The sequence below is a fragment of the Trichechus manatus genome, unplaced genomic scaffold, assembly GCF_000243295.1.
Source record: "Trichechus manatus latirostris isolate Lorelei unplaced genomic scaffold, TriManLat1.0 scaffold00023, whole genome shotgun sequence".
NCBI classification, from domain to species: Eukaryota; Metazoa; Chordata; class Mammalia; order Sirenia; family Trichechidae; genus Trichechus; species Trichechus manatus.
In genome coordinates, this window is record NW_004443959.1 from 6,610,164 (window position 1) to 6,682,252 (window position 72,089).

The window sequence follows — 72,089 nt, forward strand, 5'->3', positions numbered from 1 at the left end:
ATAGATAAGAAATTCATCAATATAATAAAAGGCATTTATGAAAAACCCACAACTAACATCATACACAATGGGAAAGACTTAGAGCTTCTCCTTAAAATCAGGAACAAAATAAGGATGCCCACTCTCACCACTGCTGTTCAGTATTGTACTGGAAGTCCTAGGCAGAGCAATAAGGCAAGAAAAAGATATAAAAGACATCCAAATCAGGAAGGAAGAAGTAAAATTATTCCTACTAACAGATGAGATGATCTTATATGTATAGAAAATCCCAAAGAATCCACGAGAAAGCTACTAGAGCTAATAAATGAATTCACAAAGTTGCAGGGTACAAGGTCAACACACAAAAATCAGTGGATTTTTATATACCAGCAATGAGTAATCTCAAAAGGAAATTAAGAAAACAATTCCATTTACAATAACATCTAAAAGAATGAAATATCTAGGAGTAAATTTAACCAGGAAAGTGAAAAACTTGTACACTGAAAACTATAAAACATTACTGAAAGAATTTAAAGAGATTTAAGTAAATGGAAAGACATTCTGTGTTTTTGGACTGGAAGACTTAATAATGTTAAGATATCAGTATTACCTAAAGTGATCTGTAGATTTAATGCAATATTACCTGAAGTGATCTATAGATTCAATGCAATCCCTATCAGAATTCCAATAGCCTTCTTTGCAGAAATGGAGAAGCCAATCCTCAATTTTATATGTAATTGCAAGGGGCCTAATACAGCCAAAGCAGCCTTGAAAAAGAAGAACAAAGTAGGAAGACTCATACTCAATTTTAAAACACACAGTAAAGCTATAGTAATCTAAACGGTCTAATACTGGTATAATAATAGACACATAGACCAATGACATAGAATCGAGAGTCCAGAAACACATCCATTCTTCTGTGGCCAACTGATTTTTGAAAATAATGCTAAGTCCAATCAATGGAAAAAGAATGGTCTTTTAATAAATGATGTTGGAACAAGTGGATCTCCACATGCAAAAGAATTTGGAAAACAACGTGGTGATTTCTCAGAAAGGAAAACATACAACTACCATATGACCCAGTTATGCCACTCCTAAGTATACACCCAAAACAATTTAAAATAGGGACTCAAGCAGATACTTGTACATCAGTGTTCATTACAGCCTTATTCACAATAGCCGAAAGGTAGAAACAACCCAAGTGTCCGTCAGTGGATAAACAAAATGTGGTATATACATACAATGGAATATTATTCGGCCATAAAAAGAAATGACATTCTGTTTCCTGCTATGACATGGATGAACATTGAAAACACCATCCTGAGTGAAATAAGTCAGACACAAAAGGAAAAATACTGTATGATCCCACTCATATGACATATCCAGAATAAGCAAAAGCATAGAGACTGAAGTTTACTAGTGGTTACCAGGAGCAGATGGGATTGGGAAATGGGAAAGTATTGCTCAAGGCATACTGTGTTTCTGTTAAGGGTGATGATATAATTTGAGAACAGATAGTGGTGATGGTTGTACAACATGGTGAACGTATTGTCACTGAAATGTACATGTAATAATGGTTGAGCACTGCTAGCTCAGTGGTTAAGAGCTAAGCTGCTATCCAAAAGGTCAGCAGTTCGAATCTACCAGCCACTCCTTGGAAACCCTATAGGGCAGTTCTACTCTGTTCTATAGGGTTGCTATGAGTCGAAATCAACTCAACAGCAAGGGGTTTTAATGGTTGAAATTATAAATATTTTGATATATATATTATCACCACAATAAAATGTAAAAAAATATCTAGGTCTGGATTCCTCAAGGGCTGGTAGCAGGCATGTGTAGAATTAAAAGCTCAGTAGGGTATTTTCGTAAGCCACTGCCACCATTCCCATACCCTGCCCAAGAACACCAGTTCCTTCCACTTTTTTTTTTAATGTCCCAGAATTTATTCTTTACTTATTTTTAATTACAAAAGTAATACTGTAGACAAGTCAAATAATACAGAAGAATATGAGGTAAAAAAGTGAAATTCACCCTCATGCACCCTCATACCTATCTATTCCCTCTTTATAGCTTGTTATAGATCCTTCTAGACCCTTTTCTATGACTAAACACATACCCACACACAGAGACCATATTATTTGCAACTTGCTTTCTTCCCTTAATATATCAAGGACATTTTTTCATGTCAGTCCATTCAAGTCTAACTCATTCCTTTTAAAAGCTACACAGTATTCCACAATATGGCTAAACCAAAATGTATTTAACCTTCCCCTATTGATGAATACTTCTTTTTTTCCGTTTTGTATTATGATAAACTATACTATAACCCACATCCTTGTACATTTATTTATGTAGTTGTATGTATTTCAAAAGGAGGTATTCTTAGAATTGGAATTACTTAGAAGGAATCCACTGCTTCAGAATTTCACCTCAGGCCACTGCCCCTGACTAATTGTCTTAGTTATCTAGTGCTGCTACAACAGAAATACCATAAGTGGATGGCTTTAACAAAGAGAAATTTATTTCTTCACAGTAAAGTAGGCTAAAAGTCCAAATTCAGGGCGTCAGCTCCAGGGGAAGGCTTTCTCTCTCTGTCGGCCTTCTTCCCTTCACTGTTTCCCCGGACTAGGAGCTTCTCCACGCAGGGACCCCAGGTCCAAAGGACGCGCTCTGCTCCTGGCACTGCCTTCTTGGTGGTATGAGGTCCCCCAGTTTCTTCCACTTTTTTTGAAAGATGAGAAAACTAAAGTTCTTCCATTCAGCCAATGTTTCAGCAAACATTTATGGAGTTTATACCGTGTGCTCAGGATGTACCAGATATCAGATGCTTGGGTAAGATACAATCTTTTCCTTAAGTAATTCCCAGTCTTGTGAAAGATTCAGGCATTAAAACAGGCCATTAGTATGCTATGTTGTGCAGTAAGTAAACACCAAGACAGAGCTTCTAATCAGAGTCTGGGAGTCAGCAAGCCCTTCTGAGATGTGACTTCTAAGCAGAGTCTTAATAGGAGTTAGTCAGGCAGAGGCGAGGCACAGAGAACAGCATAAGCAAGGCACAAAGTCTGAGAAGCATGGTGTGTGTGTGTGTGTGTGTGTGTGTGTGTGTACATGTGCATGCCAGCACTAGTGTGAACGCAGAGCAGGGGTGTAAGTAGACACAGGCCAGAGACAATGATAGACTACGAACAGCTTAAGTTACAGGAGAATGAAGTGTGATGTAGAGAGCATCGAGAGCTGAAACCAGACCTGAGACAGGCTCCGGAATATGGAGGACATTTAGGTCTAGGTTACATGGCTGCTTAGTAGCCCAGACAAGACTTAGGTCTTCTTTCCCTCAGTTCAATGCTAATTCTAAAAAATGATAATAATGGCTAACCTGCATTAAGTAGTTATGGTAAGATATTATGTGCATTGATTCATTTAGTCTTTACAACAATCCCATAAAATAGTAATTATTATTAACCACACATTTCAGATGAAAAAGCTGAGGAATGGGTAGTTTAAATGTTGCTCAGGGTCACACAGGTAGCAAGCTAGCAAGTGACTGACAGTTGCCTTAACTAGTATTTCATAGTTCCTCCATATTGTCTTCTGTGGTGTGAGTGTGTACAGAAAAAAAGGTCAGCTTATAAGGTGTATTGGAGATAGGGGGAAATAATCATGCATGCAATTTTACAAGATGTAAGGTTATTTTTACTAAGGAGAAGAGTACCATCTTATCCTTTTAATTCCTCTTGTCATGAGAATTTATACTAATTTCAGGGATACTTAACCTTTTCTTCAGTGGAAAGAGATAAACAGAACTCCAAATTATTTCTTTCTTGTTTTAGCTTTCCAAGTCCCGCAGTTATGGTGTCCTGGTGAACGTTGCAGCCAGATGTGATTTATATGGTGATGCATTTCTCTGAGTGGATCGAATACATCTATTGTGAGACCATAAGGAAAAGAACTCTTTTAAGAAGGAAAAGTGATTGGAGAAAAGGAAAAGTCACCTGCAATGCCTTTCTGGATTGATAAGCATTACTTGTCAGAAAAGTTTGTGTTGGGCAAGATTAAAATTAATGCCACTATAGCTCTAACTCCCTGCAGTGCTTTATGAACGTTTAGTGGGGTGTATGAAAACATTATATGGGAATAATCACTTCCAAAGAATAAATAAAAATAAAATTCATCCATCACCATTTTTAACAACATGCTGGATGAGTATGCGTTCCATGGTTGATGCTGTTAGACAAAGACAGGACAGTACACTACTTTCTTGACGTAGAGCCATGTGAAGGGAAGTGAAAATTGGAAGGATGAGTAAGATGTTGGAAAGACAGAGAGAAGGCAGAGAGTTGAGCAGAGGAGACTATGAGCAAGGGCTGGGACCTAAAGACAGGGGAGGCCAAAGTGCAAAGGAGTGACAGAGCAGAGAATTGTTTCTGGAAGATTGATCTGACATTGGCACTTACGATGCTTTTGTAAGTGAGTTCTACTAGGCTGAGCTTGGAGCACGGAGAAGAGTTAAGAGGCTAGAGTAGTCACGTAGGGGTGAGAGACTAAGAGCCAGGCAAGGCAGGTGCTGGAGGTTAACAAAGGCAAGGACTAGCTCAGTCTGGAGAGAGCCTGTAGGTTTCCAAAGGAGCCAGTACGGCCTCACGCTTGAAGCACAGGCTGCAGTCAAGCTGCCTGTGTTCACATCGAAGAACCACCACTTAACATTGGAGTCTGTGTAATTATGTCACCTCTGTTGGCTTTAGCTTCCTCGTCTGTACATTGACGATAAATAGTAGTCCTGATCTGATAGGCATTTGTGAGCAGTAAATGCGAGAATTTCTGTAAACCACTTAGCACAGCCCCTGGCAAAGAGTTAATACTCAGTAATAGATATGAGCTATGATTATTATTTATTTGAAGAGTTGACATATGAGTGGGGCTGGGAAAGATGGAGAGTATTTTGCTCGGTGGAAAGGGTGGGGGAGGACATTCCAAGGAGCAAGATTAACATGGAAATCAATTTTCCAGGCCAAGAAGAAAAATACCTCTTTTGTGAAAAGTTCCCTTTTAGCCCGACGGTTGGAAAAAGCAAGCCAAGAATATCACATGGGAAATGGGATCTGAAACTCCACCTTTCATTCTGAAATTCAGGAGATAAAAGTCTGCATTTTATAATTCCCAGTAGCTTAGTCTTTTCTTTTCCTTAACCTCCACTGCCTTCCCCTAACCCTTCCAAAAGTGCTTTACTAGAGCATTTTGATCTGAGGCCAAGAAATGAATAAATTATTTGGAAGCACAAGGGGTTGATACGGGGATGCTGGTAAGTGAAAACACAGCAGCTATTCAGGTTGATAAGCCCTTTATTCTTTGTTTGTCAGACATGTATCGGGTTTCCACTCGGGGCCAGCATTACGGTGGTGGAGAGGATGTATGGTACTTACATCACCGTGCTCCTTCAGGGGCTCTGACGAGTGAGGCCAAAGGAAGGTAACCAGACAATTAAAATTTCTGTGCTAAGTCAAAGGACAAAGAGAAAAAGCAAGTTGCCTGACAACAATGAGAAGGGTCACTCAGTCCAGCCTGGAGGGCCAAGGGAAAAGTCACATGATCTTTAAAATCAATCCAGTAGTTGTTGTTAGGTCGGCCTCTGACGCATGGTGACCCCACGCACAACAGAACAAAACGGTGCCCGGTCCTAAGCCATCCCCATAATCAGTTCACACAGGAACATTGTGATTTTCCTGGCTGATTTTTCAGAAATAGATTGCCAGGCCTTTCTTCCTAGTCCATCTTAGTCTGAAACCTGTTCATCACAAAAACACACAAGTCCCCACGGACAGACAGGTGGTGGCTGCGTATGAGGTGCATTAGCCAGGAGTTGAACCTGGTTCTCCCTCATGGAAGAATTCTACCACTGAACCACCAATGCCCTCCCAAATTAATATTAACCTCCCTTAAATCCTCCTCTGAAAAGAATGTTGGAATTATAACCAACTATGTAGGATGGCGTTGGTTCTCCAAGTATGACCTGGTGTGTATTATGAAATACAAAATACTCGGCCTTACGTATAAGCTGTAGAAAGCTTCCTTCCAACTGATAACCACATTTGTGAGGTAACCCTTCCATCCCACCTGTGATTCACACATTCAATTTTCTTCTTCGGAAAGAAGAAGTTTAATCAGGGCTGAATTAAATTAGAAATGTTAATGCTGGGATAATTACCATTGCTTTCTGAAGAATTATCTTTAATAACGCATTCCATTCATCAGCCCTAAATGCAGTTTTGAACCTGCATCACCTGAGGTGGCGGAAGTAGTCTGGAGCTAGATTTCCACACTGAATTGAAGCTTTCAGGCATCCATCACACACCAAGCGTTGGCATCTGGCACGGAAGGCAGCGTCCAGTCATGGCTCATTTGAGTGTTAAAATTCAATGTACAGTCGCACAGACGTTCAGGGGTTCTTTGAATTTAATGAAGATGAGTCACAGGCCTGGGGAATAGGAAGCACAGACTCAGAGGCTGCTGGCAGCTGGGAGAATCAGGGGAAGCAAGTTTAATCAGTCCTCTCAGGCTGTCCCCATCGAGGTAAGTCGTATGAGACAATATTTTCCTGCTCCAGTCCTACGGACTCTTCCATCAATGAAGTTGGGATGTAGTAGGTATAAGCACAGGATTCAGAATCAGAAAGACTTGCCCCCACACCCCTCAACCGACCAGTTCTGACACTTTCTAGATGTATATTGCTTAAATCCTCTAAAGCCATGGTCTCCCTTCCTGTAAAATGGGATTAATAAAACCTACCCTATAGGGTTGTCAAGTCATCAGAAAGATCAATCGCTAAAAAAGGGCATCATGTTTGGTAAAGTAGAGGGTCAACGAAAACAAAGGAAACCCTCAATATGATGGATTGATACAATAGATGCAACAGTAGACTGGAGCATGAGGATAATGCGGGACCAGGCAACATTCTGTTCTCTTACACATAAGGTTGCCATGAGTTGGAGCAGACTAATGGGAACTAACAACAGTAGAGTTGTCATAATGGTAATATAGGGAAAGAAAATACTTCCCTTACTGTAAAATAAAAACCTAAAAAAATAAAGTAGATAAATAGATACCTTGCAAGTGTAGTTACTATTTATTTATTCCCATGATAGATTGAGAGCAGGACCCATGCCTCAGTCTTTTGGTATGGTCCGTGTTCTAACACAGCAAGGGCTTAATGAGTATCTGTGGAATAGTCGGACTGCAGGGATATCTACGCAGGAGGCCTGAGTCTACAAATCTATGGCCTTGGTGCATCTTTCTTTATTTTGACTGCTACCACCATAGAATTTGCTTTCTAAACTATTTAAGTAAACTGACCTCTGAGAAAGGTGAGGAATGCAACTCAATGTTTACCAACTTGGAGTCAGGTGTTCCAGATGTGCAAGTCATTTCACCTGCTTGGGCGTTGGCTTCCCTTTATACAGTGGGAGGTTTGGATTTGTGGATATATTAGATAGCTCCCAGCTTGACCTTCTCTAAGGAAGAAAAGAAACCAATATTGATTGAATACCTACCATGTACCAAAACCTGCAGTAAGCATTTATACATATTACCTCATATAGTATGTTTCAGAAGTACTTTGTTTTGGAAATTATTAACATAATTTTTATAGGTGAAAGAAGACAATGGCTAAGAGTATACTTTAGTCAGAGATTGTTTTCATTGCAAGAGAAAGCAACCTATTCACACTAATTTAAGCAAATTCTGGGTGTATTATCAGGGTCACAGAGAGATCTCACAAAATCTAGGAGGAAAGCAGGGCCATCTGAAGACATTGAAACTGGGGACGATGGCCTACAGACCAGGGCTCTGCTGCTGGAATGACTCGGCCACATACCCATTTGCTTCTTTGTCCTGAGACATTTGGTGACTGCCCTCTGAATCTTCCATTTCAAGTTCCCACCAAAGATAGAAACTGATAGGTTCAGTTTAGATTATTGACCAGCTCTTCACGGGTAGGAGCCCTGGTGGCACAGTGGTTAAGAGCTCAGCGGCTAACCAAAAGGTCAGCAGTTTGAATCTACCAGCCATTCCTTGGAAACCCTATGGGGCAGTTTTACTCTGTCCTGTAGGGTTGCTAGGAGTTGGAATCAACTGGACGGCAACAGGTTTGGTCTTTGTGGGTAAGGTGGGGCACCCTGATCTAATCAGGGAGGCCAGACTCCTGGTATTTCGCACTGCCCCGACAGGAGCTATGGGTGGTCAGAATGAACTATCTCATGGGGTACGGCCTCTGGGAAGGGGAATAGAAGCCTGAATGGGGGTAAGGAGGAGCCCGTCATGTTGGGGAAGGGTGGGAGACAGACAATGTGGTATATCACAGCCCAGACAGGATGAGGAGAGCATCCCTGTGGAATAGGATAGGAATGAGATATTTACGTTGTTTCAAAGGTCTTCCCCAATAAAAATTTCTTACTCACAAAGGCAAAAAGAAGAAATTTTCAGTAAAGAAGGTGGACAGATACCACCTCAACCAAGCAATCAGCAGTAGCGGGATAAATTGCAATTGTGTGCAGCCTGATAAGATGCAATGAGAACACAACATCACATCTGTGGTATTCCTGCCAGTGGGGCCAGTTTCATGGGTATAGGACCAGTACAATCACACATGGCCCAACTTCAGAAAGAAGGAGCCATGCTTGGGGTTTAATGCTCTGCAGTGGTCACCATTATGAAATTCTTAATAGTTTTATCTTTGAATCTGTGTTTTGTAAATAAAGTCCAGTGGGACAGTAGAGCATGTGCTGGGGACTTGGAGCCTCCCTTCAAGTGCAGTCCCACCTCCTAAGGGGTGAGGTTCTCAGCCTGAATTGGTTTCTTGACTGCCTGTTTCTCTATAAGCTGACACCCAGGGCTCTACACAGCCTTACCCTCTTGATCTCTACCCAGTGGCCACTGTGTATCCACTCCTGGGAGAGTCTTGGGGGCAAGGAGGATTAGGGCTGGGCATACATCCTGTGGCATCATGGAGAGGGCAAGTGTTTTATCCACACCTCGTCCAGGTACCTGGTGCATCCCAGTGTGGTCACTTTGGAGTTGGCCTATCCACTGTGGATTGGGGTATCAGGCTGATGGGAAGGGGAGATGCCTGATTCAGCTTCCCTGCACCTAGCACAGCTGTCTGATGGCTGGTGGGAGGTGTGCAAGTGCCCTACACTGCTGGGTAGGGCCTCTGAGAGGCTGTGAGTGTCTGCACTATCCCCACAAGTATCCCTGAGCCTGATGGAGTGTAGCATTAAATCACAAATAAAAAGCACTGTAATATTTGGTGATAAACAGTGGAGAAAGGAAAAAGCTTTTCATTTTAGCACCTTTAATGGCACTTTTTTTTTTTCCTCCTTTTTGAACAAGGGCCCTCCCATGAGCATTTTGCAGTGGGCCCTGCCAATTACATAGCCATTTCTGTCTGACAAAGTTGCATAACCTGGGTCTAATCATGAGGGAACATCAGACAAACCCAAATTGAGGGACAGTCAATCAAATAATTGCCCTGTAATCTTTAAAGTGTCAATGTTTCAGAAATCAAGGAAAATCTTAAGAATTATTCCAAATTAAAGAAAATCCACCACTATCAACTCGACTGTGACTCACAGCAACCCTATAGGACAGAGTAGAACTGTCCCGTAAGGTTTCCAAGGCTGTGAATCTTTACGGAAGCAGACAGCCACATCTTTCTCCCTCTGAGCGTCTGGTAGGTTTGAATAGCCAAACTTTGGTTAGCAGCTGAGCACCTTAACCACTGAGACACCAGGGCGCCTAGATTAAAGAAGACATGACAACTAAGCGCAACATGTAATTCTCAACTGGATTTTTTTTTTTTTTTTTTTGCTATAAAAGACATTTTTAAAATAATTGCCAAACTTGAATGGTGTCCAAAGACTAGATGGTAGTATTGCATCAATGCTAAATCTGTTATGCTTTATTTTGCCTCTATAGAAGAATGTCCTTGTTTGTAGGAAATACTAGAATAGTCAAGAGGTATTGCGGCAGCATGTAGGCAACTCATTTTCAAATATTGTAGGAAAAAAAAAAATCTTTTCATATCACACCTGAAACTTTTCTGTAACTTTGAAAATTTCTTCAACATAAAAAAGAAAGACAGAGGGAAGAGGAAAGAGGGAGGCAGGGAGGGAGGAAGGAAAGGAGGAAGGAGGAAGGAAGAAAGGAAGAGAGAAAAAGAAAGAAAGAGAGAGAAAACTGAGTCGTTCAAATGCAGTTGTAGGAGTGGCAGGCAAACTGAAACAAACGTCCTGTTCAGAGAGGCTGAGCGCGGTGCCTGGGATCACTGTTGGTCCAATGTGGAGCTAGGATTTCAGCACAGGCATCTGTGTTCGAAGCCCTGCGTTTTCCATTCCTCATGCCCTCGTTCAGATGTTGCACCGCCTGCACTCTCCAAACTCCTGGGCTTGGCAGGTGGATTAGAAGTTATTTTTGTGTTTACTGACCTTGTGTGACTCACCAGGCAACGTTTTCAATTTCCTTTTCATTTTGGAAATCAGGTTTAAATCAGGTGCTTGAGAATCAAATTTTGATCAGTTAACAGCATGATCCAATATAGTTCTTATCATTCATTTTGGGAAAGAAATGAAGAAGTGGAAACAGAGAATCCAATACTCTTGGCCAAGGGTCATATGATAGAAAACAAAACAAGACAAGTTAAAAAAAAAAGTTTAAAGATCCCTGAATTCAAGATACATGGAATGAGATAAATAAATAATTATAATTCTATAAAATAAAGAATAGACCGATATAGACAGTGGTGTGAAAGTATGGAGACGCGAGTTAATAATTGTGCACTAGAAGGCTGTACAAAGCAGATTGCTTTTGAGAAGATTTTCTAAACCAGCATAGGTAATTCTACAACAGCTAGAATATAATCATCTATATTGTTGTTATTGTGTGCCCTCAAGTCAATTCCAACTCATAGCAACCCTATAGGACAGTGTAGAACTACTCCATAGAGTTTCCTAGGTTTCCTAGGTGGGAGAGTGAAGAAGAACTCATGTCTTTGAGTTACCGTGTTGGTGAAAAATATTGACTATATCATGGACTTTCAGGAGAACCAGCAAATTTGTCTTGGAAGAAGTACCACCAGAATGCTCATTAGAAGCTAGGATGATAAGACTTCGTCTCACATACTTTCAACGTGTTATGAGGAGGGACCAGTGCCTGGAGAAGGACATCATGCTTGATAAGGTAGAGGGTCAGAGAAAGAGAGGAAGACCCTCAATGAGATGTACTGGCACAGTGGCTGCATCCATGGGTTCAAACATGGCAACGATTATGAGAATGGTTCACAACTTAGCAGTGTTTTGTTCTCTTGTACATTGTATCTCTGTGAGTCAGAACTGACTTGATAGCACCTAACAACTAACAACAACATGTAATCTTTATGGGAGAAGAGCTGCTGGTGGGTTTGAACTGCCTACTTTTCAGTTAGCAGCAGAGCACTTAACGATTGCACCACCTGGGCTCTTTAAAATAATCTATTTAAGCCTTTATTTGTACCAAAAGCAAAAAGCTTTGGATGAGTACTAAAAAACAGTTTATGATTTGTAGTTCATATATGCATGCATTCATTCCTCAGACATGTCCTAACTGCTCATTACTCATGCTAAGTATAAGACCGTAAAACGTGGTCTCTGCCTTCAAGAAGCTCATATCCTAGGGAGGGAGACAGAGAAGAAGTCAATTGAATAATAAAACAGTGTGGTATCCACTGTGAAATACAAGACATATGTGCAGAGAAAGACATTCCCTCAGACTGGAGAGATCATTCTCTCCTAAACACATCGAAACATGGGCAATATGCTACCTTAATTTTTTTACTGAATTACAAAAAACGAAGATAATATACAATATTTTTACGCATATACCACATGCCTTCTGTTTGCCAGATGCACCATCACCGCATGAGGTATATCCCTCGGCACGCTGTGCTAATTTTTTTACGGCAACAAGTGGAACAGGATTGGCATGGCAGCACTTGTGAGAGTGCCTGTTGAGAGGAGGGTTCCCCCTGTAAACAAAAGCAGAAGGCATGTGTTATTTACATAAAAAAATTACGTTTCATTCACACAGACCTGGGTTCAAATTCCAGCTTCACTGCTTACTAGCTATATGATTTTAGATAAAATATTTAACTTCTCTTAACCTGTTTCCTCATCTGGAAACTAGGAAAACAATGGGTGGTGCAAGAGGCTAATTCAGTCACTGCTAACTAAAAGGTTGGAGGTTTAAGTACACCCAGAAGTGCCTCAGAAAAAAGTCCTTGCAATCTACTTCCAAAAAATCAGCCACTGAAAATCCTATGAAGTAAGTATAATTCTACTCTGACACATATTAGGTTGCTATGAGTTGAAGTCGACTGACTTTTATACTGGATGGAAAACAGAAATCAAATCGACTACATCTGTGGAAAGACAGAATGTAAAAAATCAGTATAATCAGCCAGAACAAGGCCAGGGGCTGACTGCAGAACAGACCATCAATTGCGCATATGCAAGTTCAACTTGAAGCTGAAGAAAATTAAAACAAGTGCAAAACAAACAAACAAACAAAAAACCCACGATTCTGACTCATAGAGGCCCTCTGGACAGAGTAGAACTGCCCCACAGGGTTTCCAAGGAGTGGCTGGTAGATTCGAATTCCCAACATTTTGGTTAGCAGCCAAGTTTTTAACCACTGGGCCACAAGAGCCAAAATTCTACCACAAGTATATCCTACCTGAATGTAGAGACCATCTTAAGAATAGATTTGAGGCAATGAACACTAAAGAGCAAGGCCCACACAAATTGTGGGACGACATCAAGGACATCATACATCAAGAAAGCAAAAGGTCATTAAAAAGACAGGAAAGAAAGAAAAGACCAAAATGGACACCAGAAGAGATTCTGAAACTTGTTCTTGAACATAGAGTAGCTAAAGCAAATGGAAGAAATGACGATGTAAAAAAGCTGAACAGAAGATTTCAAAGGGCAACTCGAGAAGACAAAGTATTATAATGAAATGTGCAAAGACCTAGAGTTAGAAAACCAAAAGGGAAGAACACGCTTAGCATTTCTCAAGTTGAACAACTGAAGAAAAAAAATCACAGCCTTGAGTTGCAATATTGAAAGAGTTTACGTGGAAGCTATGGAACGAAACAGGAATCATCAAAAGAAGATGGAAGGAATACACAGAGTCACCGTACCAAAAGAAATTGATCAACATTCGACCATTTCAGGAGGTAGCACATGAGCAAGAACCAAAGGTACTGAAGAAAGAAGTCCAAGATGCACTGAAGTCATTAGCAAAAAACTAGGCTCCAGGAATTGACAGAATACCAACTGAGATGTTTCAACAAATGGAGGCAGCACTGAAGGTGCTCACTGGTCTATGCCAAGAAATCTGTAAGACACTTACCTGACCAATCAGCTGGAAGAGATCCATATTTGTGCCTATTCCAAAGAAAGGCGATCCAACAGAATGTGGCAAGTATAGAACAACATCATTAATGTCACACACAAGTAAAATTTTGCTGAAGATAATTCAAAAATGGTTGCAGCAGTACATCAACAGGAAATTACTAGAAATTCATGCTGGATTCAGAAGAGGTTGTGGAATGAGGGATATCATTGCTGATGTCAGGTAGAACTTGACTGAAAGCAGAGAATAGCAGAAAGATGTTTATCTGTGTTTTATTGACTATGCAAAGGCATTCAACTCTGTGAACCATAACAAATTATGGATAACATTGCAAAGAATGAGAATTCTAGAACACTTAATTGTGCTCATGAAGAATTTGTATATAGACCAAGAAGCAGTCTTTCGAATAGATCAAGGGGATACTGCATGGTTTAAAATTGGGAAAGTGGTGTGGCAGTGTTGTATCCTTTCACCATACTTATTCAATCTGTATGCTGAGCAAATAATTCAAGAAGTTGGACTATAAGAAGAAGAATGGGGCATCAGGATTGGAGAAAGGCTCATTAACCACCTGCAATATGCAAACAACACAACATTTCTTGCTGAAAACAAAGAGGACTTGAAGCACTTACTGATGAGGATCAAAGACTACCACCTTCAGTATGGATTGCACCTCAACATAAAGAAAACAAAAATCCTCACAACTGGACCAATAAACAACGTCATGATAATTGGAGAAAACACTGAAGTTGTCAAGGATTTCATTTTACTTGGATCCACAATCAACACTCATGGAATCAGCAGTCAAGAAATCAAACAATACATTGCATTGGGCAAATCTACTGCAAAAGACCTCTTTAAAGTATTAAAAAGCAAATATGGCACCTTGAGGACTAAGGTGGGCCTGATCCAAGCCATGATCTTTTCAATCGTCTCATCTATGTGAAAGCTGAACAATGAATAAGGAAGATCAAAGAAGAATTGATGCCTTTGAATTACGGTGTTGATGAAGAATATTAAATATACCATGGACTTCCATAAGAACCAACAAATCTATCTTGGAAGAAGTACAGCCCTAGTTCTCCTTGGAAGAGACGATGGCAAGACTTTGTCTCCCATACTTTGGACATGTTATCAGGAGGGACCAATCCCTGGAGAAGAACATCATGCTTGGTAAGGTAGAGGGTCATTGAAAAAGAGAAAGACCCTCAATGAGATGGATTGACACAATGGCTGCAACAATGGGCTTAAACACAGGAATAATGGTGAGGGCAGTGCGGGACTGGGCAGTGTTTTAATTCTGTTGTGCATAGGGTTGCTATGAGTCGGAACTGATTTGACGGCACCTAGAAACAAAACATAGAATTAACTGATAAAATGAATATGAAGTGCAATTAATTAGTAAATACTCAACAGACTTTAATTACTATTGTTATCATTATCATTGATAACAACTTGCCCACAAATTAAACTCATTTCAAATGAAAAGAAAAATCGGTTCATTGGCAACAATCCTATACTATCGTTTGTTGTCATAATAGCTACATGAAGGGTCAATGTTGTGTCTTTTAAACCGTAAGGGACATCTTTGTTTCATCCTTATGATACTGAGCAAGAATATAGATATGATAAAAGTAAATCAGACCAATAGGTTTAGTGTAGAGGCATAGTAGACATGTTAAATAATCCTTGTTTTATTAAAGTGAATCCTTCATGTCATAGCAACTGGCACACAACATATCCTATCCACAGCAAGTGCTCTACAAATTCTTAACAAATGAATAAGTGAATAAAATAAACAAAGAAGTGCATGGATGAGGAAAAAATTTAATAACTTTTCTTTTTGGTCAGGTTTCCCAAACCAAAGAAATCATTCAGTATGAAACCTACATTTCTCTTCAAATTCAGAATCACCAGCACATACTAAGTCCTGCCATGTGCTCAGGACTGGACTCTCATGTATGTTATCTTTGCTCACTGTCTTAGTTATCTAGTGCTGCTATAACAGAAATACCACTAGTGGATGGCTTTAACAAAGAGAATTTTGTTCTCTCACAGTTTAGGAGGCTAGAAGTCTGAATTCAGGGTGCCAGCTCCAGGGGAAGGTTTTCTCTCTCTGTTGGTTCTGAGGCAAGGTCCTGGTCATCAATCTTCCTTTTGTCTGGGAGCTTCTCAGTGCAGGGACCCTACGTCCAAAGGACACTCTCTGCTTCCAGTTCTGCTTTCTTAGTGGTAGGAAGTCCCCTGTCTCTCTGCTGACTTCTCTCTTTTATATCTCAAAAGACATTGACTCAAGACACAAAGTAATCTTGTACATTGAGTCCTGACTCATTAACATAACTGCCTCTAATCCTGCCTCATTAACATCATATAGGTAGGATTTACAACACATAGGAAAATCACAACAGATGACAAAATGGTGGACAATCAATCACACAATACTGGGAATCATGGCTAGCCAAACTGATACACATTTTTGGGGAACACAATTTAATCGATAACATTCACCTTTTCAACAACCCTTTGGTTTAGGGTGGTGTTGCTCCATTTTATCAGTTTGGAAACAGAAGTCCAGAAAGGTGAAGCATCTTATCCAGGAACTGCGCTATTGGTTGGGCAGAATTTGAAGCTAGTTTACTGGTGCAGTTCTTGTGAGAGCTGCAAACTCAAAGACTTTTCACCAAAATATGCCCATCTTTCTACATTCCTTTTCTCAGTTAAGGGTCCACTATCTATCCATTACCTATTCTAGAAACCAGGGAGACAACTGAGACTTCATATTTTTCCCACTACCTTTATTTTCAATGAATTACCAAGATCTTACAACACTTCCCTCCTAAAAGTCTCAAATTTTATGCTCCCCATGTCCATCCTCAATGCTACTCTCCTAGGTCAGTCCACTGTCTTTTTTCTCTTTGTCTAATTTAATAGCCTTCTAACTGTTGTTGAGTCCTTTAGCCTGTGCCATCTCAAATCCATCCTCCATACAGCAGTCACAGTGTTCTTTATGGAGCACAAGATAATCAGCTTACTCTCCTGCTTCCCGTTTTTCAAGCGCTTATCTTTTCTCATAAAGTATGCCTGACATATGAAGCCCATCATTATGGCCTGATCCCTCCCAATTTTTCCATCTTCATCTCCTACTAGTTCTCTGCCCCTACCCCACAAAGTGCTTACTATATGTCATTATTATGTGTCAAGCACTGTTGTGTTTTACATCTGTTAACACCTCATAACAAAACTATGCGGTAAGTGTTACATTAGACTATGAAATATGTGAGAAGAAACCATGTAATTTTTTCTCATTCAACTATTTATCCCCAATGTCTAGCATGAGACCTGATTCATTGTAAGTACTTAGTAAACATTTGTTAGATATATGGATGGATCTTTGGATGGATGGATGGATGGATGGATGGATGGATATAATATGGAATAAAAATATCTAATATTGATACCCACTGTCTGTCACTTTGTTGTACTATTGTGGCTTGAGTGTTCCTGTGATGCTGGAAGCTGTCATCGGTATTTCAGATACCAGCAGAGAGACCAACTTCAGTGATGCTTTCAGACTAAGACAGACTAGAAAGATCTACTTCTGAAGTAGTAGATGATCTACTTCTGAAAATTAGCCAATGAAAATCTCATGCATCACAACAAAGCATTATCCTACTCACTTGGTTTGGACAGGTCATCAGGAAGGATCAATCACTGGAGGAGGACGTCATGTTTGGTGAAATAGAGGGTCAGCGAGGGCAAAGGGGAACCTCGGTGAGATGGATTAGCACAGTAGCCTCAACAATCAATTCAAACATGCCAGTAATTGTGAGAATGATGTAAGACTGGGCAACATTTTGTTCTGTTGTACATAACGCTGCCATGAGTCAGAGTCAACTCAACGGCAGCTGTCTATCTACCTACTACCTACCTACCTGTCTATCTATCTATCTATCTAATGCTGATACTGAGAATAATCTAAAATTAGCTGCTACAGCAACACAGGGCCCAGCTGATCAGAACCCCATAATCGTTCTCTCTCAGTTTGAAAGCTCCAAAGTCAATCTTATTTTCAGCGTGCTTTTTACAAGTACATGAAAACTCCAGAAGAGAAAAATGATAAACTAGTGAGTGCATGTGGGATATTGCTTGTTCCCCTCTTTCCCCAAAACCTTGTGAAGTCCTGTCTGCAACCCAACGAGAAAACCACAGTCAGTCATGAAGTCTGTGTATCCAGCCATCTGCATTCAGCCAAAGCTGGGGAAAGTGGACTTGCCATAAAGAATTGCTGTTTCTGGAATCTTTCAACCACTGAGCTGATTTGCATTTTCCCTTCAACATGAACTGATTTTAAGTAGGAGAAAAATCAACTTCTGTTTTGCACTCTAATGGAAAGATAAAAGTAATACAACCATGAATTCCACTGATTAGAGATTCCTGCTCATTTTCTGCTGCCGGTTAGCCCTTTGGTAGCATTTTAATTTAACTTTCCACTTGCATATTCTCCATTAATATTTATGAAATGATTACTAGCTGTGGCTCAGTCTTTCAAAGCTGGATTTGAAGCATTAGGCAAAATACATTTGCTAGTAGTTGTGAACAAATAATGCTATAACAAGCTGTTAGGAGGCTTTCATTTTTTAATGCGTCTTTTTTTTTTTTTTTCCCCGAAGCGAAGATAATTAAAAAGCAGCGTGGGCCTCATCAGCAGGTAGAAATTTCAATAATTACACTAAACGTTGTATATTACAGGAATCCTTAGACCTAGTCCAATTTCTGACTTTGATCAGAATCTGTGGAGACTTAAATGCCCATTAGATAAAGACACAGCTTTATTCCCAGGGCCTACATTAACGACATAACAGTAACTAGAATGTGCAGTGTCTTTATAGTTAAAGTTCTTTTTCACATATGTTTTTATTGTAGCCTCACAACAACTCCACGAGATGAATGTTATTATTATTCCTATTTTACAAATTAGAGTTTTTAGGCTAAGAAAAGTTAAATAATACTCATTTTTAAGAGCTCGACTGCTAAGCAAAAGGTCGACAGTTCAAATCTACCAGCCACTCCTTAGAAACCCTGTGGGGCAGTTCTACTCTGTCTTGTAGGGTCGCCATGAGTCAGAATCGACTCGACCGCAATGGATTTGGGGTTTTTTTGTTTGTTTGTTTCTATCGTTCATTTAATAAACCCTGCCTGAACAATAGCCCTGTACCAGACTCCGTGTCCAGTTCTTGGGATCTGAAGGGCATACATTATAATTCGTGGGTCCAGGAGCACGCATTCTCTTCAGAGAGGCACTCATGGAAAGAATAATTGCAATACAGTGAGGGAATAGACTGACAACAGTGGAGGTCTGTGCAAGGTACAATGCAAAACCAAGGAGGAACTGATCAAAACGGTGACGGGGACCAAAAGGAGGGGGTACTGGAAAGTCAGGGTTCAGTGGTAGAATTCTCGCCTTCCATGCAGGAGACCTGGGTTTGATTTCCAGCCAATACACCTCATGCGTAGCCAACGACCCATCTGTCATTGGAGGCTTGTGTGTTGCTATGATGCTGAATAGGTTTCAGCGAAGCTTCCAGACTAAGATGAACCAGGAAGAAAGGCCTGGTGATATAACTTCTGAAAATCAACCAGTGAAAACTATGGATCACAAGGATCCCATCTGCAACCAATCGTGGGGATGATGCGGGACCGAGCAGAGTTTCATTCTGTTGTGCATGGGGTTGCCATGAATCGGAGGTCACCTCAATGGCAGCTAACAACAACAGCTGGAAAGCGACGAAAATCTTCACACACCTAAAGGAGATATTGAAGCAGAATCCTAAGGATAAACAAGCAAATAAAACATAGATGCATAAAGCATCATAACTTTGTCGGGGAATTGCATATGGCCTGATAAGCTACAGCAAAGAGCTGGGAGTGAGAGCTTGCTTGGAAACAGAGACATGGGCTATATCACAAAGAGCCTTCTGCCAGGTTCAAGTTTTATTCTTCAGGTGATGGAGAACTTTTAAAAAAAATTAACCAGGGCAGGGAAATAACAAGGTATGTGGGTTAGATAGGTTTTTAAGCAAGGATGACTGACTAAACAGGACAGTAAGTGACTGCAGGCAAGGAGAGCAGGTAGAAGTTCAAGAGAAGAGTGAAAACAGCATGAACGTGGCCATGGGGCACTGGCTGTGCAGTGAAGGTCACAAAGCCAGAAAGCAGTAGCACCCTTTATTGAACCAGATCCTGTGGCTCCAAACCTCATGCTCTGCACGTCACTCCACACTGTCTTTATAAGACAGGCTATAGAAACTGTCTCTTACAGGCACAAAGAAACCAAGAAGACAATGTCAAAGGGTAATGAATCCATCACTTAGTATAAAAGCTGAACCTACAGTTTACTACAGTATAAGGCAGAGTTACATGATCAGGCTTGGTCTCAGAAGTCTTCTATGTGCAATGCTGGCACAAGGCAAAAATCAGAAATGTTGTGAGCACTTTGGCTTCTTTTTGCCTCCTTTCTCGTGTGAATTACAAAATTTTCACTACAGCGGCTTAAAATATAATCTCACTCAAGGATACTGTCATGAAGAGCACTTGAAGACTCATCCAAGAGAATTCATCCTTGATGGTGGAAATTCGGAAGGTCTGAGAGATATTGGGAAGATTTTAGGTAATACTGGGAGCCTTGATTATGCACTCTTTCTTCCTGCTTGTGTTAATCTCCACCTCTGTGGTACAAAATGAGGGTTGCCAGACAGACTTCCTTTATTGCCATTAGTAGAGTTCCTCCTCTTGCCGGCCTGGTGGCCGTTGGACAATAGTATCTTTGTGTTTCTCCTCGGAAATTTGCAGGTAAAATGTAATTCTTCTTGAGAGGCAAATTCAAGGAGTCACTATTCACCATTATTAGGGAGTAATGATTCAATGGGAGAAAGATGTGGCAGTCCCTTCCATAAAGATTTACAGCCTTGGAAACCCTATAGGATCGCTATGAGTTGGAATCGACTTGACAGCAGTGGGTGAATGATTAAACTGCTTTGTAAGAGGATAGTTGGTTAAAAGGAAATAGAACACTAGACCAGCAAGCTTTATTGATGGTGAAGGAACAAGAACTTAGGGAAAGAAAGAGTTTACTGGGCACGTTTTCAAGCGTTGTTAAAGTGGCCCTGTTTGAGAAAGGGTATAATGTCTCACACACAGATGTGCGCATATATGCACACACACGCATCATTGCAAGCAGAAAGGGACTGAATGACTCACCCATCCTTCTATCACAAAGATATAGTTCCCCTCTGGTGAACATACTTTTCAAACCAAAATCAAAACCCATGTTCAAAAAAAAAATGACTTTTCACTTCTGCTTTTCCTTAGCAAAATAAGTATGTTTAATAAAGCTAGAGGGATCAGCATAGTCTAGTTCACCTGATACCCAAGTGAGCAGTAATTTTTGTCCCTCCAAGTCCCACACTTCTTACCTGAACAGGACTTGCCTCCCAGTCAACTGAGAGGATTATAGTTCTTTGGTCCAGTCTCCACTTCCCTTCAAAATATGTGTTTCTACTCTGTCTTGTCTTTGACGGTGAAATGGTCTAACAAAAATTGCCTATACTCGGGAGCCTGACAGAAGGAGACTAACTCCCAGCCCTGACAATTACAAAATCTGTGACCTGGGGTCAGTTCTTTCAGATTTTTGAGCCTTGATTTTCTCATATGTGAAATGTAGATATCAGTGTCCCCCTGGTCACAAAGCTTTAAATGCATAGTAAGTGCTCAACAAACATCTGGTTCCATTCCCTCCCCTTCTCCTTCAATTGCACAAGACAACCTCTATGTCCAATTTCAATATTATCCCTGTACCTGCTGTAGCCTTTTCTGCTGCTTTTTCATCAATGACATTTACCAAACACGTTTAAAGATCCAATTCCCAATTCCAACATGACTACAGCTCTGTAGGACATGTCATGTGCTTTTCTCTTTAATATAAGCAAACATAATGTTGGTATTCCACATACTATTTCATATTAAAATCTAGCATTTCACAGAAGGCAAGAGTTCATTTGGTTCTGTTGGTGTTCTTAGGTATCTTAACATTCCTATGTTTTTTGTAGTTTCTCTGAAATCAATAAAGCAAAGCCTATTATTTTCAATGCTTATTTTGGAGCTTATTAAAGAGAATTGAGCATATTAATGCTGGAACTTAAAATTTCCGCTGTAAGGAAGTAGGCAACGGTCATTTTTCATTTATGCATTTTGAACCAGTGAGTCTGAAGTGGTAATATATTTATGAGCTGCTTTGACAATGAACATAATTATTAACTGGGAAGCATGAAAGAGAATTGATTAACTGAAGAGCTCTTTTCTGTACCCGGGATGTCACGCACCACCTTGCAAACACTTACAAAAATACATTTTGCCTTAAAGCCAACTCATTTCAGTTCAACTAATGTTGAGATAAACTAGCACAAGATACTTTGCATGTTGCTAATTAAAAAAAAAATTGTGCGTTCCTTTCTTCTCCTCTCCTTCCCTGAGAAAACTCTTCTATTTATTATTCTTCAAGACCTAGTTCAGATGTCTAATTGTCATCTCTTCCAAGAATCTTTAGCTGATCTTCGAAGCTGCGTTAGATGCTGCTGTTCTCTGATCCAGGGGCTTCTAAGGTGGCTAACTTCACAGCACTCACAGCATTGTATTGTGGTCCTCTATTTCTTCATTTGTCACCCCCAATAATTGTGAATTCCTTGAGGATGTTGTTGTTGTTGCATGCTGCCGAGTCAATTTCGACTTGACTTACAGTGACCCTATAAAACAGAGTAGAACAGCCCCATAGGGTTTTCAGGGCTGCAGTCTTTACGGGAGCAGACTGCTACATCTTTCTCCTGAGGAGCGGCTGATAGATTCAAACCACTAACCTTTCAGTTAGCAGCAGAAAGCTTAACCATTGTGCCCCCAGGGCTTCCTTGAGGATAGGGACCATTTATTTTATCCCCGAATCCACAGCGCCTAGCAAAGTGTCTGGCCCACACAGGCATTCATTAAGTGTCAAACAAATAGGTAAATGGATGAGTCAATAAATGCATCAAAGAATGAGTGGAAGTGTCAGATTAATCGAGTATTTTATTTGAAGGCATTTATTTGACTAGTGGCAGTGAAAAGATAAGTAATTAGGAAATAATACTAAACAACAGACAGTTTAGAAATCTTACTGAGATTATTTGCAGTATTATATGCCAGTCTCCATGTTTCCATTAGCACCTACTATAATGTGCTTGTTGCATTTTTTAAAAAATCATATTTTTCAAGAAAAGATTGAACTATGATTTGGTCATTATAGTAAAAAAAAAAAAAAAAAAACCAAACCCATTGCTGTCGAATCATAGTGACCCTACAGGAACAGAGTAGAACTGCCCCATAGAGTTTCCAAGGAGCCCCTGGTGGATTGGAACTGTCGACCTTCCGGTTAGCAGCTGTAGCTCTTAACCACTACACCACCAGCGTGTCCCGGTCATTATAGTAATGATGATAATAATAATACCATACTGTAATAATCCTTACATTTGTCCAAACCTTTATGTTAACAGGTCTCTTTCAAATACGTCATCACATGTAATGGTCTCTATTCTACAGAGAAGGAACCAGAGCTCTGCGAGGTATGGAATCCTTCCTGAGAACTCTTCCTGCAGCCATACTTCCCAAGCCTTGTTATGATACTAGTGTCTGTACTGGTCTGGCAGCCCGTTGGAGGCTGACCGTGCTAGGGGTCAGTATTACGAACGAAATTCTATGGTAACACAGACATGTTTTTCTGAAAGCTTATTGTAATTAAACAGTAAATTTGTGAAAAAATAAATTGACCCAAATGACAAATATTTTTGTACACAACTCAAACTTTCTATGAATCTTTTAAACTTTTGAATCTATTCCTCAGAAATACTTTGTTTTTTCTATAGGCTTGTGTATCTTCTATATTCTTACAGCATTTATTCTTAGTTTTTACATTTTTAATATTTTATTTTGAATTGACCTTTAGTCGGTTTTGCTAACTTCCCTTATCTAAAAATTTTATGACTTTTCTAATTGTTATCTGAAAGAAAAATTTTCAAAAGTAAATGCTGAGAAACACAACTTCAAATGTTGATCAATTCTTGGCACTCCACATTGATTTTTTTTTACCCATTTTAAAATAATTTGTCAGTTTTCTAAGCGGTTTTACTCTTGATTTGAATTTTAAATTTATTTCAGATAACTGTTCCTATTTTACTCCATTTGATTTTATTTCCCCACCTTAGACTGTAGATTGATTTTAGTTTAAGTTATTTTTACCTAGCGTAAAAATGCCTAATGTAGCGTGATTTTTGCTACCTCGTGACATTATGTTGCCACCATTTGATAGAACTCCTGAGGTCAAAACTAAAGCTGTAGTGAAAATAGTGGGTGATGCAGAATTAGGCACAAAAGTCTCACCTTAAACTTAGAAAAATAAACCAAAGTGAATGCTTGCCATGAAAACTTGTGCAAAGATTCACAAATGATTAAAAAGAATATGTGCTGTTTACCAAATGCTTGAGAATAGGCATTTATAAAATTATTCCATGATGCACCGAATTACCAGTACAGAAAAATATTTATTTTTGCTTAATTTGCTCTTACAAATTTATACAGCAGGCTTATTTTTGGAACACTGGAATCCATAACAGAATGAATGTGCCCATGATGTTATGATTTTAGTGATAGATTATTAGGCAATTCTTTAATTACTCTGATAGGTTGCTTTTATTTGTTCATTTTTGACAAGATGGGGTCTCCTCCCCAAAAGATGTGTCAATAATCCTGCACCAGGAAATGGAACGGGCTTTAGAGTTAAACAGCAAAAGACTTGCCCATTCTCTGCCTGTACAAAGAGATTATGGGAATGGTTGTGTGTAAAAAGGCTAGAACATCTCCTCATTCAGCCACATTTGCATTGTGTGTGTGCCCTCAGGACCATGGTCATGTGTGAAAGTGTGAAATGGAAAAGCCGTGTAGCTAAAAAGCAGAGACTCTGAGAATCCAGGCGCAGGCAGGAGCAGCTGTAGCTCAGCAAGTCATCAGGAAGCAGGAATGTGGTCTTCCTCCCCTGAACCCTCTGCTGAACCATTGAGGATGGCCTGTGCCTCCACTATTAAAGTACTCAGTGTTTAGGTGGTGGCCCAGGCTACTGGTCTACTGGATTTGTGTGAAGGTGTGTGTCTAGGCAGTCAACTATATCCTGGCAGTAGACAAAGACTGTGTTGGACTATCAGACCACAGCAAACTGTTAAAAGATAATGGGGATGCTTGAAGGATTAAAGGGGTTTTTTTCCACATTCTCTCTTGGAGGCAAATGAGCCAAGACAGAGTCCGTGGGATTGAACAAGTATGTCTGGGATGCATGGGATAGAATTATCATGAAGCGTAGACAGGGTAGTGGTACTCTGGGCCAGGGGAAAGATACTCATGGCAGACAGGATGGAAGCTCAGAGTCATTTAATTTTTATATTAAAACAAATGTGCCCTCATTTTGCAACCCACGCTAGTGAAGCAAGATATATTTTTACATTTATTCAGCGTACCTTTATCTACTTTTTTTTTATTATGTTGTATGCTAGAGACATAAGAAAGAACAACACAACTTCCTCAATTTGCTTATCCATGAAATCGTTATAATAAAATTAACTTCAACTGAAATGAACAAAACAGAAAATAATTACAAAAGAGCTTTTAAACCTTTTGGCATTTTTAGATAATGGATACTGTTAATAAATTTATTTCAGCACATAGTTATTTAATATAAAGAACTGTGGATAACACAGGACAGTATGATGCATACAGACATGAATAAAATGTTTTTTATATCTAAATAGTAATAGCAATGGTAGATACGATTATTATCTCCATTTTACAGATGGTGAACTCAGTCCAGTGATTGACGTGTATACAGGTTATGATAGCATAAAACAGAATAAAATAAGTACTAAAGAGAGATATAAATAAAGTAACTAGAAAAGCAGAAGGAACAATTAATTCTAGCAGAGAAGGACAAACCGAGGATTACATAACAGAAAAGGTGCTATTACAGCTGGGACTCAAAGAATGAGAAAAAAAAAATTACCAGATATAAATAGCTAAATGTAAAAGCATATTGCAATAATAGTGCCAATATTAAGTCAATTCTAGTATCAGATAATCAACAAAGATTTGTTTACTTGAACTGAGCAAACTTCTCTTGTGGGTTGGATGGACTCCAGCAGGGACAAAACATAATAAAACGATTTCTCATTCACACATGATTTTTGTCTAACTTGTACTCGCACACCATGTTTCCAGTTCTGCTGGATGCTGTGCATATGAGTGCACAGAGAACAGAAGACAAAGAGCAGAAACAAGGTTCTTTTTGAGCTCCATTGCTAGCATTACCCTTGGAGGAAGTGTCAAGCTATGGGATCCTGGAAGCTCAGCTGAACTGGAAAGGTGGTTTCCCAGCAGAGATGAGGAAAACCCAATCATAGTTAATAAGAATGGTGAATAAGGGTAAGACATTCTAGCCAGAGTCAGTGCCAAACATCAGCCCTGAAGATAAGACCTAGTATGAGAAAATGCATCATGAGAACAAATCTGAAGGAAGTCAAGACATGGAGAAAAAGATATGGATAGAAAAACTATGAAAACCACAAAGACAGAGGCTCTTGTTTATGTGGGGGATTTATGAGTGTTGGGTCTTACCTCTCTACTGATGCAACTGAGATTAAAGGGAGCAGAGAGCCAATGACAGGGTATAGTTTCTTCACAGCTATGGGCAAGGCATGGGGGCATAAGCTGAGGGACTTTCAGAGTCTGAGCCTAGTCTAAACATAGAACAAATTAAAAACTGACTGGTTTAGTTTGGCATCTAGGTCACCTAGTTCAAATAAGGTAAATCCAAAAATAGATTCCAGTTCAGACAAACAAAAGGTGAAAACATAAGGGAGTCGAGGACGGTAAAGCTCAGGTTCAGAGTATTGATCAAGCTGAGCATTGACATACTGCATCTGGGTAATGAGATCCTGTAGCTTTGGGAGTCTGAGGTATTTGGAAGCGGTCATTTTCCAGATGCTTATGGTACCACGGAATATCGGCATTGACTCTTCAAGAAGCCATACACCCTGCCCAGTGGCTTTGTCAAAAGGCTAACAATGCAGTGTCAGTATCACATGCAGCTAATCTGCTCTGTGTATACAGCCATTTATAATCTCCCACACATAATCTTTACTGACACCTCCTTTGATCTGAATCACACTTGGGAGACAGAGTCAGTATGTTTAGTCCCGTATACCAGATATGATTGTGCCAGGCTTTCTGAGATGCTCCAACCAGTAATCTTCTTCGGATTTTTTTCTTTTCTTTCTCAACGTAAAGGCCTTCCATTGCAAACAAGAGCAGATATGTCAATCTGCTATGTGTTCTCCCCTAAATTAGGTAAGATAGAATTTTCAAAATAAAATTATGGATTCATTTTCTGCTTCTTACCCACGAGAAGAATGATTGTGCCTATGTCACATGAATAGGCAGCAGGATATTGGAACACTCTTTCAGAACGCTAGTGTTCTTTCTCTTCGTGCTTCTCCAATCTTATTTTCCCCTTTCTGAAAGCTCCTGGCTTTGTGAACTCACAGCAGCAAACCATGAATGATAGATGAGAAGAATAATTTTATCCTTTCCAACTATTAAACTGTGAGAGTCCAGACAATGCTTCCAATCTCTTATACAGCCAAATAATTTGCAGGAATAGCAATAGCATAAAGAACAAAAACACTACTCAGAAAAAAATTATTTTAACAGGGGTGAAGGAAGCTTATCAGGAGGAAAAAGAAATAGAAAAAGAGGTAAATAATTTATTTTGCAAAGAAGTAATTTTTTTTATATCCATGTTTCAACCCTTTTGTCTATAACAAGGCAATCTGAGAATAAAATGTATTTAGATACACACACACACACAACTTGCCCTGTTCAAATTTACCATCTTTACCAGCTGGGTGATTTTTGAAAAACTGATCTATTTTATTTTCCATTGTGGTCATTTCAAGTCACGGATGATGGGATGGTGACTATTTCTTAGTCGAAGAAAACAAGAAACAACACAACCATCCGGGCCCACAGTGCTGACCTTCTGAGACTGCTGCCAACTCAGCAGCATTCAACTTCTCAGTTTGCTTTTGTCTTGAGCTTGCTACTAGGTGGGCGTGTGGGGCAAGGGGGCTGTAAGGGAGCTAGGCTGACGGACAACTCCCCCCCCTCCACACTGAGGCAGACTTTGGAGTTTTATTTTAAGTCCTGTTTCGCCATTTACCAGCTTCATGATTGGAGGCAAATTGCTTAAATTCTATGAGCTTTGTTTTTTTTAAACCAATACCTTGCAAGAAGTAACGCCAGCTTAAAGTTTTACACTAAGGATTAGCTACAATATATGCCAAGCTTATAGTATCTGAAAGATAATAGGTGTGAAATATTAGCTATTAAATCACTTTTTTTAAATTAAAAATTAGTCCATCCTCCTTGATTAAGAATATTAGTTACTGTTTCAGTCATTCCTATAAGTACATTTTCTTGGTTATTTTACTTTCTTTCCTATGGAATGAGTGGTATAATTTCAGCATCTGAAAATGAAGTAATAAGTTAGCCACTGGTATATATATACAGAGAGAGAGAGAGAGTATTCTCTTATTTCATTTCTGCTTAATATTATCAATAAAATGATATCTTTAATGGAAAATAAATTTATAAAAATCAGCTGGTGTCATATTATGAAAGGATCCTAGCACAGAGGAAAGAGTGCTGAGCTCGGAACCAGGCAGACCTGACTTTGAAATTCTTCAAGGAGGAGGAAAATTTTTTTTACTTTTCTCCACAAAAGGTTCTGTTTTTGTTTGTTTGTTTTGTTTTTTCTTCTTCTTGATTACTTAATTACTCCCTATCTCCCTACATCAGTCATGTGCTGATCCTCCCACCTAAATTCCAATACTGCCTCTTACCTACCCCTCCCGGTCATTGACATTGAACTGGTTCATACCTCGTTCATCTCTCACCTGGACAGTTGCAACAGCTTGGTAACATCCCCTTCCATCAGCCTGATCACCTACCCATTCCAAATTCCCACTCCCCAGTCTATGCTCTTACCACTGTTAACTTTCTACAAGATGTCTCTCTCTTATCACCCTTATGCTTAAAATTCCCAAGGCAATAAAATTCAAATTCTTGACTGCAAGACTTTTTATCGTCCAGCTCCTGACTTTCTCTCCTACCCACAAATTGTATTCTCCAGCCTGACAAAATTGCTCAACTTTTCCCAAACACATCACACTTTTCTTCTGTCTTAAATTCTGTTGCTCCCTTTCTCCACTTGATAAATGCCCATAAGTCCTCTCAACCCTAGGACTTCCATAGTATTCACCCTGTACCACCTATGAGAAGTCAGGGTAGTTTTATTTTTAGCACCATCTTCCTCTTACATCTCTAATTATATCTAATACGGTTACCAACACACTTTTTCTGTTTCCTCTGAGGAAGTATGTGGGGTTCAGGTGGAGCTGTCAATCATGGTTCAAGTCTTCTCAGCTCAGGGTCAGGCATATAACCCAGGTGAGCCAATGAAAATGCTCCAAAGAATTCCATGGGCATCATTATTCCACGATAGGGACATGTTAGAAGGAAAGCCAATCAGTTCTTTCCCTGAGAATGATATATGAAGGTTGGGAGAAATAAGCTTTTTTTTATTTTTTGGTTAGTATATTAAGGAGCACTGGTGGCCCAGTGGTTAAAAGCTAGGCTGCTAACCAAAAGGTTGGCAGTTTGAATCCACCAGCTGCTCTTTGGAAACCCTATGGCTCAGTTCTACTCTGTCCTGTAGGGTCACTATGAGTTGGAACTGACTGGAAGGCAAACAGTTTATTTTGAGATGACAGGATGTGAATCCAAAGGCCCTGATGGTCATCTGACCTGCCTGTTTATAGAATAAAACCAGAGACATGCAGAGCTGAGAGATGGAGAGACACAAAGCCCAGAGAACACCTGGCACAAGAATCCACTTTCAGAAGACACTGCCAAAGTGTTTATTCAATAATAAATAGATGGATGTGTAGATTTATGGACCAATAGAATAGTGGATGGATGGACAGACAGAACTGATGAGGAGGTATACACCTGTACCATGCATTGGTTAATTAGGGCCAGATGAAGAGAGTGGAAGAATTGTACAAGCATGGAGTTCCTTTTCTTCTTTGTGTGTGTGATCCAAAATTCTAAACAGCTAGGCATCTTCCTGTTTGTTTTATGAAATCACGTTGAATATCACATCTTGTCTGGCCACATGCTGCTGGGAGTCTTTTCGATTTTCCTGCTGCTGCCATTGTTTAATCAGACAAAAGATTTTCAGAGCTTCTCATCTGTGCATGTCTGTATGAGCATTCTATGATTCATCATTGACCATCTCAAACTCACTCTGCATCACGCTAGTTGACATTATATTTAGATGTATCTCCTCGGCTGACTTTACACTTTTAATTGTATTATCTTCTGAAGTGGAAAATATTATAGCTTGAGCAGAATTACATTAAGTTAAAAAGTCTGCAACAGAAGATTCAAAGATTGATAATACTCAGTATCATTATGAGGGTATAGAGAAAAGAAATCACACACTGGAGGACAATTGGCAATGTGTACCAGAATCTGAAATGCTCTAGCAATTTCATTTAGGGGAAATTTTGCCTCAAGGAGAAACTGAACAAACGCTCAAATATGTATATGAAGAATATTCACTACATCATTATTTTTAATAGTGAAAAACTGGGAGCATCCAAAATGTATTTCAATAAGGAATTAGTTAAATGATGGCATATCTAGGCAATGTAATATATGTGATAAAAAGATAAAATATAGACATAGACACACACATATAAAGGAGTGGATATGAATATGAAGATGTAGATATAAATCTAACAGTATATAGATGTTGTTAATTCCAACTCAAAGAGACTCCATGTGACCTAGGCTGATATCTTTATGGAAGCAGATCACCAGGTCTCTCTCCTGTGGAGCCACTGGGTGAGTCTAAACCACGAACCTTTCAGTTAGTAGCCAAACGCTTAACCATTGTGCCACCAGGGCTCCTTATATGGGTATATAGACAGATATATTAATAGACATGGAAAGATCTTCCTGATAGATTGTTAAATTTAAAAATTAGATCACAGACTAGTGTGTGTGATCCACTTCTACTGAAAATAATATAAGTATTCACATATGTGTGTTTATGTACTTATCAAAAAGTCTAAAAAGCTATATACATATATACACATATATTTTGACCAAACTGTTAACAGCAGTTTTCTCAGGGGAAATAGATCATCAACGAAAGCTTTCATTTTAGTTTTATCTATCTCTGTATTATGCAATTTTTATCATTAATATGTATACTTTAATAATAAGATAAATAGTAAAGATATTTCGACTTGGGAAATAAATAGATTCCACGTGCTATTCCTTATTCTTTGGGGTATATGCCAATTATAATTCTGTCCATATTTAGCAAAATGTGTTCATGTCAATGTGAGGATATTTGATTCCTTATTAGCAACCCATCAAGTTGTTTAGGATCATGTAAGGATTTCATATATCAGATTTGTTCTGATGTTTGGTTTGAAACCGATACAAGTATAAACTGTTGTTGTTAGGTGCCGTCAGGTAGGTTCCGACTCATAGCCACCTATACGTACAACAGAACGAAACACTGCCCAGTCCTGCACCATCCTCAAAATCATTGTTATGCTTAAGCCCATTGTTGCAGCCACTGTGTCAATCCATCTCTTTGAGGGTCTTCCTCTTTTTCAATGACCCTCTACTTTACCAAGCATAATGTCCTTCTCCAGGGACTGGTCCCTCCTGATAACATGTCCAAAGTATGTGAGATGAAGTCTAGCCATCCTTGCTTCAAAGAAGCATTCTAGCTGTACTTCTTCCAAGACAGATTTGTTCGTTCTTCTGGCAGTCCATGGTATATTCAGTATTCTTCACCAACACCGTAATTCAAAGGCATCAATTCTTCTTAGGTCTTCCTTATTCATTGTCCAGCTTTCACATGCATATGAGATAATTGAAAACACCGTGGCTTGGGTCAAGCTCACCTTTGTCCTTAAAGTGACATATTTGCTTTTGAACACTTAAGGAGGTCTTTTGCTATAGATTTGCCCGATGCAATGCATCATTTGATTTCTTGACTGCTGCTTCCATGGGTGTTGATTGTGGATCCAAGTAAAATGAAATCCTTAACAACTTCAGTCTTTTCACTGTTTATCATGAGGTTGCTTATTGGTCCAGTTGTGAGGATTTTTGTTTTCTTTATGTTGAGGTGTAATCCGTAATGAAGTCTGTGGTCTTTGACCTTTATCAGTAAGAGCTTCATGTCTTCTTCACTTTCAACAAGCAAAGTTGTGTCATCTGCATATCACAGGTTGTTAATGAGTCTTCCTCCAATCCTGATGCCCCATTTTTCTTCATATAGTCCAGCTTCTTGGATTCTTTGCTCAGCATACAGATTGAATAAGTATGGTGAAATGGTACAACCCTGATGCACACCTTTCCTAACTTTAAACCATGCAGTATCCCCTTGTTCTGTTCAAACGACTGCAGCTTGGCCTATATACAGGTTCCTCATGAGCACAATTAAGTGTTTTGAAATTCCCATTCTTCAAAATGTTATCCATAATTTGTTATGATCCACACAGTCAAATGCCTTTGCGTAGTCAATGAATAAACCGTTAGAAAGCTTAAATTCATTTCCAAATACGTTTATCCCATGACTTGTTAGTTGGATTCTAAAATCAATATGAAAATGTATGTTAAGATCAAACCCAGGAATGAGAAGCGTGTGAGAGAGAGAAATCACTGGGGGCATGCTGGAGGAAGTTGAGGGGGGCTGGCGGAAGAGTATAAGTTTCTGAGTAACACTACAACTCCTTTAGACGATTGCATTTTTTTTTTCTGTTTAGTTTCTTGCTTTATTAATTGATTAAAAGAGATTTTTTAATTTTTGCCATCATTTCCCTCAAAATCTCCAGAGAGGCCACACTGGCCTCTAGTTCTCAGGAAATAAAATAGTCTCATTATTCAAGTTCAAGTAGAAAAGGTAAAGGATTTAAAGAGAGACCCGGATTCCCATCTTACCTCCACACCTTACTCACTGAATGTGCACCGGCAAATCAACATAGTTTATATCCTCATCTGGAAAGTGAGAATCTAATCCCACTTCACAACATAGTTATATGGCTCAAATAAGACAATAGATAGAGAAGTGTTTGATAAACTTTAAAATGCCATACAAATGTTAGCTGTCGTTAACAGAATTGTTATAGATTGAATTGTGTCCCTTGAAAATACGTGTTGGAATCCTAAGCCTTATATCTGTGGATGAAATGTAATGTAATCAATTTTCATAATTTTATGTTACTAAGACCATAACAGTGTAAGGTATGTCTTCAATGTAGTCACTTCCGAGTTATAAAAAGAGCAGCTTAGACACAGAGACAAGCACATACTGGAGAAGATAAATGCAATACGAAGACCGTGAAGAACAAACAAGGAAGGAATTAATGCTGCCAAGACCTTGATTTGGACTTTTAGCCTCCAGAACCATGAGAATATAAATTTCTGTTCTTTAAAGCCACCCGCTTGTGGTATTTGTGTTATAACAGCACTAGGAAACCAAAGTAAGCATTGATATTGACAATATGTATGAATTACTGATTATTTTAATATTATGCTAATATAAATTGGAGCCCTGGTGGTGTAGTGGTTAAGAGCTCAGCAAAAGGTTGGCAGTTCAAATCCACCAGCTGCTCCTTAGAAACCCTATGGGGCAGTTCTACTTTGTCCTATAGGGTTTCTTTGAGTCGGAACCAACTCAACAACAACAACAAGATAAATTAATACTGTGCATAAGTAACATTATAGAATGATAATGGAACTTAGAATCATAGCACCAACAACCTTCAAAGCTTCAGATTCAAGGCTCTCAGAAAATATATAGTGATTGTTTAAATACATTCATCATTATTTGAACCTTTACCAGGTGCTTTGATAATTCAAATTTTACTAGGAAATGTAATGTTTGGAAGGCCCTATATACCAACCCAAACCCGGTGCCATCAAGTCAATTCCAACTCATAGCTATCCTATAGGACAGGGTAGAACCGCCCCATAGTTTTGCAAGGTTGTAAATCTTTACAGGAGCAAATTGCCACATCCTTCTCCCATGGAACTGCCGACCTTTCTTTCAGTTAGCAGCAGAGTGCTTAACCACTGTGCCAACGGGGTTCCTTAAACCCTGTATATAGGAAGGATAAATGCTCACTTGATTGGAGTGTTTTGACAGGCATAAAGAAGACCTCAGTCAGCCTGATATTTCTCTCTCCCTGCTGGAATCCCCCACTACTAGGGCCTCCGACAAGAAATCAAAGCAGGGTCTCCCTCAATGGGCCTACTTAGAATAGGCAGAGCCAGGAGGTGTATCTGAGGTCAAAAGTTGTGTTCATCTTTAAATCATCTTTCGTGCGTTATTCCTTTTTTGGTTGTTTGTTTATATATTTTTGGAGAAACGAGGGGTCTGACAAAATAAAATTATGTATATGAAAGTGCTTTGTATTTCATAAAAAGATTATATTGATGTTGGCTTTTAAAAATTTCCTCTCTTATGTAAAAAAAATTATATTGGGGGTAGACTGATCCTACAATCAGAAAGTGCATAGAGTACGCAACTCACATTGATCACTTGTGTTCTGGGTCACTTCTCATGCTATACTGGGAGGAAAGTTTTGAATGGGGCATTAGCAGTGTCAAAGCAAGCAACTTGGTTCCTTATCATCATTATGTGAAACTGGCATCATCCTTTTGTCCAAATCCCACTGCCATCAAGTCAATTCGGACTCACAGTGACCCTGTAGGACAGAGTAGAACTGTCCCAGAAGGTTTCCAAGGCTGTAAATCTTTACAGAAGCAGACTACCACATCTTTCTTCCTCGGAGAGGCTGGGGGGTTCAAAAAGCCCACCTTTCGGCTAGCAGAAGAGGGCTTTAACCACTGTGCCACTAGGGTTCTTTTTTGCCCAAAATATCTGCTTAAAAGAATGCGTCAGGAATCAATGGTGAAAAGTAGGACTATAGCTTAGCCTGTCACTCACTTCGCTCAAATTAAAACCATTTGCATTTCTAAAATGTATTAGTTCTATTCAAAGCCTGCCATAGAAATGGTAATGGTCTTTGGGGAACAGCCCGTTCCTAATCAGTGATCCTGGAGAATGAGACAGTCACTGACTTTGAATACCAACCTAGATTTCTCGGCAGGAGATCCCAGGCACAAGTTTCCAAAGTTGATGAGATGTAAATGCCACTTGCCTTCTCAGCCTGACTCATCATTAGAGTCACGGCACACAGAGCTGTCAGGGCTGGTTAGAGAGAGGAGAACTTCCTCCAAAGGATCCAAAACAAAAGTTACAAAGCAATAACTGTAAACCAAAAAGCCATGTTTAAATCTTCACTCAACTCACTTCGTGTAGGAAGGGCAGAAACAAAGCCCTGGTCAGAAATAGAAAGGGTTCTAAAACCCTAGTTCCAAAAAGGAAATGAACAGTGAATATTTAAGCCCAGGAAGATCATCAGTAGGGGAAAAAAAATAAAAGCATTTAAAAAATGAACCACTAAAAATTGTTACTGGGAAGTGTCTCTGCACCTCTGGTATCTCTCAAACCAGCAGTGATCCATGAGCATGTTCATCCATCCCCGTACACCAGTCTATGGACAGTGCCATCCAGGCTGCGACGCCAGACATTCATCACCCAAGGATAAGCCAAGTGCCCCACCTCGTGTGCTGATGCTTGGAGGAGCCCCAAAATTGAACCCATGTTTCTCAGAGGCACGTTATTCTGGAGCTAAAACTAGACCCACGATAACAATTACAGACATGGGTTCATGATTTAACATCCAAGATCTCCACTATTCCCATCCAAAGATCCATAATACATATTCATTTTCACTCTGCTGAGGCATCATCTGGACTTATGACCCTACTGAGGTACTTGTATAGGTTCAAGTCACCAGAGTCATGGGTGGGCCACATGTCACATGTCAGTGGGGCTTTGAGATTCTCCATCCATCACTGTAAATAGCATGCTTCTGTGTGAAAAAATGGCTCTCAATTTGAACATGTAGCATTAATATAATCTTAAAGATTTGTGGTATAAGCATATGCACAGAAAATATGTGCCACTTTTTGACTGAAATATGATTTAGGATAAAGTCAGTAATCTATCATTTTCTTATTCATGAATTTAAGAGGTTTGAGAAAGTTCACAGGATTGACCTATTACCATGTTGAGGACCTGCTGTATTTTCTGGCTCAATTTCCACCTGCTGTATTAGAAATTTCAAGCCCTTTTCAAAGTTTCTCTTAAGTATTCCAGGAAGTCCACAGGAGAAACAGCGTATATTTATTCAACAACTAATTATTGTGTACCTACTATGTGGTATATGCTCTGTCAGCAAATGGAAATACAATGGTGAACAAAACAGAAGCGGTCCCAGCTCTCATGGAATGTTCATGTGGCATCTGTTGTTTTATTAATGTCTCCATTCTTCTCTCCTGTTTCAGATGCCATTGGAGCTGGACGTCTGATTCCATGGAAATTGGAGACGTTACAGATGCCTGTCAAAAATGCCATCATTGCTGTCTTTGCTAAGGCTGCTGACAGATGCTACTGTGATCTTTAGTGCACTGGATAAAAGTACCACTTTCTGTCAATGGAAAAAATGTCTCCACAACCAGTTAATTTATTGCTTCTGCAAATAGTTTTCAAGCACATATTATGTGCCAGCATTACCCTTGGAGCTGGGCTTAGTGGTGAACAAGAAAGATAATGTTCCTGCCCTCAAAGAGTTTATGTTTCTTATTTGGGGAGACTGGTAGTAATCAAGTAAAAACTGAACAATATAATTTAAATATTGATAAAGCAAAGTGATGTTACAGAGTATGAGTGGGGAGATGGTTGCCATGGAAGACCTCTCTGAGGAGATGGCGTTGAAGCTGAGACCTAGGTGATGTGAGGAATTAGACATGGAGGGAGCCAGGGAAAGAGTATTCCAGTCAGAGAGAAAACTAACACAAAGACTCTGGGGTAGTGAGGCTAGAGGACAAGGAGTTTAGGGAAGAGTAGAGCAAAGTGGAAGTTAGCAATGCAGGTTGGGACTAGATCGCGTAAAGCCTTGTAGGCTGTAGTATAGAAATTTGTTTTTGTCCTGAGGGCAATGAGATGCAGATAAAGAGTTAGAAGTAGGACCCAATCTAACTTGATTAAAGAACTCTCTGGCTGCTGTGTGGAGAATGAACTGTTTTAGGGCAAAAGTGGAAGCAGGTATATGAGTGTCCATATAAATTCAATAATAAAGGCTAGAGATAATGATAGTTTGATATTTGCCATGGAAATGCAAGCTATGGGTGGATCCAGGATATCTTTTGTAAGTAAAATTAATAGATCCTTCTGGTGGATAAGGATGTGGAAAAAGACTCAAAGATGATACTTGGTTTTTGCCTCGAGCAGCTGGATGGGTGGTGGTGCCACTAAATGAGTGGGAGTGGAAAGAGGGAATGAGATAGAGATTGCAAAGATTGAGGGAGGGGGCTAGAGGGATGTCTAGTTTCATTTCCAATAAATTTGATGCCTATTAGACTTCTAAGAGGAGAAAGAAATAAACATTTGAGTCTGCAGCTTAGAGGAACTATTAAGGAGAGGAATATAAACAGGGAGTCATCAGAGATGCCGAAACATCTGCACCATCTTCTGTGGATGATGCTGTGTGAGTACTCTGCTGGCACCACCAACGTGGAAAGTGCTCTCAGGCCTGGAAGCTGTAAAGACAGATTGACTTTGAGAAAGAGGAGAAAAGCCTCTGAGCATTGTGAGGCTTCCATGGCCTAAAAACCCTGGAACCAAACTCAGCTTGAATGAGATTCCATTCGTCTCTGGCCCATCCAAAGGTCCTAATGTAATGCGGACTGCCAGAAAAGGAACCAACAGAAAGCAGTTTAAAAAGTCGAAATGAGAGGTTGCACTCTGGTGCTTTTGGGGGCAAGTTTACCCACCAGCCAAGTTGTGTTTGACCCAGACCATTGTTTAAAATATTTTATTTGCCAATATTTGAAATTTTGGGTTTTTCCCCCCTACTTAAAAATTCCAAAATGCATGGCATCACAGAGCCCACATTCCCACTTGGCAACCATCAGCTGCAGCTGAGACATCCACTCGCAAGTCACCACAGGGCTCCCTCAGAGCAGCACTAACGCCTGTACCTTAAAGAAACAAAAACCCAGATTGTGCAGAGTGAGAAAGTATCTTGTCTCTCTCCATCAGGCCGATAGAATCATCTGCCAAGGGTCGCCACTCAAATGTCTTGCTTTATTCCACTGAGCGAAAGAATAAGATCCACTTGCTGTGAAAGACCAGACCTCCATGAGGGAGCTTGCTCACTCACTTATTAAGATTTAGTGGCACAGGCTGGAAATAGAAGAAAAGCCATCGGTCACTTCCACAATTTTCCAGTTATATATATATATATAAACACATAATACATTTTTTTTTTTTTTTTTGCAGAAACATGGCTGGGTTGCAGTTTCTAATGTATCCTCTCCCAATTTCCAAAAACAAACAAGCAAAAAAAATCACCTGCAAAGACCAAAAAAAAAAAAAAAAAGGGTGAAAACTCAGAGCACACTGAAAAATAAGCTCAGCAAACAGCTGGATGCCACAATCTGGTTGGAATTTCCTCTTCGTTAGAACTAATTTTAAGAAAAAAATTAGCCCAGCTTTAGCAATGGTAAGTCCCCTTTCTCTAAATGAAAATGTAGTGGTCTTAAAGGTATGAAGCCATTTCACAAATCTCCAGTATCTCCAACTGGCCCAGAGACCACAGAACTGTACTAACCATGTGTCATGGATTGAATTGTGTCCCCCAAAAATATCTATCAACTTGGCTGGGTCGTGATTACCAGTATTGTATGATTGTGTACCATTTTGTAAGCTGATGTGTTTTCCTTATGTGTTGTAAACTCTATCACTATGATGTAATAAGATGGGTTAGCCGAAGTTATACCGATGATGTCTGCAAGATTAGAGAGTGTCTCAAGCCAATCTCTTTTGAGATATAAAGAGAGAAGCAAGCAGAGACACATGGGAACCTCATACCACCAAGAAAGCAGTGCCAGGAGCAGAGCACATCCTTTGGACCTGAGGCTCCTGTGCAGAGAAGCTCGCAGACCAAGGGGAGATGGATGACATGGACCTTCCTCCTGAGTCGACAGAGAAAGCGTTCCTCTGGAGCTGATGCCAGGAATTTGGACTTGTAGCCTACTGGACTGTGAGAGAATAAACTTGTCTTTGTTAAAGGCATCACTTGTGGTATTTTTGTTAGAGCAGCACTAGCTGACTAAGACTCCTTGTACAGTCGTCTGGTATCTTAACCTCCCAGGTGGTCATCTGAGTATTGATCCCGTCCTTCAGTCAAGGTTGTCACCAACTTTATCCTCCCATATCAAATATAGACAGTGAAAAAATATCTGAATAAGGAGATTATATCAAGTAACATGGGTACATGTTGTCTTAGAGCTGTAGTTCCATCAAAGATAACCCGGCATCAGTTGTGAGTCCCTTGGATTTTGGATACCTGGTTAAAATTGATTTGACCTCATATTCCATGGCTTGAGAATGCCAAAGTTCTTCCCACTAGCACTCTCTAGATCATTCTTTTTCCTCTGTCTCAGCATGCACTGTCTCAACAGTGCATCAACTCATATCCAAAATACATCCCCTTTCTTGAGTCATTAATAAAAATTACTAGTACAAAGAAAGCACTTGCTGAGAAGAACAGAATTTTTTAGAGAATTGTTTGATTGCAAGCACTGGGGACAAAGGAGGGTTTATATAACAGTCTGAGCTGTATCAATCAGGTAAGGCTAAATTAACAGATGACCTTAAAATCTTAGTGACTTCCAATACTAAAGTTTTTCTATCTATTCGCACTACATGTCCCTCATGGGGTAGATATGGCTCTGTTCCTGTCTCCATCTTCATGGACGCAGGCTGACAAAGCATTCTTTATCTGGAACACAGTCAGTCTTCAAGGAAGAGGGAATCACGCATTGGCTTTTAAAACTTTTGCTTGGAAAAGCAAGTCATATGGCCAAGTCTGAGTTCTAACAGTGTGGTGATGTATGATCCTCAGGGAGTGGCACAGAATATATGTGAAGAGTAATACAATCTATCACAGCAGCATTTTAAAATGCAATAGTCGGCATCACCATTTTTAAATGCTTTGCCCACACTCAAACATTTCAGTGGCCCTCTCCTCTCTATTGCCCCTCCTCACCAGTCTCCAGAGCAATATAACAATTCCTCTCCTCGTCTCATGCAAAGCTAATTAAATTTTAGTTCTTGTTAATACATACATTCTCTGCACCAAGCACTTGCCAACACATTTCTTTCAAACAACAGAATACTAGTGTCAACTGATAAAATAATAACATTTTCTCTGCCTGATTATACAAGAAATCCATATAGGTAGGAGTGGAGAAAATCAGAACCCAGATGCTGAAAATGGCAATTTTATGTCACAATTTGCAAGAGTTCCAGGTACCAGGGAACCACAAATAGGTTTAAGAGGAAGTTACCATCTTAATAGAGCAGAGGAGTGCCAGGTGGAAACCTAGAAGCTGCAAATTGGGTTGGGAACCATCCATTCCCGCCTACTCTTCAGCTATATTGCTGGCTCAAGAAGAGTTTCAGTTATAATGCTAGTGTACAGAAAGCAAGCCCTAGGGTATAACATTATCACATTACCTTCACATCATCTTTCTTTTATTTTTTGAGGTTGATTAAAGGAAAGAGCATCTTTCATGTGCTTATTGACTATTTGCATAGTTTCTTTTGGGAAGTGTTCAAATGATTTGCCCAGTTTTTATTCGGTTGCTCATCTTATTATTAAGCTATAAGAGTTTTGTTACATATTCCTGATACAAGACCTTTGTCTGATATATATATTACGAATATTTTCTCCCATTCTGTGGCTTGCTTTTTCTCTTTGTTAGTGGTGTCTTCCAAAAAACAAAGGATTTCAATTTTGATAAAAGTCAAACTTATCAATGTTTCTGCTTATGATTTGTGCTTTTTGTGATGTATCTGAGGAATCTTTGCTTTTCTCAAAGTTGCAAAGGTTTTCTCCTGTGTTTTCTTCCATAAGGTTTTTACTATTCCCTTCTACATTAGGTCTGTGGTCATTTGGAGTTAAGTTTTAAATGTAGTGGGAGGTAGGTGTTGATGTTCTTTTTTATGCTCTTCTGGCTATCCAGTTGTTCCAGCATCACTTGTTAAAAGAATGTCCTTCTTCCTTGAATTACCTTGCTCCTTCAATAATCAATGGATTAGATACATGTGGGTCTGTGTATGGACTCTCTGTTCTGCTCCATTTTTTATTTTATTTATCATTTTGCCAATACTACTATGTCTTTGTTACTCTGGCTTTATAGTAACTCTTAAAAACAGGTAGTTTAAATCCTCCAACTTCCTTCTTCTTGGAATGAAGAGAAGAACATCGGTGTCGACAGTAGCAGATAATCTCCCACAACATAACCAATGAATTTCTTGTCAATAAATTCAATGGATGCATTTCAGTTTTCTTACTTGACCCCTAAGATCATTAAACACCACTGCCAAATCTCTAACGCTTGTGTACTTTACATTACACTCCAGCTGTTCCTCATGCCTCTTGCTCCCTTCCCTCTCAGTCTCATTGGTAGCGCTTATTCCTGGGTCAACATTTCAGCTGTTACTGCTCCTCAGCCTTGTGTTATAGAACCTCTCCCCCACCCCCATCCCCATTCTAAATCCTTATGTGATCTTCTTCACTACCAAGGCTTCAGTTGCCACATTTTACACTGATTACTCCCAAATCTATTATTTCCAGTCCAGATCTCTCTTCTGAGCTCCAGACCTATTTATCCAATCACCTGTTTTCCATATCTACAGTAGACTTTCTACCTAACATAGTTCCCAGGTTAACTAATACTATCCATTCCATATAACATGTTTATTGATGCCACATATGTTAAACAGTCACAGCCGTGGCTAACTATTTTTCAGTAATCCTGCGTACTTTTGTTCCAACCAGCTCAGTTGCGTGTTTGCCAAGAGTCAGTTGCATTTGTTCCAGAACCTTAGATGTCAATTTTACTTAATATTATAAATATGTAATTTGGTTAAATGGTCTATAAGCCAATGAAATAAGCTGAATTGTCAAAATAAACTGCTGCTCAATTAAGTGCTGGTGAGAAAAGTAAATCCTGAACTTAAGATTAAGTAAATGCAAGCTGTGCTTGATCACAGGTAAGGGCAAAGAAATGAGGTGGAAGGGGACAAAGTAGAAACGTTCTTCAGAATCTTCCCTTGGATCTGGACCAGTTGCAAAAGTAACGAAACCTGTCATAGTGAGTCAGAATGTACTAGATGGCACACAGCAACAATAGCAACAACATACTTAACTTAAATTTTAGCTCTTGTCAACATACAACCCCTTCTACACCAGCCACTTGTCAAAGTATTTCTTTCAAACGAAGGAATGCTGGTGTCAGCTGTTAAAATAGTAACATTTCCTCTGACTGATTATACAAGAAATCCCAGTAAAGATCACACCGGATCATTTAACGTGTACAAATGAAAAGGGAGGCTGAGGGCAAATGGAATTCAATCTGTAAATATAGACAACACAGACCAACACTACTGTAATTGATAAACTCTTCTGGCTTACAGTAGAAAAAAATATATTATTGTTTTTATATAGGTGGAAACTTCATATATTCATGATTAAAACTGAGCTTTACATTCAGCACAGAGATTTGTTTTATTGTTGCTCAGTTGTCTCTATTAAGGTCAGTATTGCCCTCCGATGGTGATTGGGAATATGTGGGGGCATATGTGATTACAATGATTGGTGGATGCTATTGGCATTTAATTCTCAGGGGCCAGATGCTAACAGTCCTGCTATGTGACAGTCCCACTCTATGGAGTCTCCATCCAAAATATCAACAGTGCCCCATTGAGAGACATTGGCTGAATTGGCTTGGTGGTTTTGGTGAGCTCACAAATACTCTATCTACTTCAAGTCTTTGTAAACACAAGAATAATTGGGGGAAATTATTAAAACGTAGATCCCGGAACTCCATGACCAGCAAATATGATTCAACAGGCTTGGGGTGGAGTCCAGAAATCAGTATTTTTCACAATAAACCCCTTGGGTAATTCTCATAATTAATGAGGTTGGAAATACTATTCTAAACCAGATAGGAAGTGAAGCAGAGAAAGACTCCCCATTTTTAATTAAGTAACAATTTTCCCCATTAATTATGGTAAATATGTACATCATCTTGTTTAATTTTAAAATATAAGCTTATGAATTAAGTTTATAAACCCAGTTTTACAAATGAGGAAACTGAAATTGAAAGAAGTTAAGTGACTTACCCAAAGTTATAAACTAGTTAGTTGTAGACCTGGGATTCAAACTAAGATTTATCTGACTACAGACAAATTTTACTACATTGTGTGTCGTGTCCATTATTCTGTCTCAAAGGATTAGCTATTTTTCTTGCTATAGCTAAGCAGTGACTATCTCAAAGTTTGCCTGTCTGGTTCATTATGACTTAGGATCATAATAAACTTGGTTAGACCGTAGGAGCTTTACTAGCTGATAATACAACATGTAGGCTTAGATGTTTCCCCACCTTTTCAAACACACCAAGAGCCCAAATGAAAGGGACCAAATCTTTGTTATTTTGGGTCTATGAGTGTCAGGACCAGATGGAGACATGTAGGCTATCTAGTAAGGCAATAATTTGACATACTTCAAACTGATATGCTTACTTAAATAAACTTTGCATTGAAAAATGTATCTTACACACACACAAAAAAAAACTTACATTCTTACATGAATAGAACTGCCACTTGAAGAAAAATATTAAAGAAATCTCTGGGTAGTAATGTGGTAGATTGAATATTAAGAAGTGGAGGCTATTTCCCCATCCCTCGAATCGAGACTGGCTTATTTCCAGTTTAGTTATGTTGACGTGTGTGTGGAGCCCTGGTGGTGCAGTGGTTAAGAGCTCAGCTGCTAACCCAAAGGCCGGCAGTTTGAAACCGTATGGGACAGTTCTACTCTGTCTTACAGGGTCACTATGAGTCGGAATCGACTTGACGGCAAGGGGTTTGATTTGGTTTTGGTTTGGCGGATATATAGTGATACCTCATTGTGGTTTCCTTAATTACTAATGAGGGTGAGCACCTTTTCATACGTTTGTGAATTGTGTTTCTACTTCTGTAGAATACTTATTTTTGGTATTTTGCCTATTTTTCCACTGAGTTCTTTGTGTTTTTCTTAATGATTTATATGATGTCTTTATATATTCTAACATTAATTTTTTCATATGTGTTGCATATTTTCTCCTATTTTGTGTTTTTTCTTCACTTTCTTTATGGTTTCTTTCGATTAATATAATTTCTTAATTTTACTGTGGCAGAATTTATCATTTTTAATAGGTAGTGCTTCATTCATATTTTAAAAATTATTTTCTAGTCAATGTCATAAAGATAGAGCTCTGGTGGAGCAGTGATTAAGAGTGATGGCTGCTAACCAAAAGGTCGTCCTTTTGAATCCACCAGCCACTCCCTAGAAACCCTATGGGGCAGTTCTACTCTGTCCTATAAGGTCACTGTGAATCGGAATGACTCGACAGCAATGAGTTTGATTTTTTTTGTCATAAAGATATTCTATTTTCTTCTAAAATATTTATAGTTTTAACTCCAATACTCAAGTGTTTAATCCAAATAGAATTACTTTTTTATAGGATGGGAGGTGGGAATTCATTGTCATTTCGTCCAAGTGAAGAACCAAATGATCCAGCACTATTTTTGAGTAGTCCACTGTTTATCCAATAATTTTTAATTCCAGCTGTTTTATAAAGTATCATTAATGTATGTGTGTTAGTCAGTTTTCACTGGATTATGAAAGAGAAACTGCTCCAAAACCTCATGGACTTTCAACAACAGCAATGCATTTCTTGTTACATGTCACATAAGGGTCAGCTGTGACTCTGTTCTATGTCTTCTTCATTCTGGGACCCAAGTGAAGGGTCCGCCTGTATTAGGATATGAAGGCTTTGTCACAAAGGAAAAAGAGCAATGGGAAACCAAATAGTGGAATTCAAACTTTTGCTTCTACTCACATTTGGTGGCCAGATCAAGTCACTTGTTCAAACTAGATGTCAAAGAGAAGAAAAAGTATAATCTTCTCGTGCAGAGGGTAAATAATTGAGATCAATAATACAATCTACCCACATCATCTTAATTACTATCATTTTTTTATTAGCTAATGTTTTTGTTTATTTGTTTTTTATTGTGCTTTAGATGAAGTTTTACAGAGCAATCAGTTTTTCATTAAACAATTAATACACATATTGTTTTGTGACGTTGGTTGCCAACCCCATGACATGTCAACATTCTCCCCTTCTCAACTTAATTTCCCCATGACCAGCTTTCCTGTCCCCTCCTGCCTTCTTGTCCTTGTCCCTGGGCTGGTGTGCCCATTTAGTTTTGTTTTGTTTTATGGGTCTGTCTAATCTTTGGCTGAAGGGTGAACCTCCAGAGTGACTTCAGTACTGAGTTAAAAGGGTGTCCAGGGGCCATACTCTGAGCAGTCTCTGTCAGACCAGTAAGTCGGGTCTTTTCTGTGAGTTAGAATTTTGTTCTACATTTTTCTCCAGCTCTGTCGGGGACCCTCTATTACGATCCCTGTCAGACAAGCTGGTGGTGGTAGCTAGGCACCATCTAATTGTGTTGGACTCAGTCTGGTGGAGGCTGTGGTGGTTGTGGTCCATTAGTCCTTTTTTTTTTTTTTTTAATTTTCCCACTGTAAGCGTCAATCCTCTAATCTGGCTATAAGATGACAAGATGATCTTGTCTTTCACATTGCAAACTCTATCTGGCTTTCACTGATGGCTTCCCGAGAATACAGCCTGAGCACACAGCAAATGGCCTGGTCTCCTCTTGATAAGGGAACACCCCACAACAACTAAGTCCCCCAAGGAGCAGTCCTCCCTACCCACGGTGAGATCTCAGGGGAGGGCTGTATGCCACTGGCCAGAATCTGCCCCCAGCCAGGCTCAGAACTTCTGGTATCAATGGTCTCAGGGGAGCTATGCAAACTCACTTCTCCACAGTGACTCAGACCAGCACATGCTAGCTGTGAACCACTGGCTTGGCTGTGTCTGGTAGAAATTAATCTCTCTGTAATTAATGGCCCCTCAGAGCCAGGCAACTGCAGAGGCTGTGCACATCCAAGTGGCAGGACCATCTGCATCTGCAAAGACTAAAAGAAAATGCACCTGTGGTCCCAGTGGCCCTCTGGAATCGTCGGGGCTTATCCATGGTTCTGTAAGTGCTCACTAGTGGGGCAACCATCACAGGGATTGGCACCTATCTCCTCTATCTCCATAAACAGAAGAAAAGAGTATCCCTTAGCATAGAAGCCAATGTGCATGGAAAAGGCTGAGTGACCTCGAGCAAGTCACTGAGCCTTGTGTCCTCACCAGCAAAACCAGCAGGCTGTTTGAGGATTCAGCCCTTCTGTGTAGGGCGTCATGCCGACATCAGGAAACAAAGAAAACCCAGCCTTCTTCCTTCAATGCCCTTACAAACTTTTGAGGGGAAGGGCTTGGGGCACAGGGATTGATTCTGGAAACCTGACATTTTGGATGCTGCTCCTCTGAGACCACAGGCATTTGCATGAAACTTAGAAAACAAACTGTTAAACTTTTTCTTTTTTTTTTAAACCAAGCAATATGCTAAATTAGTACAGTGATTAGGGCCAGGGGTGGGTGAGAAGTAGGACAGAGGTAGGGTCAGGGATAGGGTGAGACGGGGCTGTCTATTACGCACTTAGTCATCTAGCGCTGCTATAACAGAAATACCGCAAGTGGATGGCTTTAACAAAGAGAAGTTTATTCTTTCACAGTCCAGTAGGCTACAAGTCCAAATTCAGGGCATCGGCTCCAGGGGAATGCTTTCTCTGCCGGCTTCGGAGGAAGATCTGTGTCATCAATCTTCCCTTGGTCTGGGAGCTTCTCTGCACAGGAATCTCAGGTCCAAAGGACTTGCTCTGCTCTCGGCATTGCTTTCTTGATGGTATGAGGTTCCCATGTGTCTCTGTTCGCTTCTCTCTTTTATATCTCAGAAGAGATTGACTTAAGACACTATCTAATCTTGTAGATCTCATCAGTATAACTCCCGCTAATCCATCTTGTTACATCGTAGTGATAGAGTTTACAACACATAAGGAAATCACATCAGCTTACAAAATGGTACACAGTCATACAATACAGGGAATCATGACCCAGCCAAGTCGACAGACATTTTGGGGGGAAATAATTCAATCCGTGACAGTAACTATTATCCTGGTACATCTTTTACCATCTTTGATTATCAATCTTTTTGTGACATTTTGCTTTTGTTTTAGGTGCATCTCTTTAAACAGCAAATAATTGGACTTTGCTTTTTCCGTAATCCAGTGTCATAATCTTTGTCGATTAACTAAGAAGTCTGTTTTATTTACATTTATTGAATTAATTAAATTTTTTTGTTTTGTTTTTTCCGTTTTTGTCATTCCTTTTTTCCTTTGCTTATTTGGAGGTTATAGAGTCTATGTTTATTTTTTAATAAATACACAAGCCATTTTAAATAGTAATCAAAACAATAACTAAATTTAGTCTAATGTAAGTCTGAAATTATTTCAAATGAAAAGTTAAAACTAAAAACTCTAAAGATAATCTATTATGGAGCATCTAACTGAACAGTAAAAGAAACTTAAAAAATTTAAACACTGATTGTTCTGTTCCCAGTTTAAATGCTTATCTGGCAATTTAGTTTTACCTATTACCCTCTATAATATATATATATTATAGTTACTGATAAGACAGCAAAATACTGATATGAAGAGGATATTTCAATTTTTGATTTTTTTGTTCTAAGCTTACAGCAAAAACTAATATTTGCTTTAATCTTAGAGCAAAAAACAATAAAATCCAAAATAAGAGTAAAGAAAATCAACAAAGCAAAAAGTTGAATCTTTAAAAAGATCAACAGAGTTTATAAATCCCTAGCAACACTGATCAGAAAAAAAGAGAGAAAACACAAAATACTAAAATCAAGAAAGAAAATTGAACCTCGCCACATATCTACAGAACCTATGGATAATAAAAAGATAAGATAGTAAGATGACTTTATGCCAATAAATTTGAAAAAATATTTTTAAAAAATGGACAAAGTCCTTCAAAAATAATTTACCAAAACTGACTCAAGAAGAAATAGAAAATATGAATGACACTATGTACAGAAGTTTCATCTATAATTAAAATTCTTGGCCCAAAGAAAATTCCAGGCCCAAATAACTTCAACGGTGAATTCATCTAAATATTTAACAAAAAAAATGAGTATTAATCTTACACAATATATTTAATACACTAGAGAAACAAGAAACTCTTCCTAACTCATGTTATAAGGCCAACAAAACACTGATATAAAAACTTGAAAATAGTATCACATGAAAAGAAAATCACAGAACAAATCTCTCATGAACACACACAGAAAAATCTTAAGTAAGAAATAAAATACAATTCAGTAATACATATAAAAAATAATGAATTGTAATAGAAGAATTTATTCCAGAAATTTAAGGTTGGCTTAACAGAACAGAATAAAGAATAAAGGGGAAAAAACTATATGATTATCTTAGTAGATAATTCAAAAGCATTTTGATGGCATTCAACAATAATTCATGATTATAAAAAGCCTTTCAGCAAACTGCGAAAAAATGCAACCTCTTTAATCTGATTACTTTTCTAAAATATCTTGTAGCTATCAACCTACTTGGAGCCCCAGTGGCACAGTGGTTAAGTATTCAGCTGCTAACCTAAAGGTCAGCAGTTCGAATCCACAAGCTGCTCCTTGGAAACCCTATAAGGCAGTTCTACCCTGTCCTATAGGATCACTATGAGTCAGAACTGACTTGATGGCAATGGGTTTTTAACAAAATGCTTAACAGTTAAATATTGAACATATTTCTACTGAGGTGAGAAAAAGATAACAATGTCTAGTATCCTCTCTTCTACTCTTCATTGTACAGGAAATCATAGATCAGGCAATGAGATATGGAAAAGAAATAAAAGGTATAAAGATTGGAAAGGATGAAATAAAAGTAGCTTTATTTACAGATGCTGTATTAAACACAAGAATTGTTTTTTAAAAAACTACTAACAAACTGTTCAAATGAATAAATGGATTTAGAAAGTTTGCTGGAATCAATATACAAAAGTTTATTACATATATATCTGTCACAAACATTTGAAAAATAAATTTTTTAAATACCATCTACAATAGCATAAATATCAAATACCTGATAATAAATCTAATAAAAATATGAAACCTGTCTACACTGAAAAATTTTTTTAAAAAAATGTATCTGAGTAAAACTTAAAATATTAATATACATGGGTAAACATACCATGTTCATGGATTGTTGTTGTTGCTGTTAGGTGGAGTCGAGCCTGCTCCTACTTATAGCAGCCCTATGTATAACAGAATGAAACGTTGCCTGGTCCTGCACCATCCTCACAATCGTTGCTATGTTTGAGCCCATTGTTGCAGCCACTGTGTCAATCCATCTTATTGAGGGTCTTCTTTTTTTTTCCTGACCCTCTACTTTACCAAGCACGATGTCCTTCTCCAGGGATTGGTCCCTCCTGATAACGTGTCCAAAGTATGTGAAATGAAGTTTACCATCCTCACTTCTAAAGAGCATTCTGGCTGTACTTCCTCCAACACAGATTTTTTTTCCATTCTTCTGGCAGTCCATCCTATATTCAATATTCTTCGCCAATACCATAATTCAAATGCATCAATTCTTCTTCAGTCTTCCTTTTACATCTCCAGATGGAATACACAGGAATCAAATTGACTACATCTGTGGAAAGAGACAATGGAGAAGCTCAGTAATCATCAGTCAGGATAAGGCCAGGTGCCAACTGTGAAAGACCATCAATTGCTCACGTGCATGTTCAAGCTGAAGCTGAAGAAAAATTTAAAAAGTCCACAAGAGCCAAAGCACAACCTTGAATATACTCTGCCTGAATTTAGAGACCACCTCAAGAATAGATTTGACACACTAAACCCTAATAACTGAAGACCATAAAAGTTGATCATGGATTAGAAGATTCAATATTTTTAAGATGTAAATTTTCCCCAAATTGATTTTGGTCTGCAAACCCAAAAAAATCCTAAGAGGGTGTTTGAGAAAACTGGCATGTTAATTCTAAAACTTATATGGAAATGCAAAGGACTTATAACAGCCAAGACAATCTTGATAAAGAACAAATTTGAATAACTTACAGTACCAGAATTCAAAAGTTACTATAAAGTTACAGTGGTTAAAACAGTTTGGTACTGGTTTGACAAAGAAACAACAAAGAGTCTTAAAAGAGATTCACACATATACGGTGACTTTACTTGGCATCATTACAATTCATTGGGGAACAGATGAGATTTTCAATGAATAGTATTGTAACAACTGAATATATATATATATGAACAAAGTTGAACTTTGATCTATTTCCTTTGACATCATGCACAAATTTATTTGCAATGGATTATAGACCTAAATGTGAAAGATGTAAACCTTAAAGTTCCTAGAAGAAAAAAAATAATAATATCTCCATGACTTATGGTAAGCTAAAATTACTTAAATAGATGTAAAAAACCAAATCCATTAAATATTTTTTAAAATGATAAATTAGACTGTTAAAATTAAGACATCTGTTCATCAAAAGACACCATTATGAAAGTAAAAGATTAATCATAGGCTGAGAAAAGATACAACCAACAAAGAACTTATATCCGGAATTTTAGAATATATGAAGAACATCTACAAATCAATAAGAAAGAGTTAAGGGGAAAAAAAAAAACTTTATTAACAAAAGGGCAAGAGACTTGAACAGGCACTTTACAAAAATGGATGCTCTATGGCTTATTCACAAATGAAAAGATATTAACATTCATCTAAGAAAATAACTAAAACTAACAAAAAAATACTTGGGATGAGGATGTGAAGCAACTGGAAAGCTCAGATATTACTGGTATGAGTATATATTGATGCAACCTCATTGGAAAACTGTTTAGCGGTAACTACGAATCCTAAGCATCCACCCATGCCACTTACAGCTTTCTACCCAAGAGAAATGGGTGCATTTTTCTACTGAAAGGTATGGACAAAATTGTTTCTAGCAGGTTTATTCATAGTCACAAAATCTGGAAACAACTCAAATGACCATCAACAGAAGAAGGAATACATAACTTGTGACATAGTCAAGTAATGGAGTACTATATAGCAATAAAAAATAACCAACCACTGATACACACAAAACATGGATGATTCTAAAAAGCATTACTGTGACCAAAAGACGCTAGAAATGAAAAGTTGCATACTGTATGATTACATTTATATGAAGCTCAAGAACTGAAAAATCTAATTAATGGTAATAAAAATCAAAAGTGCAATTATATCTAGGGAGGACAGCTGATGATGAAGGACAGAAAATAAGCTTCAGGGGTCCTGGAAATACTGTCTTAATATGTATGGTGGTTACATAGATGTATATAAAATTTTCTCAAGCTATAGTTAAGATTACTGTACTTTGCTGCATGCGTGCTATACATCATTTTTTTTTAAATTGAAGTATATGCTTATTATTTCACCAAGAGAATGGAAACCCTGCCAACTTCCATAAGAAAATTAACTTCTCTTTTCAAAAATAATCTTAAAGTTGGAAGGTTAAAAATAAGCATTTGGAGATTAGTCCGAAGGACTAATGGACCACAGCTACCAAGGCCTCCACCAGACTGAGTCCAGTAAAGCTAGATGGTGCCCGGCTACCACCACTGACTGCTCTGAGCAGGATCACAACAGAGGGTTCTGGACAGAGCTGGAGAATGATGTAGAACATAATTCTAACTCACAAAAAAAAGACCAGATTTACTGGCCTAAAGGAGACTGGAGAAACCCCGAGAGGACGGCCCCCAGACACCCTTTTAGCTCAGTGGTGAAGTTACCTCCGAGATTCACTGTTCAGCCTGGGAGTGGACAGCCCCGTAAAACCAAATGAGATTAACGAGGTACAGGAGTCCAGTGACAAAGGCCAGAAGGCAGAAGGGGACAAGGAAGCTGGTGATAGGGAACCCAAGGTTGAGTAAGGATATTGTTGATGTGTTGTGAGATTGTTAACCATTGTCATAGGGCAACATGTGTAGTAACTGTTAAATGAGAAACTATTTTGTTCTGTAAGCCTTCATCTTAAGTGAGAATAGCAGCACAATTGGAAGAGCATAGTCAATGTCACCGAACTGTGCATGTAGAAATTTTTGAAATGGTGTATCTTTGGCAATGTGTATTTTCACCAAAAAAAAAAGGTTGAGAAGTTAGAGGGTTGACATGTTGTGGGGTTGTTAACCAATGTCATAAAACCATATGTATACTACTGTTTCATGAGAAACTCTTTGTTCTGTAAACCTTCACCTGAAGTACAATTAAAAAAAAAAAAAAATAAGCATTTGGGGTCCATCTTGAAAGACTGGTAAAAACTGATCAGTTGAACAAGGAAAGCAAGTTTCAAAGACAGAGGGGCAAGAGCGAATAAGAAGCATAAAAAGAATTATAAGCAGTGTGGATGCAGCACAAAGTACGTGTGAAAAAATCTGGATGATAAACATCTTTAGAAACATGCTCTTGGGTTTCCAGAAAATGGGAATCATTAAGAAAATGACAAGTTGTCTAACAGACCTGTTTAATGATTCATTTACTTGAATTAGTATTTTCCTCTGGTAAGATAAACAGGACACTGGTGCTCTGTTATTTCCAAAGATGTAATCCAGCAGTTTCCAAAGGGAACCAGAGCAATCTGGCTTGAATTTCAGCATCTGTGCCCTCGTCCCAGATGCACAGGCAGAGGATTAATAAAAACACACTTCGGATTGTTTTCTCTGTAACCATCAGCAGCATTCTTTGGGTTCCATTATTATCATTCTTCTTGACCTCCGCAATTGTCCCCGGGCAGAATGCCTCTGGGATATAGACTGGTGATTAAAAATGTCCTATTCATTACCATGAATGTCAGCCTTTCAACTGATACCAAGAAACCCTGAAATATGCAGGGGACAGGAGAGCACAGGCATTCCTCAGCTAATAGAAGTTATTTTTTCAACTGATTCCAGCAGCACCTTGGCTTCCTAAGCAGTGACTGACAGAGGCAGGCTTGGGAATGCTTATCTCATGAGAACAGACTAGATGCTATCGGATCCTGCTTTATATCATCTCTGTGTGATATCTCTCTTCTTTTGGTGGCCAGAGAAACTGGGGCAGTGGGGAGGGCCTGGGAGACCACAGAGGTAGAATTGGAACGATGCTTTGCATGCACCATCACATCGTCTTGAGGACACCAATATTTTCCCCTCTGGTGTGCCCCTTTCCCATCACTGATTATAATGTGGGGAGCCACTTTGTGGTTTTAATCTAAATTAGGAAGGAAAGATTCATCACTTCAACTGCCTGCTTGATTTAAAGATATTGTGGGTCTTTATCTCACAACTGCAAAAAACCTGGTAAGAATGCAGAGGTGATGTGTGAATATGTAGCTGATTATAACAATTTTTGAACTAAACAAATATACATACATACACACACACATATATATAATAGAGAGAGAGAAAAACTATTACTATCACTGCTATTGTTTATCTCTTTGGCTTTTGCCAAGAAAAGAGAAAAATCTCATTATACCACAATTTTCAAATGAGGTAAAGGAATTTGCACAAGGTCACATAGCTGTTAATTGGCAGATTAATGGAAACTGAGTCTAAACCTGTGTTATATTTCTGCACTCTTCATGAGATTTTCTTATGATGTTTAGATGATTATGCAAGAAGATTAGTCTTCCTGGGTTCAAATTCTGGCTCTGCCTTTTACTAGCTTTGGGAAAATCACTTAATTTCTCTGTGCATTAGTTTCTGAATCTGTAAAATTGAGATAATAATGGGGCCTACCACAAAGGGTTGTAATGAGGATGAATTACGTTAATATTGGTAAAGACCTTAGGAAAGATCCTGGAATCAGTAAGCTTCCTGTTAATGTTAGGTATTACCATCACTATAGTTATGACTGGAAAGCCTGGTTGCACAGTGGTTAAGAGCTATGGCTGCTAACCAAAAGGTCAGCAGTTCGAATCCACCAGGCATTCCTTGGAAACTCTATGGGCAGTTCTACTCTGTCCTATAGGGTGACGATGAGTCGGAATTAACTCAACAGCAATGGGTTTTTTTGTTTGTTTGTTTGTCTTTAATAATTATGATTATCGTAGCGTCCATTTTCTTCAGGAGTGGAGGTCAAGACATGGAAATCAGTAGTCCACTATCAACCAAGCCAAATAATTATTTTATTTATTTGCACCCATACTTATTACAAAAAATATTTCAAGGTCTTGCAAAAAACAATGTACAACATGCTAAAAAGGAAGGAAATCAAGGCTAGAAAATAAAGCCAAGACTTGAAATGGTCTTAGTCCAGTAAAATTATTCAACTCTGAACTTTCCAGTCATCAGTGCAAAGAGGGTAATGTGATCGAACATAGAATCTAAAAGATAAAAAGAAAATGCTCAGAAGAGGTTTAACTATGTTTATAATAAGTTCAGAGAAGAATTTTTCCCATTGCTTGTAATTTATTGAACAATGAACAATGTGTTCACAACATCTTTATGATAATTCCTGAAGAGCCCCCAGTGTAGAACCTAGCCTGATGAACAGGTGTCAATCTCTTTAAAAGCCACTGGCTCTAGGGATTCCATAAAAAGTAGCCATGAGTAATCATGGTAGATCAACAGCACTGTGGTAAGAATGTTTCTATTTCTACCAGAGATCTGGGTCCTCTTTGCCCCAAAAGAAGGTGCTTCTTTCATTTCTGCATTTGTTTGGTTTAAAGGTTTGGCTGTAAAAAATAATGATGTCGACAATGGTACTAGGCGTCAGGCACCAGCCTTGTAGGATCAGATATCCTCGGCGCTTCTCTGAGGCTATCAGTATGTTTCCATCATCATCCTTGAGAAGACTAAGGACATAAGAAAGAGCAGACTTTTACTGGAACTAATAGAATTCAGCAAAGTGAAAGGTTACAAGATCAACACACAAAAATCGGTTGGGTTCCTCTACACTAACAAGAACTCCAAAAAGGAAATCAAGAAAACAATACCATTTACAACAGCCCCCTAAATGATAAAATACCTAAGAAAAACCCTAACCAGGGATGTAAAAAACTTATACAAGGAAAACTATAAAACACTACTGTAAAAGACTAAAAGACATCTACATAAATGGAAAAACAGTCTATGCTCATGGTTTAGAAGACTTAACATTAAGAAAATATCAATACTACCCAAAGTGATCTATAGATAAAATGCAATCCCAATCCAAATCCCAGCAACATTCTCTAATAAAAAGGAAAAACTAATCTCCAACTTTATCTGGAAAGAAAAGAGGCCCCAAATAGATAAAGCAATACTGAAGAAAAAAAACAAAGTAGGAGGCTTCACACTTCCCAATCTCAAAACTTACCATACAGCCACAGTAATCAAAACAGCCTGGTACTGGTTCAGTGATGGATTCATAGACCAGTGGGATAGAATTGACAACCTAGAAGTAAACCCATCCATCTATGGGCAGCTGATCTTCAACAAACGGTCAGAGTCTTTTCAATGGGGAAGAAACATTCTCTTTAACAAATGACACTGGCAAATTTGTATTTATTTGCAGAAGAATATAAACAGGTTCCATACCTCCCACACCATACACAAAAACTAACTAAAATGGGCCAAAGACCTAAATGTTAAAGCTAAAACCATAAAGTTCCTAGAAGCTAATAATAAGGACAAAACTAAGGGATCTAATTTTTGGCATAAATAGTTTATCAAACACAACAACTAAAAATGCACGAACAGCAGAAGATAAATTAGATAACTGGGACCTCCTAAAAACTAAATACTTATGCTCATCAAAAGACCTTACCAAAAGAGTAAAAAGAGAACCTACAGACTGGGGAAAAAAAATCTTTGGCAACGACATATCTAATAAGGGTCTCATCTCTAAAATACATAGAAAATTTCAACAACTCAACAACAAAAAGGCAAACAATCTAATAAAGAAAAAAATGAGCAAAGGATTTGAATAGATACTTCACCAAAGAGGACATTCAGTTGGCTAACAAACACATGAAAAGATGCTCCCAATCATTAGCCATTAGACAGATGCAAATAAAAAGTACAAGGAAATACTATCTCACCCCTGCAAAAATGGCTCTGATCAAAACAACAAATGCTGATGAAGTTGGGGAGAAATTGGAACTCTTATACACTGTTGTTGGGATTGTAACATGGTACAGCCACTATGGACAACGGTATGGCAGTTTCTCGAAAAGCTAGAAATAGAAATACCTTATGATCCAGCAATTCCACTCCTGGGTATATATGGTAGAGATACAAGAGTAGTGACAGGGATAGACACATGCATCCCTATGTTCACTGCAGCACTATTCACAATAGCAAAAAGATAGAATCAACCTAACTGCCCATCAACAGATGAATGGATAAACAAATTGTAGAACATATATACAATAGAATACTACAAAACTATAAAGAGTAATGAAGAGTCTGTAAAACATAACATGAATGAATCTGGAGGACATTATGCTGAGTGAAATAAGTCAATCACAAAAGGACTAATATTGTATCATCTCACTTATATAAAAAGTCAAGAATAGTTATTCATACAGAAAGCAACGTTCTTTGATGGTTACCAGGGATATGAGGGAGTGGGAGGAGGAATCACTTTCTAAATAGTAGACATTTGTTATTTTTGGTGATGGGAAAGACAATACCCAACATGGGTGAAGTCCGAACAGCTTGACCAAGGCAAATGAAGACACTAAGCAGTACACAAGAGTAAGGGACAATTTTCGTAAATACATGCAATTTTGTAACAACAGTAATAACAACCAAAAAATATGAATGGGGTTACATAGGTATATATGTACGTGTATAGGTGTATAGGAAAGCGTATGTGAGTACATGCACATGCATGTATAGGTGTATCTGTAAGTATATGAATGTACATGTTTGAGTGTGCAGCATATATATTCATATATATAATAAAGCACATAGGTGGCACAGTTACGGAGCCTTCCTAGACATATTCAAATATCTCAAGGGATTGGTTTACTGGGATGAAAGGCTTAGGACCATAGTCTCTTGGGATAACTCAGTTAACTGGGATAACGTAGTTCATAAAGAAAATATGAAATAGGATATAATTATATATTTCTATGTCCTACTTTAGTGAGTAGCATCTGGGGTCTTAAAAACTTATGAGCAGCCATCTAAGATACAACTGTTGGTCTCTACTCATCTGGAGCAAAAAAGATTGAAGCTAACCAAAGACTCAAAGAAGAAACTAGTCCACAGGCCTAACAGCCCACATGAACCACAGCCTCTTCTAGCCTGACACCAGAAGAACTAGATGGTACCCGGCTACCACTACCAGCTGTTCTGACCAGGGACATAACAGAAGGTCCCAGATAAAATGAGAGAACGATGTAGAACAAAATTCAAATTCCTAAAAAAGGTAAGACTTACTAGACCGATGGAGACTAGAAGAACCCCAAGACTATCACCTTAACATCTTTGAACTTGGAACTGAAGCTTCTCTCAGAGATCATCTTTCAGTCAAATAATAGATCGGCTTATAAAATAAACAATATCACCCATGAGTAATGTGCTCCCTTAAACAATTAACTATATGAGGTCAAACAGCCAACATTCACATAAAAGCAAAGATAAGAGGGCAAGGAAGGACAAGGAAGCTAGGTCAAGGGAAACAGAACAAATGGAATAGAAATAATGAGAATGCTGACACATTGTGAAAACTGTAACCAACGTCATGGAACAATTTGTATAAAATTTGTTAAATGGGAACCTAATTTGCTGTGTAAACTTTCACCTAAAATACAATAAAATAATTTTAAAAGAAAGAAAGAACAATCATCTATAGGAAACCAAACGGTCAAAAATTACTTTAAAGTGAAGATGAGAAGGTAACGGGGCAGGGAAACGAGAGCACTGGAAATGGTGCAACCAGAATGAAGTGAATGAGAATGATGACACATTGTGAAAAATGTAACCAATATCACTGAATAATTTGTGTAGAAATTGTTAAATGGGAACTTAATTTGCTGTGTAAACTTCCACCTTAAACACAGTAAAATATTAATTAAAAAGAAAAAAAGAGCAGACTTTGCAGTCAGACAGACGCCATCAGTCTGGACCTCCAGCATGTCTCAGGATCCCAGAGGACAGATAGTTCTCCACACTCACTGGGACACCCCAGGGTCACTAAGCTCTTTTTACACGAACTTTTGAAATTTCTGAAAATATTGGATCCATCAGATGAGTCATCCAGATGGCTAGGACGTCCTTCATTTCTCTCAAAATCATGGTCTTCTTCGTGCCCCACTGTAGTTGGTTTTTCTTGAGACAGCAGTGCTTCCTGTTTCCCCAGGGTCATCCCTCCTGGATAGCTTTTTCCTCAGCTCTACCTTTACCGACAGGCAGTCTTCCCCAAATAACCCACAGGCTTTCCTACCTCCCATATTGGTAATAGCAGTTTATACAATTCCATCTAATCCCTGAAAGGATTTAAATAGTTGATGATGAAGATACTGGTTTTTAAAAGGTCGCAAAACACCTTTAAAACAAAGCCTTTTGTATCTCTACTGTAAACACAATCTCTCCCATCTCTGAACTCCTCAAGCATCTTAACTCTTTCATGTTACTTATTACTTTTTGCCTGGTTTTTTAGTTGTTCAAATTCATCGCTTTTCTTCTCCTTCTAGACTATGACCATCTTGATGCAAAAATCATATAAAATCTATGCAAGTGCTCCTAAATATCTGATGAATAAATAAATATGTAGAAGATACATTTGGGGGAAATAGGACACTGGTAGGGAGATATTGTTCTGAAAGACATCCTCATATAATGGATACGATCGATACATAAGCATGATTATAATTCAAGTTTTAAACACAATGATAGACCAAGCTAAGATCCTAGAAGGGCTGCCTAAGACATCTCAGGCAAATGAATTAATTAAAGCAAGTATATTACAGGAACATGAGCAAGCGATGAAAGGAGGTTAATGGGAGGCACTGATGATTAACATAACATTTGGTATTGATCGTCCCAGCAGCCAAGTTAAAAAAGAAAATAGAGTGGCTTCCATAGCTCTGAATGTCTAATAAAATCAAACACACCAGTTTACAGGGAACGCAAACTTTTCTCCTCATTTTATCTGACTTCTGAAAACACTTTATCTAAGGGGTTCTGAGCTACATAATCAGGAGCATAACTGAAATGATAAATTGTAGAAATGATAAATACAAGGGTATATTGTTGATTCCTTTGGGGAAAGCTTATCTCCATGAGAAACCAAAGAAATAAAAAGCTGGTGAGGTTACAGAAGAACTGTATATTCATACATCGCTGGTGGGAATATAAACTGGTACGGCTACTCTTGAAAACAATTTGGTAGTATTTTAAATAAATAAATAAATAAACATACAACTACCATACGGCCCAGCAATTGTGGTCCTGGGCATTTATTCCAGAGAAATGAAGACTCGTGTTCACACAAAAACCTGTACATGAACATGTATAGCACCTTTATTTGTAATAGTCAAAAGCTAGAAACAAGCTCGATGCCGTTCCTGGGTGAACAATTAAACAAACTGTGGCATATCCATGCAGTGGAATACTACTCAGCAATAAAAAGGAGCAAACTATTGATACACATGACAACTTGGATGAATCTCCAGAGAATTATGCGGAGAGGAAAAAAGACAATCCCGAAAGGTTACATATGGTATGATTTTATTTATACAACATTCTTGAAATAACAAAATAAAGAAGTGGAGGGCTTCCGGAGGTGGAGGGAGGTGCATGGGGCTATAAAAGGGCAGTATGAGAGATCCTCATGGTGATGGAACAGTTCTGCGCCTTGACTGTAAAAATGTCAATATGCTGGTTGTGATACTGTACTATAGTGTTGTGATCTGTTACCACTGGGGGGAATTGTGTAAAGGTGCTGCAGAATGTCTTTGTATTATTTCTTACAACTGCATGCAAATTTAGGAGCCCTGATGGCGCAGTGTTTAAGAGCTTGGCTGCTAACCAAATCAGCGGTTCAAATCTACCATCCCCTCCTTGGAAACCCTATGGGGCAGTTCTACTCTGTTCTATAGGGTCACTGTGAGTCAGAATTAACTCAACAGCAATGGTTTGGTTTGGGGGCACGTAAATTTATAATTTTCTCAAAATAAAAGTTTAATTTTTAAAAAGAAGTGAATCCAAAAACATGGTACAATCATTTTGAAAATAGTTTGGCACTGTTTTTATAAAATTAGGCATACACTCTTAAGCATACACTTACCATGAGACCCAGCAATTTGACTCCTAGGTATTTACCCAAGAGAAATGAAAATGTTGTTGTCGCTGTTCGTTGCCGGGGAATAGGCCCCTGTTCATGGCAACTTTATGTACAAAAGAATAAAATATCGCCTGGTCCTGTGCCATCTTCATGATTATTGGTATGTTTGAGCCCATTGTTTTAGCTATTATGTCAGTCCATCTCATTGAGGGTTTCTCGCATTTTTGCTGACCCTCTACTAAACATAATGTCCTTTTCTAGCAATAGGTCTTTCCCGACGATGGGTCCAAAGTAGGCAGGAAGAAGTCACGTCATCCTCGCTTCTAAGGAGTGTTCTGGCTGCATTTTTTCTAGCACCAATCTGTTGTTCTTCTGGAAATCCACAGTATAGTCAATATTCTTTGCCAACACCACAGTTTGAATGCATCAATTCTTCTTCTGTCTTCCTTTTTCACATCCAAATTTCACATGCATATAAGACAATAAACCCTCACAAAAACCTGTATGAAAATATTTGTAGCAACTTTATTTGTAATCTCCAAAAACTGGAAACAACCCAAATGTTGATCAACTAGTGAATGGATAAACAGTGGTACACCCATATGATGGAATAATTCTCAGCAATGAAGAGAAGCTACTGATATATATGCCACAATATGGATGACTCTCCACTGCATTATACCATGTGAGAGAAGCCCAAGTGAAAGGATAACATATTGTATAATTTCATTGATACTACATTCTGGAAAAGGCAAAGCTATAAGGATAGAAAACAAATCTATGCTTGCCAGGGGCTCTGGGTGGGGAAAGGCATTGACTATGAAGGCAAACTAGGGAACATTTTCAGATGAAGAAAAAGTTCTATATTCTTACTGTGGTGGTGGTTACTAGACTGTTTGCATTTTCAAAGTTCATAGAACTGTACACCTAAAAGGGGAGAAATTTACTGTATGTAATTTATGCCTTAAGAAACCTGAATTTAAAATATAAGTCATTAAACATTCTGTTGTCATTAAGCTGGAGTTCAGAGAATATAGAGGACTGTGTGGTCACATGCCCGTTTCCTCATGAAGTGTGGAACATATATCAAACACAGTGAAAGTCATGTCACTTGTCCATGTAATAGTTATAACTACCCTGTGCTGTCTGTATAATTACTGGGGCATGGTGATTTTAAGAGATCTATACAAGACCTCACAACTAATAAGTGGCAGAGCTAGAATTCAAACCCAGACTGCCTTAGGCTGGAAAATAGTATTCTTTTCTTGGAAGGGCACTATATGATGTGGCTGGTGAGGAACTGGAGGGTAGGCAATTTAAATTGCCAATTCAGAAAGTAATTGCTGAGTTGGTGGTGGTGTGTGCATTTAGCTGAGAAAATTAAAGAACCTGACTTGGACTTGGAATCCTGACATGAGCCCTTCACATCTGTTCAGAGACAAATGACCCAAGGGCCTAAAAGCTGGGTCTGGATCTGTCTATGAAACAGGCTTCAGATCAGTCTTAGTGCTGCAAGGGAGACAATCACAATTTCAAATCCAACAGGCCTGGGGCCCAGCCAAGCCCCTGAATTGATGCAGCACTCGGGCAGCCAGGATTCCACGCTGAAATAACAAGACTACAAACTAAGCTCTGCTGTGGACTAAAGGTGCTGGTGGGAAGAGAAAAGAGATCTGCCCCATCAGAATCACTTCCTGTTAGCTTGTGGCCATGGTATATAAATCCAAACCAAACCTGTTGCCATCAAGTTGATTCTGACTCATAGGGACCATATAGGACAGAGAAGAACTGCCCCATAGGGTTTCCAAGGAGTGGCTAGTGGATTTAAACTGCCAACCTTTTGTTTAGCAGCTATAGTACTTAACCACTAAGCCACCAGGGCTTCATAGTATATAGGCCTCAGGAAAAAACCCTGAAGACCATCTCATCTGCAGACTACATAGCGTGCAACTGGCTATAAAAAGATACAACTGGGAGGTCAGTGAGCAGTGATATTGTCTCAAAATAGATAGCAACACTGATTCTGGCATCCTGGAAGAATGTCATTTCCAACATCCATTCATTCAACAAAAGTTCATAGAGGATCCTGGAATCAAGAAATTCGTAGGTCATTACTGGGGGAGACAGTGTCCAATTCCTCCTAAACTAAGGAAAAGCCTCCCTCTCCCCCATCCAACTTCTCTATTGTACCCTGAGAGTTACACAGGCTCCTGCTCTTCCTCACTACCCATATCCCAACTTTCACCATGTCTTGTTGAACTTGTTCCAACCATATCTGGAATTCCATCACTTCCTCTCCACCTGCACTTTCCTGACTAAATTCAGACCTTCCTCATCTCCCAGAATTTAAAATAGGTTCTTGGTTGATCTCCCTGACACCAACATCCCACCCTGAAAATTCATTCCCTGACAGTATCTTTCAAATGCCTTTACCAATTTGCCAGCAGGGTTAAGTTCAAACACCTTGAGAAGGCATTCAAGGTCTTTTGCTCTTTGGCCCCTACAGATGCCTTGGTTCTCCCCTCACAATCCACTCCGTAAGTATCCCATGTTCCAACTATTCTGAACTACTGACTGGTCCCTGAGCCTGCTGACATCTCAGGCCTCTGTCCTTCAGCACTAACTGCTCCCTCTTCCTGAACTGCCATGGCTATAATTCTCTATATAACTCCTTCAAGGCAAATGCCCACATTTCTAAGAAACCTTCCCTAGCTCACATTTCCTCTGCTACCTCCCCTAAACCAGAGTTCCTGACTCCTTCCTTTAATTCTCTTCCACAGACTATGAACTTCTGTGGAGCCAAGACCAAGACTTCCTTATCACATAACCTTCACTCCAATGCTTGGAATATTATAGGATTTTAATGCATACTTTTCAATGAACAAGGGAAAGAAGGAATGAAGGCAGGCAGGAAGGAAGAAAGGGCCACCTAATTAGGGAAAAAAAAAAATTGTCATCGAGTTGATTCAGACTCATAGTGACCCTATAGGAAAGAGTAGAACTACCTCATAGGGTTTGCAAGGAGCAGTTGGTGAATTTGAACTGCTGACCTTTTGGTTAGCAGCCGAGCTCTTAACCACTCGGCCACCAGGGCTCCTAATTAGGGAAGATGAAGTTAATTGCTTGAAAAATCAGGACTAGGAGGCCATGATGAAATGATGCTATCTTAGGTAACTACAGAACTCTCAAAGGTACATTGAATATGGGGGAGCGATCCACAAACAACTTAAAATCAGTTATAGTTTCAAGTGTTATCATTCATTTATTCAATAAATATCTACTGAGGGCCCACTCTGCACCAGGCAAAATTACGTGCATTATTTCATTTAATCATCAAAAATAAATAAGTAAACAAACTAGTATGAATAATTATATTCATGTCATTGATGAGGAAACTAAGGTAGGTTAAGTAAATTACCCAGTATCACACAGCTAGTAAGTACAGAATCAGGATTCACATTCAGATCTCTGACTCAAACCTGTGCTTGTTCTACTACATCACTCCTCTCCTCCATCCGCTTTCACTCCTTTCCCTTTCCCTTTGCTTCCATGTTTTGTCTCTTCAAAAGCTAATCTCAGGACACAACACATTTAAGTACAGAACAGAGCCCCCTTATTCGTGAAAGGCAAAAGGCACGGCATCTTAATTGAAACAAGACAATCCAAACATTTGCCTCACTTAATGTTTATAAATTCCATTTGGTTGACTTATGTTTTCACAAATGACTGTCATGTCAAAGTTATTTTTTTTACAGAAGTTAAGAAAATATTAAGAAAGGAAGTTTTAGAACAAAATTACTTACAGCATATTTTAGTTCTCTCTTCATGGTGTTATAAGGAAAATTTAGTGGTCTCCAAGTCAAAATGTTTAGGCCTTTTAAACAACAGTCCTCCGTGGCACCCTTGCCCATGGCCACAGACACTCAGACACTCTGGATCTCACACTTGTGCTTGCTTTGACTCAGAGACAAGGATTCTCTGACAGCTGTGCCCCTGCAGCCCTGTTTGTCTCTTTCAAAATAGTGTTCCTTACCTCCAACCCAGAAATAATTTCCTAGCAGGGTACTCCTTGAAAAATTAGATAGAGAAATAAAGGCAGAGAGCTCCCATGTCTATCTGGGTCACAGTAACAGAGAAAAGATGCTTTCAGTCAAAATGACTAAAATCAGCCCTGCTTCTCTCATGGAAATACGTTCTAACACATATTAAATATGGGAACTTGCGTCCCTCAATTCACTTCTCTGGACCTTTTATAGAGAACACAGAGTGGTAATAATACCCATTCTACATATATATATTTGTATAAGCATGTGACCCCTACCTATTCTTCCACCCTAATGAATGCCCCACAGTTCTCTGATCTTTGGATGTTCTAAAGGAAAACGGTGTCGTGAAAAACCAAGAGGTCTGGAATCAGGATAACTGGGTTCAAGTGCAGGTTCTACCAGTCCCCTGGATTTAATTTATTTAAAGTTGAGTTTCTTCTTCTATAAAATAAATGTAATTCCATCTACCTTTTCTATCTAATGAGTTTTGCTAAGACTGGAATGTGACCAAGTGCATGAGAGCCTTTGGTTTGGAGTAGCTATGAAAGCTGTTACCAGTGTCCTACCTACAGGTTTGCACAGGGCACTATTCAGTCCCACCACATCCCCTCCACTCCCTTCCAGCTAGCGTTCAAATCATTCCACACGTTCTCTAAGGTCCAGTTCATCCCCACCTTCTCCAGGCAGGCTTCTTGGGCCACCTCAACCCACAGCTACTACATCCTCTTTTAAAGCACAATGGCTGGATTCTACAAGAATCTATTTAACATCTCCTTTGTGGCAAGCACTGTGAATACAGTGATGGAGATGTAGCGTGAATTCCCCCCAGCCCCCCAGAAGCAGACCTGAGACGAAAATTCACCGCAGATAGTTGAATTAGAGGTACAGGAACACTGTCAAGGAAGTAGGGAAATAATACAGTTGCACGGGACCCCACTATCAGAAGGGCCTTGTGCAGGTTTAATGCTCTGCTGCCACTGTCTTGGAAACCCTGGTGGTGTAGTGGTTAAGAGCTATGACTGCTAACCAGAATGTCAGCAGTTTGAATCCACCAGGCACTCCTTGGAAACTCTACGGGGCAGTTCTACTCTGTGGTATAGCGTCACGATGAGTCAGAACCGACTCAACGGCAACGGGGTTTGGGTTTTTTGTTTTTTTGGTCACGGTCTTGAAATTGTTAATAATTTTATCCTTGAGCTTGCATGTATAGGCTGCAAAATATGAATGGCAGAATTTTTGGTGATTCCATATATGAGTTAGCCTCCAGTTGCAATAGTGAAGAATTCCATGGGTAAAATACTGAACGACACAGGAAACATCAAAAGAAGATGGAAGGAATACACAGAGTCACGGTACCAAAAAGAATTGGTGGACATTCAATCATTTCAGGAGGTACCATATGATCAAGAACCAATGGTATTGAAGGAAGAAGTCCAAGCTGCAGTGAGGACATTGGCGAAAAACACGGCACCAGGAACTGACTGATTATCATCTGAGATGTTTCAACAAACGGGTGCAGCATTGGAAGTGCTCACTCGTCTATGCCAAGAAATTTGCAAGACAGCTACCTAGACAACTGACAGAAGAGATCCATATTTATGCCTATTCCAAAGAAAGGTGATCCAACCAAATACAGAAATCATTCAACAATATCGTTAATATCACGTGCAAGTAAAATTTTGCTGAAGACCATTAAAAGTAGTTGCAGCAGTACACCATCAGGGAACTGCCAGAAATTGAAGCTGGATTCAGAAGAGTATGTGGCATGAGGGACATAACTGCAGATGTCAGATGGATCTTGGCTGAAAGCACAGAATGCCAGAAAGACGTTTACCTGTATTTTATTGACTATGCAAAGGCATTCAACTATGTGGATCATAACCAATTATGGATAACATTGCAGAGAATGGGAATTCCAGAACATTTAATTGTGCTTATGAGGAACCTGTATATAGACCAACAGGCAGTCGTTCAAACAGAACAAGAGGATACTGCGTGGTTTAAAGTCAGGAAAGGTGTGTGTCTGGGTTGTATGTTTTCACCATACTTATTCAATCTGTATGCTGAGCAAATAATCTGAGAAGCTGGACTATATGAAGAAGAGCATGGCATCAGGATTGGTGTAAGACTCATTAACAACCTTCAATATGCAGATGACACAATCTTGCTTGCTGAAATCGAAGAGGAGTTAAAACACTTACTGATGAAGATCAAAGACCACAGCCTTCAGTATGGATTACACCTCAGCATAAAGAAAACAAAAATCCTCACAACTGGACCAATAAACAATATCATGATAAACAGAGAAAAGATTGGAGTTGTCAAGGATTTCATTTTACTTGGATCCACAATCAATACCCATGGAAGCCGCAGTCAAGAAATCAAAAGATGAATTGCATCAGGCAAATCTGCTGTAAACAACCTCTTTAACGTCTTGAAAAGCGAAGATGTCACCTTGAAGAGTAAGCTGCGCTTGACCCAAGCCATAGTGTTTTCAAAGGCCTCATATGCATGTGAAAGCTTGATAATGAATAAGGAAGACCAACGAGAATTCCTGCCTTTGAATTGTGGTGTTGGCAAAGAATATTGAAGATACCATGGACTGTCAAAGGAATGAACAAGTTTGTGTTGGAAGAAGTACAACCAGAACACTTCTTAGAAGCAAGGATGGCGAGACTTCATCTTACATACTTTGGACATGTTATCAGGAGGGATCAGTCCCTGGAGAACACAGCATGCTTGGTAAAATGGAAGGTCAGCGAAAAAGAGGAAGACCCTCAACAAGATGGATTGACACATGGCTGCAACAATGGCCTCAAGCATAACAACGATCATGAGGATGGCACAGGACCAGGCAGTGTTTCCTTCTATTGTAGGGTGGCTATGAGTCAGAACTGACTCGAAGGCACTAATACATATGAGTTAAATGCTCTTTTATTTTCCTTTAAAACTAGTATTGTGCAATATAAAGATGAATGATAAAATGCAGGTAAGTTTTAATTTTTCTGGAGTTAAAGCAACACTAAATAGCAAATTAAAATAACACCATGACAAATCAAGAAAGAGATCTTGGAAGAAAGAAAAAAGCTTTACTTTTCTTTTACCCTAAATGACATATTTTCCTCGCTTTTTGAATAAGGGGCTCAACATTTTCATTTTGCACTGGGCCCACAAATGATGTAGCCAAACCTGGATGTGTTATTAAGCCAGTGACTGGCATATACAGTCAGGAGTGATTATTACAGGGAAACAATGCAAAACACAGGCCTCAGCACTATTCCACTTGAGGGAGAAGGAGCTGAGGTATTTATATTACCACTCCCATCATGCCTTAGCCCAGGGCTGCTAAGGTGGGGAGTGTTAATTCCCCAGCACTTCTGGCTTGATGGTGCAGTAGTTAAGAGCTCTGCTGCTAACCAAAAGGTCAGCTGTTCAAATCCACCAGGCGCTATTTGAAAACTCTCTGGGACAGTTCTACTCTGTCCTATAGGGTCACTATGAGTCGGAATCGACTCATTAGCAACGGATTTGGTTTTGTTTTGGTTTCTGCCTTGCCAATGTGCAGGCAGAGAAACTTTACAGAAAAAGTACTCAAAGAGATGCAGATACTGATGATGGTAAGTCATTTGGACTAAACTGGAATAGTAAAGACCAAAGGATGTGGGCAGGGCATTAACAGCATCTACTAAGAAATCCCAACCTCAGGAACACACAGTATAATGTGGAGATAACAAGTAAACAGGCCATTTACTACAATGTGGTAGGTATAGTTACAGAGAGAAACACAAGATTTGTGAGAGCCCAGGGGAGGGACACTCAACCCAGAAACAGCAGCCAGTGGAAGCTTCCAGAGGAGCTGGTGTCTGAGCAAAGTGTACTGAGTGTGGGCTTGACAAATGCAGAGAGGAGGCAAGCGAATCCAGGCAGGAGACCTGTATTAGTTTTTCTATTGCTGCCATATCAAATTACTACAAATTTAGCAGTCAAGGGAAGAATTTGTTTCCTTTCTCATTCCTGTTGTTGACAAAATTCAGTCCCTTTGCAGTTTTAGGACTGTGGTCTTTGTTTGCTTACTGACTGTCATCTGAGACGCGTTCCATTTCTAGAGGCTGTCCACATTCCTTGGCTCATAGTCTCCTTCCTACATCCTCAAAGCGAATAGCGACAGGGTCAAGTCCGTATCATACTTCAAATTTCTCCTGCCTCTTTCACTGTTGGATCTCTCTGATCGGGACTTGTTCCTCCCTCTTCCACTCTTAAGGTCCCATATGATTACATTGAATCTACCCAGATAATCCGGGATAATCTTAAATCCCCTTCAGTCCATCTGAAAATATGTAATTTAACGTATTCGTAGATTCCAGGGACTAGAGTGTGGACATCTTCTGGGGGCCATTATTCTGCCAACCACAAGACCTACGTGATCAAAGTTTGAGAAGAGCGTGATGGCTGAAGGTACAAGCACTTTGGTGCTGATACTAGAGCAGTGTTTTCAAACTTGAGAAATGTAAGAAGGATATTTAAAAGAAACTAAGATTGTCAGTGCACAGAAAGCTGTCGTTTAATGATCATTTGCTCTAATGTGATCAATAACACAAATGTAAACCCAGACACCAAACTCCTACAACAAGACTATTTTAAGGCAATTATCCATTCAATCTAGACTATGCTTTATGTGGGTGTTTTTTTTTTTTTTTTTTTTTTTTTGTTTTTTTTTTTTTGGATTATCATCAAATGAAAAGAGAAATTTTTAAAATTCTCATAGAATTCACACATTGGACAGCTGGGTATCTGTGGATCCCAGGGTGAGAAATATTTGACTAGTCCTTGTCCACCACCCATCTGTCAGTTTGTTGTACTGTGGTGATTTACATGTTGCTATGATACTGGAGGAGCCCTGGTGGCATAGTGGTTAAGAGCTCAGCTGCTAACCAAAATGTTGGCAGTTCAAATCCACCAGCCGCTCCTGGGAAACCCTACGGGGCAGTTCTACTCTGTCCTGTAGGGAACGCTATGAGTCAGAATTGACTCGATGGCAACCAGTTTTGTTTTTCCTAATGATACTGGAAGCTATGCCATCAGTATTTCAAATACCAACAGGGTCACCCATGGTGAACAGGTTTAAGCGGAGCATCCAGACTGGGAAGAAAGGTCTGGCAATCTACTTCTAAAAATTAACCAACGAAAAACTTATGGATCACAACAGAACACTGTCAGACTTGCTTTCTTTGGACATGTCATCAAGTGGAATCAATTGCTCTTGGAAGACATGATGTTTGGTGAAGTAGAGGGTCAACGAGGGTATGGGAAACCCTCGGTGAGATAGATTAACACAACAGCTGCAGTGATAGACTCAAACATGTCAATTATCCTGAGGATAATGTAGGGGCAGGCAGCATTTCATTCTGTTATACGTGGGATCACCATGAGTCAGAGTCAACTTGATGGCAGCTATCAGTCCTTGTCTGTTTTGTTCATTGCTATGTTCTCAATGCCTAGAACATTGTCTGGTACATGGATGGTACTTAGGAAATATTGTTGAATAAATAGAGTATAAAATAGGGAGTTAACCATGACAGGTGTGTGTGGTGACGTTAGGAAAGCCTAATAGACTATGGAGAGGCTTATTTAGACTCTGTTCTGTTCCATCCCTGAGAGTCATTTGAGGATCCTTAATGTTTAATGCCTCATTTGGCAATTAGCACTTACTGCTTTGTAACAGTTTTATCTCCACTAACACGAAGGAATAGAATCTACCAATCTCTGTGAAGAACCTAGGGCAATGTCAGAGAAAGATGGCTGGTTTAAAAGTGATGTTAGTGAAGAACACGGCTCAGGGCTCCTCTCACTCCAGAATCACTGCCCCTCTCTTCTCACCACTCTCCCCATTCTGGAAGGAGAGGGAAAGTAATTGTAGTGGGTTGAATGTTATTGTTGTGTGCTGTCGAGTTAATTCTGATTCATGATGACCCTATATGACAGAGTAGGACTGCCCCATAGGATTTCCTAGGCTGTAATCTTTATGGGAACAGATCTCCAGATCTTTTCTACCACAGAGCAGCTAGTGGGTTTGAACTGCTGACCTTTCGGTTAGCAGCTGAGCTCTTTAACCATTATGCCACTGGATCACCTAAATTCACGTCCATCCAGGACCTCAGAATGTGACCTCATTTGGAAATAAGGAATTGCAGACTTAATAATTAGTTAAGAATCTTGAGATTAAATCATCCTGGATTTAAGATTGGCCCTAAATCAAATGACTGACATCTTTAAGAAAGAAAGGAGAAGGAGATTTGGACACGCACAGAAGCACATGAAAGATGGCCATGTGAAGATGGAGGCAGAAATTGGAGTTATGCTGCCAAGGAATGTTAATAGCCACCAGAAGTTTCAAGAGGCAAGGAAGAATTCTTCTCTGGAGCCTTCAGAGGAGCCCCGTCTTGCTGACATCTTGATTTCTAACTCTTAGCCTCCAGAACAGTGAGAGAACACATTTCTGTTGTTTTAAGCCATCTAGTTTGTGGTAACAGTGCTGCATATAAGATATGAAAGGAAAGGTATCCAGTGAACAAAATCAAATTGTTCATGTGCATTGAATGTGGAGCTGATAGCTCAAAGATCAAGATAGGTTTAATTTGGTATCTCATTGTTTAGGAGAGGAGGAGAGTTTTTCATAACTCTTTTATAGGCAGCAAATCTCTTAATTAAACTTAGATGAGGGAGGGAGACACTGTGTTTGGTCTAACAGTGAAGGTCTCCCTGGAATTAATGAACCAAAGGCAGGCAATGGTCCCAGACATTATTCCTAAGATTTCTAAGAAGGAAAGAGGAAAGAGACTTCATCCTTGAAATGTAAATACAGTACTTTTCACTTTATTCTTTTTTAAACACAGTTTGGCACTGAAAGTTGCTGTCTATTGAAAGGAAAGCTTGCCTTAGCCAAAATGTCAGAACCATGCAACTGAAAATACATTTGACAAATAGCTTTTATTTCCTATATACAAACACTTCTTTTTCTGAGTTCAAAAAACCTTGAAAACCTTCAGGAATTAGGCAGGGTCTATTTATTTCAGAGTCCCTGGGTGGTGCAAATGGTTAAGCGTTCAACTACTTGCTGCAAGGTAGGCAGTTTGAACCCACCCAGAGGCACCAGAAGACAGATCCAGTGATCTGCTACCAAAAGGTCACAGCCTTGAAAACACTATGGAGCACATTTCTACTCTGCACACTTGGGGTCACCATGAGCTGGAATCAACTTGACAGCAACTAACAACAACAATTTATTTTAAAGGGGCTATCAGTGGGAATAAAGAATTGGTTATGCTCCAACAAGAGTCCCTGGGTGGTGCTAACACACTTGCCTATTAACAGAAAGGTTGGAGGTTCGAGTCTGCCCAGAGGCATCTCAAAGAAAGACCTGGCAAACTACTTCCAAAAAATCAGCCATTGACAACTCTATGGAGTACAGTTCTATTCTGATACACATGAGGTTGCCAAGAGTCAGAATCAACTCAGCAGAAATGGTGGTTAATTCTTAAACGACACAATTTCATGAAATCCCTTTTTCTTAAGTAACTTGTCTTAATATTTAAGCTCAAATTAAGAAATCCCAAAAAGAATTTTTTTGTGATTTGGTAGTTATTAAAAAGAAAAAAAGAATGGCACTGAGCTTCCAAATTCCAAATGTTTAGAGACAACCTAAGAATTGTGGAATTCACATTACCCTTGAGCTGAAGTCATGAATCCTCTAACCTAGTCCAAGTTCTGCCACCCTGGGCAGGTCATATTTCCCCTCTGGATCTTTGCTTCCCCAACTGTAACATGAGAATGACCACTTAGCAAGTCCATGATTCTACATGATTCTACAAATTCTTTG